The 72089-nt window shown below is 34.5% G+C and overlaps 2 protein-coding genes and 1 long non-coding RNA gene across 6 annotated transcripts; 1 reads left to right on the top strand and 2 right to left on the bottom strand.

Moving 5' to 3' along the window:
• Nucleotides 1-10146: 10146 nt before the first annotated feature.
• LOC117317993 lies at nucleotides 10147-17790 on the top strand. The gene is made up of 2 exons (XM_033872962.1): nucleotides 10147-10317; nucleotides 15943-17790. The coding sequence occupies exon 2, from the start codon at nucleotides 15953-15955 to the stop codon at nucleotides 16841-16843; it is 891 nt and encodes a 296-aa protein (XP_033728853.1). The 5' UTR covers nucleotides 10147-10317; nucleotides 15943-15952; the 3' UTR covers nucleotides 16844-17790.
• Nucleotides 12827-14751, bottom strand: LOC117317994. The gene is made up of 2 exons (XR_004530284.1): nucleotides 14527-14751; nucleotides 12827-13343 (listed from the first exon to the last, which is right to left on the bottom strand). It is a non-coding gene; the product is annotated as an uncharacterized LOC117317994 (long non-coding RNA).
• A 3219-nt stretch (nucleotides 17791-21009) lies between the features above and the next one.
• On the bottom strand, nucleotides 21010-64125 carry LOC117317553 (glycerol-3-phosphate dehydrogenase, mitochondrial-like). Of its 4 annotated transcripts, none has more exons than XM_033872373.1 (18): nucleotides 64018-64125; nucleotides 63126-63252; nucleotides 61910-62090; nucleotides 60793-60917; nucleotides 59404-59501; nucleotides 58468-58631; nucleotides 57578-57739; nucleotides 56875-57019; nucleotides 53821-53906; nucleotides 52847-52954; nucleotides 49966-50100; nucleotides 48087-48265; nucleotides 46240-46371; nucleotides 45092-45250; nucleotides 44609-44794; nucleotides 40904-41002; nucleotides 31401-31427; nucleotides 21010-25852 (listed from the first exon to the last, which is right to left on the bottom strand). In XM_033872373.1, the coding sequence occupies exons 2-18, from the start codon at nucleotides 63219-63221 to the stop codon at nucleotides 25739-25741; spliced, it is 2196 nt and encodes a 731-aa protein (XP_033728264.1). In that variant the 5' UTR covers nucleotides 63222-63252; nucleotides 64018-64125; the 3' UTR covers nucleotides 21010-25738. The 4 variants fall into 4 exon arrangements, with proteins under 4 accessions (XP_033728264.1, XP_033728262.1, XP_033728263.1 ...); XM_033872371.1 differs by lacking the exon at nucleotides 31401-31427 and adding an exon at nucleotides 30516-30605; XM_033872372.1 differs by lacking the exon at nucleotides 31401-31427 and adding an exon at nucleotides 30516-30605 and having other exon boundaries at nucleotides 64007-64122.
• Between the last annotated feature and the right edge of the window lie 7964 nt (nucleotides 64126-72089).

Genomic DNA, 72089 nt, shown 5'->3' with positions numbered 1-72089 from the left:
CGCGGTGGCCGAGTGGTTAAGGTGTCCCAACACTTTATCACTAGCCCTCCACCTCTGGGCCGCGGTGGTCGAGTGGTTAAGGTGTCCCAACACTTTATCACTAGCCCTCCACCACTGGGTTGCGAGTTCGAAACCTACGTGGGGCAGTTGCCAGGTACTGACCGTAGGCCGGTGGTTTTTCTCCGGGTACTCCGGCTTTCCTCCACCTCCAAAACCTGGCACGTCCTTAAATGACCCTGGCTGTTAATAGGACGTTAAACAAAAACAAACCAAAACCTTCCACAATTATCCTACCATGCTTCATCAGATTTACAGCATCCACATACAGACAGAAAGCACCATGACCTCAGTTACATATACACACAACTTCCCGGAAAGAGCCATGTTATCTACAACTATTTCTTCACTCTACAACAGGAGCACATGACAAACTTCCAGATTCATTACGACTCACTACAGCCTTCGCCGATTTTGAAGTAGCCGCAACCAACGCCACCCGCAGTGTCTTTCGTGTTATTAACATCAAATGCTGTTTTCCCACTATAACCAATGTATTTGGCGCAGGGACTTATCAAGCTACTTGTTCGTCGAGCTGCCGCTCTGTCACTCACCTCCTTATCATATCAGTTTGGTTTTCAACCATTGAAGATGTTGATGATGTTGACATACCATACCATGTGTTGCCCGTCACAGACCACGTCACAGGGCAATGGGTTGAAGGAGACTGATCAACATTGAACTATTTTTCAACAGATGGACTACCAACCATCTGGAAGCTGGGCACGGAAAGCTGAAAAGAAGAGTACAGCATACACACCCCAACATCTATACCATCTTCCGGATTTTTAAAGACATGTAGAACAGGAACGACATCAACCAGATCTCGAGAGATGATGGAGGCAGTATTCAACTGAGAAAGAAGAGATACACCAACATCGACAGACGCCTGGCCAGCCTGAAAGACCGCTCTCAGGCGTAGGACTATCGACCTGTTGCCTACGCCGTCTCAGCATCATGAATCATTGATAGAATATTTTTATGGTAGAAACATTTTTGATAGACTTTAGTGAAGGTTTTATTTGTGCTAAAGACTTCAGCTTCATCTAGTTTTTTCCGGTTAAGATGTTGATGCCTAATAATTATCATCCAGTGCTGTATTGAATATGTATTACTGTTATATTAATGAATAGAAACTTTATTTTATTATCAGTATGCAATGATAATTGAATTTAGGAGATTTCTTTTTCAAATAACGTAATTATTATTTTTCATTTATTTTTCGATAGTAAATTTACATCTTTATTTTTCTATATATTGAATTTAAAAATTAATATTTGATGACCATTTTCTATTTTCTTTGCGCCGTATTAAATGAATGATGTCAAATCTATAAAATGAGTTGAGATTTTTTGTTGAAACAGACTATAACTTATACCTCGAAGAAATTATATAAACACCTTTCTTTCCAATTACAAGAGCTGGTGTTCGGGGAATGAGTGATGAATATTCAATGAACAATATCTGTATCTCATTTATAACATCCGGGTATATATGTAATTTCTTACATGTCAGGCATGATGGAGATACCACACGATTTGAATTTTATATATTTTTTTCATGTTTGGCTTGTTTACCGACTGGTAGACTTGATAGTACTTGATGGGTATATAGAGTCACCATGGATATCTCGAAGTCTGTGGGGTCAAGAAAAAACTTCAAAAGCAAGTATTCGAGGTAATAGGGTGCATTGCATAACATTCTTTTTAACTCTCGGACTCATACTTCGAGATAACGTCGTTTCTCTGTAACTTTACGTTTGTATACTAACTATACAGTTTAACATGGATTATACATTTTTAATTGTGTCATCTACATGTGGCGACTGACCAGTGTGAAAATCGGTAGCTAGTAGAGGCATACAAAAATTATACATATATAACAGTAAACCTTTTTTCGAATAATGTCTTCCATTTTTGTTCTGTATTTCAGCGACATTATGGTGAAGCCACAAAGGATGATTCAGGTATTTTTGTGTTTAGTGTTCGGAGTACTTCTCTACACACTGATGAGAATACCAGCTAAATTGGAACACAAATATGTCTTTATTGAAGAGGCCTATGCACCATTAGCACTGAGCGAGAGGATTTCTGACAGTTATCCCGTTCGGTATTGTACCAGTAATCAATCATACGTGGATTTTGGAAGTTCAAATATTCTGACATCCCAACAAAAGGCGAGTGTTGAGCAATGTATAGCGTCCTACCAGCAGGATCACACACGGGCATTAGAGGATGAACGATCACATAAGGCAATACGTTATACCAGCCATTCTTATCTCAACCGAAACAGTGTTATGATAGAGGTTGGTGGACATTTGGGTATTGATGTAAGTGAATTCAATTCTCGGTACCATCCAGGCTCGTATTTTGTGTTAGAACCAGTTCCTAAATTTTATAATATATCGGTGACAAAGTTTAAGGAGTTTAAAAACGTAGTTTTCTTTAACTTTGGAATTGATGTCGGTGATGGTCAATTTTATATAAAGGAGTCCAGTGATGATGCAGTTTCTATATTTGAGTCCGATAAGCAGATTGGAGAGATGATACAAATAGTTAACACAACACAATTCTTCGAGACTTTGTCAGTCCGGAGTCGTGATGTGGACTTAATAACAATGAACTGTGAAGGATGCGAGTACGCTGTACTGGACCTTCTCCTCACGACAGACTACATACGTCACTTCCGGAATATTCAATTCCAGTCTCATAGAATGGAAAGAATATGTTACCCGATTCGACGATTCTGTTGGTACCAGGAGTTGTTAAGGAAAACTCATAAACTCAGTTATCAATTTAAGTATGTGTGGGAGAGTTGGACAAAAGTATAAAACAGTGTGTATTTTTTCTTTTAATCAGTAGAATATCAAAACGATATATAGATACAGTCAAACTCTGATATCTAAAAATCCGATACCTCGAAGACATTGCTTAACTGGTAGCAAAAAATAATTCCAATAGTAAAAATTATACATAAAATATCCTCCGCTCCCTTGAATACTCTAAATATTTGTTAATACCCACTGACTACGAGATAACGAAATTCGACAGTATGTCCATATTTATCAATCATCGTTTAAATCAGTGTGGCGTTATGCTGACATAATAGAATCAAACACCCCAAGTATAAGCGTCTGATGTTGAGGTATGCAGAAGGGTAGAAGGGGTACCCCTCTTTCTGCTAAAAAAAGATGGAGGTAAGCGGCTGACGTTGAGGTATGTAGTAGGGTAGAAGGATACATATATGCATGCTAGGTAAAGAAGGAGGTAAGCGGCTGATGTTGAGGTATGTAGTATGGTAGAAGGGATACATATATGTATGCTAGGTAAAGATTGAGATAAGCGACTGATATTGAGGTTCATCCCACAACTTATTTCTGAGAAGACTACTTCATACTACACAATTCAATAAATGGATATTGATTAAGTAATAAATATAAATAGTAGAAACTGTATGTAAGTAAATATTTTCAAGCAGAATGTTGGATTCATAGAAATACCAAATATTCACTACATGCCGTGATCCAATGGTGACATAATTTAATTGACGTGATACAGAATAAAAGCACACACATACACATAGAGTATATATATATATAGTAATCTCTGTATACTGTTATACTTTCGTTCTATTACACAAAATTAATGAGTTGGATTGAGACCGTCTCTAATTAATGACTTTCCCCTATAATATATTTATTACGATTTATAAGCATATGGACAATGTGGTATAACCTCTATATCCATATCAATATATTACAACAGGAACAGTTTTTAAAATGTTCATTATTTGTAATGTTGTGGCAGTTTGTGCCAAAGATCGACTACATTGTACTAAGAAGCTGATGTATTGTTGCTGTTGTTGTTTTTATACAGATTGGCATATGGTTTTATTAAATTTGTATGTATGGAAAAAAAGTTTTGCAGCAAGCCTTTAGATTTCTATTTAGTGTGAATGTTGGTCGAGTTGAGAGCATTATACTACTTATGTATTCTTTCCGTAGTCAAATGATAAGTACATTTCCTACGCAATTTGATTGTTCAGAAAACAAAATAATTAGTCCCATAATGAAAACGGAAATGAAGCGGATCACAGCTTACTTCCGAACTATCCTAAGAGCGGAAATACATAGAATATATTATACCTTGTTCTCCGTGAAAATGACCCGTCATCCGGTGTATATGAATTATGTTGTGTCATGTAACATCCGTTGTTCAAATCGTCTGCTGTGACGAGAATTTTTGTTTCACTTACATTTAATTTCAAGTGTACTCAAGAGCAGACGTAGACTTACGTGTAGAGTTAAGCGTAACTTTACGCTTTGCGGAGTTTCAACTTTTAATATTTCAATTTCTATTCAAGTTGGACTCGATGAAACTACCAAACTTAATCTGTTTCATTTGCTCATGAATTTGACCAGATTAACACTGATCAGTGCGTATGAATACATGGTTAAAATCCTTCCGCGGAACTATTTCACTTTTTCTACATTGTTGTTATAAACATGGATTAATTATTAAAATTATCAAATTGATAATGTATTCTTGTATTTTATGAAAGACCAGATATGCTAGATACTTTTTTTTTGACAAAATAATGCTGTTTTTAATCCTAAAATTGCAGACTATTTTACTCGACCGACAAGACATGCACAATCCGGAACTCCTCGGACTTTTCCGCATTTAGACTTGCACAAGCTACAAGATATTAATATCTAGACCGACTTTTTTATTCGAAAAAAAAAACAATTGAAATATAAGGATTGAATCTAGATTTGGTCGATTTCATGGGGTCATGAATTGAGTTGCTCTTGAGACAAATTCAACATGAACTGCTTCGCAGTTCATGTTGAATTTGTCTCAAGAGCAACTCAATTCATGACCCCATGAAATCGACCAAATCAAGATTTAATCCTTAAGTGAAACACATTTTAGACGTAAGTTACGTCTACGTCTACGTTTACGTCTACGTGTAGACTTACGACCTTTAGTGAAACTGGGTCTGAAGTTCCAGTAACCATAAATATATGAATCTAAACTTATGTAGGTCAAAGGTCAAAATACCCGATTAATATTCAAATAATGAAATAATGTAGAACCAAAATCCCATTCAGGGGAAAATACAACTATAAAGCCTACTAAATTTCGAAAAGATCAGCTAACAAAGAAATCAAATACTGAAACACACAAATGACAATAACGTTTGCAAAAGAAGTCAAATAAAATGACATGCAGCAAAAGAGTTTTAGTTCCAAAGAGATAGGACAGACTACATCATACCACAATCAGGTTGGGGAAACCAATGATTCGCAACCTTGCGTATTATATGCCATTGAGGTTTATTGTTACTAAATAGCCAAAATCACAAAATGAAAATGAATTTAACTTTTAAAAATTGTCTTCCAAGTTGCATTTATTTAGTCATGAAATATCATACAAACATGCAAAAGTAAGTACCTAAAATTGACAATACTTCCGGTAGAGTAACACGTTTCTAGCTATATATACATGTAGGTAGATAATGTTTTCAGTAAACATATCAGTAAACTATTATTTACTTGTCGTAAATTAAATCGCCATTAAATAATATATTTCAAAATTTACTGTTCAATCAATTTTGGCTATTTTTAGTAACAAATTCATACTCTAACTTAAGTACATTTTGTATAATACGCGAATTTGCGTATTAACGCAAGTTTGAGGTTTTCCACAACCTGATAATGATAACTTTAAATTGGATGGCCATTATAAAAACTAGTTCTGTAATACTGTATTAAAGCTATGTTGATAACTTTCAAAGACTATTTACCTGATGGTCTGGGGTATGTTGGCTTTAACACTGGCCTCAGGTCGGCAGGGCCAATGTCCATCCTGGAAATAAAATACAATCCAGTTTTCATGTTCCAATTTTGAATTGATTACTTTTTGAGCATATTGGGTTAAAATAGTATACATGTACAGTTGCCTTGTAATTATTTTATAACAAAAAGCACTAAAATCCATTCTCTTAAACATTACCCGATACTGAATATCAATTTATGAAATAGACCTATTTAAGAAATAGTACCAAACAATTTTTACAAAAGATTCCTATATTTATACACAAATGTTTCTATAAACAGTTCTAATTTTTAAAATTATAGACTTAAAATAGACATACATTTGAACATAGACTTACAAGATACTGCACATTTTCCCAAAAAAATATATTTTAAAGTACCATTAATGAAAATGTGTGTAAAGATGAAAAAATACCTACCAGTACCACTTACAGACTTCCGCCCGTCATGGACCTGCAAATATTAAAGGCTAATTAATAATTATGTCAAGAATTTATCACAATTACAATTACAATTGAAGCAGCTTTTACCACCAGTTTGTCCAATTCTCATATCTGTGAAATGAAATTTGCTATGTATAATCATTATGTATTAATTGTCGAAATACAAAATGGTTAACTTGTTAACCATCGCAAGAAAATGACTACTGTACGAGTTATTTCCCTTCATTGATGGAGTTATCCCCCTTGCTCACCCTAAACCCGCTTATAACACAATTTGATCAACTGATCCAGACAACTATCATGCAACCATTGAATGTCTTGCTCAATCTGTTAAGTGGTTTTCATCATTTTTTTTCTTTGTATGATTGCATATTAAAGTCGCTATCAAAAATCAATATTGTAGAAATAAAGCATGGTGTTTTCGGTTAATACTTGATTTTATCAAGGTTAATATAACTACTTCTTCGACAGCCAGCCGCAAACCTTGATTTGTCATAATATATTGACGGTTTACGGCCGATTCCAATGTGGCGGGAAAACAAGAATGCCACTACTTTTAACAATCACAGGTACAAAAAAAAAAAAAAAATAAATAAACCAGCCACGCTAACGGTATAACTTTAGGCTTACAAGGTTTTCTAGTGTTATACGCTCTCGGCCATTCGAAGGGGAATGATATTTGAACATAATTATAGGCCCATAAAGAGAATTAAAATAAAATTCTTATTAAACATTTTTACTGATACGATTAGATTGATGAAGCGAGAAAGATTCGTTTATGACTAATAGACACATAAAATCTAGGAGTCAAATAAAATGCGTATCAAAATAACTTACCGAAACGAGAGGTCCTTCTGGCTTGACGGCGGCGGGAAAATTAAGTGCCCGTCAAAGTCCGTGCAATAAATATCACAAGGGCCTCACTGGCTAGTAGTATTTTCATTGGTGAAAATTATTTTTGCCGGGTGGGCACCTCGAGGGGAAATTCATATTATCAGCAGCGATATACCATTACAAGGAATGCACATCTTTGTCATCGTCGATTGGAAAACGCAATTACATAAAAAAAACCCGCATACACTTTTTAACACGCCAAAGCCCCTATATGACCGAATAACACAAATCGTCATAGGTTCGCCCGGGCCGGGCGGGCACCTAAACCTACACTGAATAAGCGGTACGGTGCGGTGCGGTGCACATTTTTACTGGTAGAGGATACGTTTCCACCATGGAATGCCTGACTTGTGCCATTACATAATTGGTTTTGGTATAATTAGTTTGTTTAATTTAATAGTGTCTGATGTTTTATAAGATAATTACCATCTCCTATAATTCAACGATATATGTACATATATATTGTACAGTGAAAATAAATCAAAATGCACAATTAATGTATACTTAATTGTCTATCGGCTGTAGCTGGCGTTGTCAGGTCTGAAAACTATTGTCTTCTGGTTTTGATGATTTTTTTATTAAGTCAATGATAACGATAAAATACATTTTTTGTATCTTACCTTTTTAAACAAACGTTTAAATGATAACTTTATCCAAAGATGGATGAGTTTGCTGAAGGCTCATCAAAATGTTATTTGTGTAAATTCTTAACAATAGATGATATAGGCGCTTATTTTACTGTTTTAATTGAGAAAGTATCAGATTATTTTTTCTACAAGTTTCATGCAATTTGTGCCGAAATACACACACACATATTTGAAAAAAAAAAAAAGTTTTTCTCGTTGTGTATAATTGTTATAATGGAATGAGTTGAATTATAATTCTATGTTGTATTGTGTTTCGGCATATTATCGTGATAACATATCTTATATAAGATAATACATTTTAAGGGATAGGAGATCTAACAATGCTATATACAAATGTAGTTTACATTCAGCACGTATCTGAATATAGCTGTTAGATTGTCTGACATGTGTAAAAGAGCTTTCAGATACCCCTTTTCCTCGTGGAATCAATTGAAAACTTTTACCTGAAATGGTTTTATATGTACGTTTAACTGCAAAAAAGCAAATACGTGTACTTGAGACATATTTAAAAATATAATCTGTTTAGTATTAAAAAGATAATCTAAATTGTATAAAATAGATATGTATTGTAAAAGGGTATGGTAGGAGAGATAAACAGAAGAAAATTAGGAGAATTTAGAAAATAATTTGCTCTATTTTGAAGGTACAATACCAAATAGACTGATTGATCAAGACAAGAGAGGTGGAGGACGCCAAACCGGAATCAAGCTAATAATCATTTAGTAGAGTAAAGTTACAAAAAAATATTATTGAATTATTCTATTTCTTTTTTCTTTTAATTTAAGTTTCCTATGTTTAGGACTTTTTTGCATCAAAGCTCATTTTAAACTTATCGAAATACTTTAAAGTCTATATTAAGTTTTTAAGTCTATATTAGTATGTATATCTGGCATCTTCTTTATTTGACAACTAATTTTGAAATTATTTGGATTTATTTTCATTTTCCCCATATTTTGTGTAAACCGTTGGATATCAAAACTACGTTTTGTGTGTGTGCTATTTAGAATTTGCTTCAACCTCTCATATATACATATATCTTGCAAATTTTGTATATAAAATGCATAAATTTGGCATTGATCTTTTATGTTCTTGTTTTTGTGTGTGTGTGTGTATGTGTGTGTGTGTGTGTGTGTTTTTGTTGTTGAAAACTGATGTGTACGCAACTGCGTATTTGCGTATAGGCAGCTACGCGCCTGAATACGACTGCATTTCAATCAGGAATATAATTTTATTAATGTGTCATTTGAAAAGATGCATCCACTTATTCAGCTTGCATTCAATCTTAACTTTGTTCCGTTTTTAACTGCATATCTGCATTTTGCATTTACCGCTACATTGACCAATCAGGCAATCACATACTTCATATTGACCAGTAACGCCACCTGTCGCGTCCTTTCCGGGGACAAAAGAATATTATATGGCTTTGCCGAAATATTTCAAACAGTGAAATATTAATGCCAGAAGGAGTAACTGTAAAGATATCTCCTAGTGGACAGGCGTTACGTTCAAATAACAGCTGTAAATCTTCACTATTTTCTTCCACAGGAGATAAAAATGTGGTATAAAAAACGGTTATACGCAATTTCCCAATGTTGTTCTTATTGTTTATGTTAAAAGCAAGCAAGAACGAGTGATGTTTATGGACAAATACTGTTCATATCGACTGAGAGTGAAATGTCCATTTTCAGTGACTACAAAATGGCGAGTTCCTGGTTAATAATTTGATTAATAATTATTGAACTGAAACGGTTTATTTTATTTTTTTTCATCAACATTTCTGTCGACTAGCAAATCTTTTATGTGTGTAGCCCTTAATTTGGAAAAAAATATTCAAAGATCATTTTTTGTAATTAAGATAGGTTCAAGATCAAATAAGGAGCCTCATATCAAATGCATAGAATGCAGGTACATCTATACCCGTTATCAGAATTTTTACTATTTTATAATAATGTACAAGTGAATGGTGAAATGGTGATTTTATAAAATATGATTATATGTTTTAAACCTGTTAATAATCACCATTACCTATTATCTTAAATCTTGGTTATTCAAGGAAAAGGTCTGCTGACCTATGCACTGTCGCTTGTAGGGAGGGAGAGTTATCTCCCTTGCAGTGTTCTCCCCTGACCTTGTTTTAACAGTTTTTGAGCAAAATAGAAGCAGTTTTCACGAATAATCTGCCAAGTAGGCCTAACTCATCATTTTAACAATCCCATGGTCTCTCAAAATTACCAATATGTATTGCGCGTTTCTACTTTCAGTTTTCACAGATACAGACAAAAATACGTAACCGCGGCTATTTTTTTTTTAAATAGGCCTACTACATGTACAGAAACCTATTCATTTCATTTGTGGTTTAGGCCTATTGGTAAACTTTGGTCTGGCCTGCCAACTGTCTAGGAAATACTCGGAAACAGCGGAGTGCATTAACGACCAAGTAAGTGTATGTTTTAAGGTATTCGCTTGTATGCATTTTGTAACTTTGCTGGAAATCTTTGTCCGATGTTTGTTTTCAGCGGCCATTTTTTGGTTCTGATGCCAACCGACCTTTGAAAACGAAACCTTCTAGGCGTATTTGACACTGCACAAATTCCGTCCTGATTTCAGGGTGGAAAGACGGCCGTCATAAATTCCTCGAGTGTTACATTATTATTTTTTTTTTCTATTTTTAAGCCCTTTGCTAGAACTACTTATAGTCAATTGGATATCATTTCATCATTTGGGACTGAAAACTCACAAGACTTCTGGCCTATGTTATGTAATAAGAATTTTCCCATAAACTACCTTTTGAGTAGGGATATGGATGCATGTGATAAAAGTATATTGCTGTTTTTTTTCTTTATCATTCACCAGCATTACTTTTCTTTTTATTAAGCCTATTATAGCCAAGAATTAGATCTAACGTCACACGACCCCATTTGGTACAAGACCCCATTTGGTACAAAATTTGATAAAATGGCTCCCAAATCCACGCATGTCCATTCCATGACCTAAGATTTTATGGCGTCATAATGTAAATATAAACGGTCATTTCAACGTCAATTTTGAGGTATGCAGCGATCCAGCTTGCTTAATACAAGATATTGAAATGGGTAAGTTATAGGAAAACATCCGTTTTGTGCATAGTTTTGCCTTTCGACGACAGTGTTATATCAACTTTTGAAATGTTTTCCGGCACATTTATCACTCCAAATGATTTCTTATAGTCCTAAAAGTCTTCGTTGGTCGTATTACACAGGTACTTGCCTTATAAAGTGAACATACACTCATTTTCAGTGTGCTGTACCTGCAATTCGAACTTCCCCCGCTTCGCCATTGCAGTAAAACTATTTGTGCGCATGTCGGAAGTTGATCTCTAATACACTCTCACAGGTGCTTGATCAACGATAAGTCCGGATTTTTTAAGGCCTTTATTAAGAGTTATTTCCCTTTTACTATGAATACTTAACATAAAGGGGCATTCACTGAACACTGAAGGAAATAATTCAATAAATAATTTAATTTATAATAATCCTTCTAATACTTTTAACATGCATAAATGGGAAATATCCTCTGTACATTGATGAACAAGTAATTCACCATTTCCTTTCAATGATACAAATTATCATTATCAATATTATCATGAAGAAAAAATAAATACAATTAATATAATATTTATGACATGAATATATTTTTTTTTTTACATTCACCCCTTCCCACCAAGCTGATTATTAACACCTAAAACACTCTTGGACTCACAAATTTGTTTCTCCATTCAAATTATTCTCATGGACCCATTCTTTTTTTTTTCTGAAAAAGACCCCATTTATAAAATGCCAAGCCCACCCTTTTGTTCCAGTCTGTATGTCCTTACTTATGGCATGACTGTAACACATGCATGAACATGCCGGCTAAGTGATAAAATTGATCAACATATTATATTGAACAAGATCTTGCCGGAGTATGCAACATATTCTAACATGTTATTTATTATTAGTTTTAATGAATGAAAACCCAATGTACAAGCGAACCTGTGTATAAAGGACACCTAAGGGACAAGTGTCCTTTATAGAGAGGTGTCCTTCATATAGATGTTCAACAAGTTATGTCCCTTATAAACAAAGAAACAAACCAAATCTGATTACTGTACACTACCATATATATCTCCTGATTTATTATATTTAAACAATAAAACAAATGAATAAAAGACAAATGCCTAATTAATTTTCAATTATTTATCTGACACAAACACTGAACTTCAGAATTTGATAGTTTTAATAATTTATAGTAAGCCAATAGTATAAAAAAATCTTCACAATATCATCCTATAATGAATGTCTATTCAGACAAATACTCAACATAGAAAGTAAAGGTAATTCTTATTAAAACAATTTTCATTAATCATCAATATTTTGGAAAAAAAAAAGGTTTGAAATATCTTTTCTATTACAACATTAACCCTTTAAAATTAAATTTCTCTGATAATTTTAATCCTAAGCGTTTATTTTGAGATATGTTTTCTGAAATCCATGTTGGGATTTAGTTTAATAAATACTCATTTCTGGTTCAGTCAATAACTATAGTGTATACAAAGACACTCGGAACTCTCCTGCTGTTCTGTCAGATTTTTTTTCGGTTGTTTTTGGAAGTAAACCAATTATGACTGACACAACTATTGCTTTATCCTCTTTTGTTGGTCTTAATAATGATTTAATTACTACCTGACCATTCTTGTTGTCTAGGCCATGGTTGAATGGCTAGCTGTCACCAGTGGGGTTGAGGAAACAAACACCTCTGCAGATGGCGATCGGTCACTCTCTTGTAATTACTTTTGATTGTTACAGGTAACAGGACAATTAGGGACTGATATAGTGGCTTCCTAAGTTAGCATTGCTGCCAGGGGAGTTGAGCAGTTAAGGCTCTGTTTTGTTAGTTAGAACCTTTTTACACACAAATAACAACACGGCTATGGTTTAACTCATAATTTAATCTTTCATCTACAGAACAAACGCAATGAACTTGCAGAAGAAATATTTATACATGCAAAATTTGCAACATCAGGGATCGATGTAATGATGAGGAGGAAGATATCCTTTGGGTTAGATACGCTGGTACATAATGTGGCTGCTGGTTTCACCAGGACTGCCTCAATCATGAAGAGCATGAATGTTGATGTTGAGCCATTCTCATTGAGCTCTTAGTCAGGACACCAGTTACAGTACTCGTGTTCAGTCAGATATTGAGCTACATTGTATTTCCAACACTTGACAAGGCTCTTGACCAGGATGGTACAACCCCAGAGGGGCACGGCATGCTTATATGTCAAGTATCATCAATTTGTTTCTCCGATAGAAGAAGAAAAAAATTGGGTGACATGCTACTTCTGTAAAAAGTCCTTTCATGCATATTGTTTGCCACCCAGAGTGTACCGCACATTTGAAATGAGGAAGGCATCAGATTCATCCTGGTGTTGCCAAATGTGCCCTGCAAGTTGAGAAACAATATGGTTAACTTTTAATTTCACTTCTGTTGATTGAATGTTCTAAACTCACACTATATTAGTGTTTTAGCATATAATCTATATATACATTTACATTACAATAGTATTATAACTATTTCTTTAGTCACACCTGTGAGAATTACTAGTACATTTATTCAACAATTCAATATCTTTCATTTTATCCTAACTTCCTCTATGATGTAAGTGATCAATCTAATTATATTCAAATTAATTTGTTGACATTTTTACATGAACTGTGATATCTTGTTAAATCTTACTCGTGTTATGTTGCGAGAATAGCACTTGTGCTAATGTGATCATATTTTAAATATTCAATTTTAAATAATGTTTCTTGACTTTCCATCAAGAGTGTTTTAATTGATTGATTGATTAAAATAAATTTATTGTCATTTTAAAGGTTTTTCTTGTAATATTATTTCATTTCAATAATTACCCTGGGGAAAAAAATAAACAAAAGAAAGCAAAATTAATAAATGATACTGCCAGTAATAGTCACCAACATGAAACAAACTGTGTGTTTTTGTTATTTTATATTATAACTGTTCAATCACAGGTACAATGATCCTCAATGTAACATGTTTATAACTTTAAACTGATCAGATATGACCCCTATACATTTTATGCATACTTTTAATATTATATTGTAACGTCCCCGTGGTTCAATATGTATCCTGTAGACATACATCTGAGCTGCCCGACGGCTAGTAGGAATGTCCTCACTGGATATATATAGCAGCAGGACCATTCTACATACCTCCTGACAGCGACAAGTACCCCTTGCTTCAATATTCTAATTTAGTAATCTATTATTTATATATATTTTTTTATGAAATTTTCATCATCCTAAAAGAAGTATAATGTATTGCCACTTATAAAAAGTTGTGAAACCACTGTACATACATGTGCATTTATGATATTTGTCACAAAACATCGTTCAATGAAACCACGTGGACTCGAGCTCAATGGAAAAAAAATACGGGAAATACGGGCCGGGATATTTGTATTTCCAGCTATGGTATTTATACACAAATGACTGATATTTTGGAAAAATACTGATGTAATAAGTAATACTATATGTATTACCATCGCAATCGCTCACATTATTGATGATATTTTTGGAAATAATTGAAAAAATCGATGTCTCACCACTTTGTACCAAATGGGGTCCTCTCTGCAGGCTCCGGACCGGAAGTTACGTAACACAAAAAACGCGGATCTATAAATAGCTATCACGTACTATTTATTTTTTTATCATACAGTTGGAAGTACTAAAGGTTGTCTTAGTAAAATATCAACATTAATTTGAAATTCTCACGTGAGTATTTTCTTTATTAGAATAAATGTGTAAAAATTGTACCAAATGGGGTCCTGTGACGTTACATCATTTAGTACAGAAAAACTAAGGTGATACATAATCATTAAATTCACCAAGGTTGCAGATTGATATAAAAGAAGATGTAATAATACTACCAAAATTTAAGTTGTTTACATGGATGAATTATCTCCCCTGTCTGAATTCTTTGGTGGAATGTACAAAAAGTTGATGGTTTACATGGAAATAAGGAAGGCTCAGGTAATTAACAAGGCATGAACAACTGCTTAGACATGGGAATTAACTAATTATAAAACAGTGCTTGTGTAAATAAAATTTCACTTCGATTGTGAACAAGAAATACGGTGAAACTCTTAAGATAGCTTTTCTAAGGTAGCAGTTTCAGTGCCTAATTCTGGAAAATAGTTTGTAAACATAACCCGTAACCCTGCATATTATATATATTCAAATGTTTATATATATATTTGTAATCTGCACAATATTTGCAATTGTTAAACAGTAGTGAAGGATAAGTAAACATATTTTTTCTTTGTTTTTCAGACCTGTGACAATCGTGTCAAAAAAAACCCTAAAAGATTGCAAAATATCATGAATTTGGTCCAAAATGACACCATTCCTGGCAAAATTTTTTCCCCCGAAGCCTATTTCAAATTAATTTCTACCCAAATAACTTAATTAATCCCGTTATTTCTTGGACTTTCTGCTATGTTTGTCTTCATGGTACCATTTTTTGCTAAATAAAGTTAACTTTTCTTCTGTAAAGAGGGGCTTTAAGGGGCGGGCAAAAGGAACCAATTAGGCTATATTACTATTTAAACAACTTTTTCTCTGGAACTAAGCGATGCATCGATATTGCTCATATTTGACTTGTAGCATCCTTAGGTGGTACGGTGGGGATTCAAAAAGCCTGACATCAACAAATATAAAGCTATTAAGGAATTGAACATGAACATTATTTTTGTGTTTGGTCAAATCCAACCAGAGGAGCGATGGGCCTCTTGTTAATGCTGTCTGACTCCATTTATATATGGCAGCTTATTATGGATTTTTCAATATGTCATGGTTCAGTGACTTCAATAGTTAGCTAGGTCATTAATGAATAATGACCAGTGAAGCATAAGATACTGAAGTGTGAAAATCTGTAACTAGAAGAGTTACACAAAAGTTATTCCTATGTAACAGTAAGATATTTTTGGAATAATGTCTTCCACTTTTGTTTTGTATTTCAGCGACATCAGTATGGTGAAGCCACACAGGACGATTCAGGTATTTTTGTGTTTAGTGTTCGGAGTACTTCTCTACACACTGATGAGAATACCAGCTAAATTGGAACCAAAATATGTCTTTATTGAAGAGGCCTATGCACCATTAGCACTGAGCGAGAGGATTTCTGACAGTTATCCCGTTCGGTATTGTACCAGTAATCAATCATACGTGGATTTTGGGAGTTCAAATATTCTGACATCCCAACAAAAGGCGAGTGTTGAGCAATGTATAGCGTCCTACCAGCAGGATGTCACACAGGCATATGAGGATGAAATGTTACATACTGCAATACGGTATACCAGCCATTCTTATCTCAACCGAAACAGTGTTATGATAGAGGTTGGTGGACATTTGGGTATTGATGTAAGTGAATTCAATTCTCGGTACCATCCAGGCTCGTATTTTGTGTTAGAACCAGTTCCTAAATTTTATAATATATTGGTGACAAAGTTCAAGGAGTTTAAAAACGTAGTTTTCTTTAACTTTGGAATTGATGTCGGTGATGGTCAATTTTATATAAAGGAGTCCAGTGATGATGCAGTTTCTATATTTGAGTCCGATAACCAGATTGGAGAGATGATACAAATAGTTAACACAACACAATTCTTCGAGACTTTGTCAGTCCGGAGTCGTGATGTGGACTTAATAACAATGAACTGTGAAGGATGCGAGTACGCTGTACTGGACCTTCTCCTCACGACAGACTACATACGTCACTTCCGGAATATTCAATTCCAGTGTCATAGAATGGAAAGAATATGTTACCCGATTCGACGATTCTGTTGGTACCAGGAGTTGTTAAGGAAAACTCATAAACTCAGTTATCAATTTAAGTATGTGTGGGAGAGTTGGACAAAAGTATAAAACAGTGTGTGTATATATCTTTTTTCTTAATCAACAGAATATTTAAAATCTATAGATACAGTCAAACTTCTTTATCTCAAACTATGACCACTTGAAGACATTTTATAAACTCGCAGTAAAAATTCACTTCCGATAGTAAAATTTACTCCACTTTACCTCAAATAAGAGATATTGATGTTCGACTGTACATCGATATTTATCGGTCATGGACATTTGATGATTCAATCATGGACATTTGCTGATTCAATCATGGACATTTGGTGATTCAATCATGGACATTTGGTGATTGACAATCATGGACATTTGGTGATTCAATCATGGACATTTGGTGATTGACAATCATTGACATTTGGTGATTCAATCATGGACATTTGGTGATTGACAATCATGGACATTTGGTGATTCAATCATGGACATTTGATGATTCAATCATGGACATTTGGTGATTCAATCATGGACATTTGGGGATTCAAGACAATCATGGACATTTGGTGATTCAATCATGGACATTTGATGATTCAATCATGGACATTTGGTGATTCAATCATGGACATTTGCTGATTGACAATCATGGACATTTGGTGATTCAATCATGGACATTTGCTGATTCAATCATGAACATTTGTAAATTCAATCATGAACATGTACATTTGGTGATATCAGTATCGTTTTACCAATCTGGTAGAAGCAATTGTCTTGGGTAGCATCTGATGATTTTACCAGTTAATATTATTCCATAACAATTATGTAAGACTCTCAGGAATTCTGCTACAGTAGTTTATTTTTGAAAAAAAGGGCTAATAAGGGGTGAGGTAGTGGATGGTTCGTTGCTACTGTACCTAATACAATTACTTCCATCAAAGACAAATAATGTTTCAACAATGTATTTGCAGAAAATTTGTCGTTCTGTCCAACTTTTCTTGAATAAATGTGTTTTGTGTTTTTAATTACTTTTACCTTTGTATTAGGTCACCTGAGTCTCAGTTGACCTATTGTGATCGCCTTTTGTCAATGCAGCATCTTGCTTCACAAACAATTTACATTTACAACTTCTTAATAACAACAGGCCCAGAGACCTGATATTGTGTCTGTAGCATGCTGGGATGAAGGGCTACCAAGTTTGTTCAATTGGATGACCTTGAACTTCATTCAAAGTCACAGGGGTCAAATATGATAAAATCTTTTAACAACTTCTTCTTGATAACCAAAAGACCCAGAGACACAATATTGGTTACGTATCATGCTTGGATGAAGGGCTACCAAGTTTGTTCAAACAGTTGACCTTAACCTTCATTCAAGATCACTGGGGCCAATTGTGCTAAAATATATCAAAACTCAGGTGACCGTTCAGGCCCATGGGCCTCTGTAAATTTGTTTACATTTTAATGGTTTCAAATAGACCTTTAACCAGTGCCAAGGCAAGATGCGACACAATTAGACTCGTAATTAGTGGGGGATGATCATGACCATATAGTAGACCTATTTAGTTGGCCTTTCATCCGTACATTGCAGCCATAGACCCTCTTTTATGCATAGATGTAAGGATTTTGTTAATCAACCAATGAATATTTATATGTCATGTTTCCATGACTAATATGTTCATGCAGTCATGGAGCCGAGTGGTTAAGGTGTCCTGACACTTTATCACTAGCCCTCCACCTCTGGGTTGCGAGTTCGAAACCTATGTGGGGCAGTTGCCAGGTACTGACTCTAGGCCGGTGGTTTTTCTCCGGGTACTCCAGCTTTCCTCCACCAACAAAACCTGGCACATTCTTAAATGACCCTGGCTGTTAATAGGACGTTAAAAAAAACCAAACAAACAATTCATGCCGTCACTTCATCAGACAAATGACCATGCAGGACAGCATGTGTACACAAAGGTTTAAAGCGTGTCCAAGTTGTCAGTTGTCTTCGAAATTCAAACATCAATGTCGATTTTCGCTATGCTGTTGTAGGAAACTGACATAGAAGGATATTTTATTATGGTATTTCTCCAGAAATAGCCATAACAATTTTTCAAGTGTCAAAAAATCAAAGGTATCTGTCTGTCAGTCATTTTGTTATTCCTATCACTTTATTGAAATTGAATGGGCACATATCGTAAAAATTTCATGGGTCAGGCAGACATATATGTAACCTCCAGAAAGTAAATCTTCACGCCTAAACTGTCTTGGCCACAATCACTCGGGTACCAATGTCATATATAAGCATGGTATTGGAGCGCTTTTGACCTGATTTTATATGCTTATTCAGATTTGTGAAGAATTTCCATCACATTTAAATCTACAGTATTATACATGTTGTACAAATAAAACAAATTCTTAAAAGTTTTAATATTTTAATTCTGTTTTGAAATTAGAAATTTCAGCTGCATTGCTGAATTCGTTGATGAATGTGACATTAGAAATGACAAACAAAGAAAAGTTCACTTGATAAACTTTATTTGAATTGAAATAAAAATCAGCCATACAAGACAATTATAACAATATTTGATAACGGGAGTTTGAAATCATACAATTATAACAATATTTGATAGCGGGAGTTGGAAATCATACAATTATGACAATATTTAGGATAATGGAAATCATACAATTATAACAATATTTAGGATAACCGGAGTTGGAAATCATACAATTATAGCAATATTTAGGATAACCGGAGTTGGAAATCATACAATTATAGCAATATTTAGGATAACCGGAGTTGGAAATCATACAATTATAGCAATATTTAGGATAACCAGAGTAGGAAATCGTACAATTATAACAATATTTAGGATAACCGGAGTTGGAAATCATTAAAGTATGTATACAAAAAAAAATGAAAAAAAAATGAAAAATGTAAAAAGTATTCCTTAAAAAGTATTGATAATACCGTAAATGTGGGTGAAATTAAAAAAAAAATGTCAAAAACAAACATATAATTTGAGTACTACCAGTAATTTTCAGCACCTGCAGATTTTATATGGTCCAATGTTGACTTATGTTAGCTAGAATCAAAGCTGTAATGCAGATGGTACCTATTGTGGTCCGATAGCAATATGTTGAGAGCTAAGAAATACAAAAAATAGAGAAAAAAAAAGCTCAAAACTAGGTCAACATGAATATTCATGTATGAAAAAAAAAATTGATCTGAATGTTGATATATTTGAATGTATAATTCTGATACCTTTTAATAAACTGAACTCTGAACTAAACACAAAACTTTAAAACCAAATCTCCTAATTTCCAGAGTTACAGGACCGAACTTGGGGATGATATTCCCTAAATGAAGGTTGTGTTGAGATGTCCACTATTTGATTGAGATCTAACGACATACAAAGTTTTGTCAAAGTTGGATTAAAATACTTTTTGAGCAATGGCTCTAAACCCTAACCTGAAATATTGATGCCACTGCAGTCGGAAAATATCACACAATATCGAATACGTAACTCATTTTGAAATTTAAAAAGTTAGATATATTTTCATAAAAACCAGAAGCTCGGTTATTTGTTGTGTTTAGTGCTGAATTACTGAAATAATGGGTAGATCAGCTTTTCATTATATCAATATCCCTGAAAAACACATTTCCATAAAAAAAGATAAGATGTGATGTAAGTGATACCTAAAATAAATTATAAGTATTTGTTCTTGTGTTGTAAAACCATAAAGAATGTTTGGTCTTTTCATGAACAAAATAATACAAAATATCATCTGATTAAATGCAACACTACACCAAAAAAAAAAAAAAAATTGCAATTAAGTATGCATCTTCATGTGCTTATGGTTTCATATATGACATCTGTATTTGAGAGAGAGAGAGAGAGAGAGAGAGAGAGAAAAAAAACCCAAAAAACCCAAATTGATATTTGTTGTAATACATGAATTAGGATCAAGGGGACATTAATACTTATCTTTACCTTTATCACTAAAATACAGCTAAACTCTCCATATTAACACTACAAACACTATTATCCTAATAATTTAATGGGAAATGGAGAAACTCGTGAAAGATGAAATAAAGCAGTTTGTAGTACAGATTGTGGTATGTTAAATTTTATATTATCCATATCAGATATAAAACATTCGTAGTTTGTTAAATTATATATTGTCCATATCGGATATAAAACATTCGTAGTTTGTTAAATTATATATTGTCCATATCAGATAAAAACATTTGTAGTATGTTGAATTATGTTATCCATATCAGATATAAAACATTCGTAGTTTGTTAAATTATATATTGTCCATATCAGATATAACACATTCGTAGTTTGTTAAATTATATATTGTCCATATCAGATAAAAACATTTGTAGTTTGTTAAATTATATATTATCCATATTAGATATAAAACATTCGTAGTTTGTTAAATTATATATTATCCATATCAGATATAAAACATTCGTAGTTTGTTAAATTATATATTGTCCATATCGGATATAAAACATTCGTAGTTTGTTAAATTACATATTATCCATATCAGATATAAAACATTTGTAGTATGTTGAATTATGTTATCCATATCAGATATAAAACTTTTGTAGTATGTTGAATGTTAAATTATGTTTTCCATATCATATGTTAAAAAGCTTCCACAGACATTAAATTATATGATGTTATGCTAATATTTCTTTCATAGTGTATCAATTTCAAATAATATATTCAAAATGAACAACATTTAAACAAAACACATGACAACAATTATAAAACATATATATATATTTATATATGTTAATAATTAAAGATTTTTCACTGAACAATCGGTGATGGCAGTTTCTCCATATTTTACTAGTAAGTCACCAGTTTACGTACATATAACTCAATTCACACATTAATAATGGACATCTTGGTGTTCAATTGTTGTGGAAAATAATGTTAGCAAAAAAACAGTTTTAAACATATACACTACATATTCCAATACATTCTAAACAATATGTAAAACATTTATTATTAAGGTTGGAAATGCATTTCTGGTGTATGTACATTGTACAATGGGTTTTTAAAGAAAAATAACTACCAGTGTAAATACATTTAATAGTTGTACTTTGGGCTATTCAAGTCAACATTAAAAACAATAAACTTAATTAATCAATAACTAAAAACAAAACTCCATTAAAAATGAACTCCAGATCTAAATTATGCTCCTCTTTTATTAACAAGAGGCCATATGGGCCTGCATCGTCCACCTGGTATTCACTTGTTTCACGTACGATTCTCTGCCTTTTACTTACTTATCAAAATAACTTCATTGTAAACCTTTCAGGTAATCAGAAGAAGACTTGTCATATGTTTCAATAAATTTGACCTGTGACCTTGACCGACCTCGTCCAAGGAACCTATCAGCAAAATATCGTGATTCAAGGAGTCTTGGTTAGTGAGAAAATGTTGTTTAAATGGAAAAGTTGACGCCAGACGGATGGCCAATGTCGCACCACAGCATAAGCTAACTTGGCTCTTTGGGCCAGGTACAGGCCATATATGTCAAGTGAGCTAATCATTGATACAATAATAAATGTGTAGGATAACTAGGCTCTTTATGAAATAACTGCTGACTTTAATGTTTTCAATAGAATATTTTTGCTAGATTTGCTCTATATATCGCCCTTTAATTTCAGTATAATAACCTGAAATTTTCAAATCTATTGAAATTACCATACCTCATTGAATATCAGGGAAAAACCAAAGGATATCTTTAAATTACAATCAATTTCAACGTGTTCTCTGGTTATCCCATGTAAATACATGTACACTAACTGTCTGGTATATAAATTGTATCTAGCCGATATGTTATTATCATCAAAGCTCATTTATAACTTAAATTTGAAAAATATATTTCAGAATACTTCTGATCAATAGTTCCATTTTGCACAATTTAAGTACATTGTAGATGAAATGGCATAAATCAGGTTGGTCTAGCGAAAACTGGTGGATTGAATGCATTGTTATCTTACATTGTAATCTTCACTTAACTGTAAATAATCAAATTCAACATAAAAACCTAATAATTCTCCCAACATATTATTTTTTATAAATACATTTATTTGTAGAGGAACTCATTACACATTAACAACATCAGGCAATTAGGCATTAGAACAACACCAGAGAGACGACATCCAGTCAGAGAAGTGAATAACAATATGTATCTATATTTACATATTAAAAACAGCATACTTAAGTAAATATTTACTGGATGGAATAGACAAATATTAATTAGGTACATGTACAAGCTTTACAAAAATACAAAATGGAAATCGCAATGAAAACAAAACTTTAAATAGGAGACAAATCAGATGAAGAAAAAGTAAAAAAAAATAAAAACTGAAAACATAATTTTAGAAGGATTTTCCTTAATTTATTATTTAATATGAAACAATAAAAATACTAACAGCACATTTGCATCTCTAGGAGATAATTTACACAAACAGCAGGAGCACATTTACCAAACTGAGCAGCAGTAGCATTTAATACTAACAGATATACATTTGTATATCACACACTTGACTGTTTTCTTAAGATATGATTTAATTCAATTGGTTTAGATTTTTTTTTTTGTCACAAATTTAAATGTTTGAAATTCCTGACACAAAGATATCACATTGATTTTGCAAAGTCTACGTCCATAAATAGATGGCGATACCGAGCTTATAGACCAAGTCAATATAATATCTTGATCTAGCCTGAGTTTCCTCTGGCCCTGTCACCATAACTGTTGCAGTTTTCTAAGACAATGATAAATTCTTGATTTGAAAGAGTACAGACACCCTGAAGGAATACATAAACCACACTGCAGCTGTAACCTGAATAGTTAAATAAGAAAGGAGGTGCCATAGCTGGCATTCAACAAAGCACAGAAACTTTTTATGATTATCTTAATTCAGAAATATATATATATTAGAAGTTACGTTGTATATGTATTTCTGTTGCAGTAATGAAAGGTATATACCACATAAATACAACTAACAATTTACATTGCATGTTATGGAGACAATAGCAGAATTGCATACCATAATCTACTTTAGTCAGAAATATAATACACGAAATATTAATCCACATATTTCATATAATATTACTGATTCATACTGTTAAGATGTTGGTACAGTATACACACTTTCAATACACTAGGCATATATGCTTTGTTAAATGTAAAATGACCACTTCAAATAGGTTCAGCTGATCATGACGTTAACAAAATCATCTTTTGACATTTTGTGATTTATCTTATTCAATATGTCATCCTCAACTTAGTATTTACCAGTATTACCAGGATTTACGATAAAACTATTGGACAGAATAAAATCTCTCGCTCTGGAGTGATTGTTAAATTTGCACATATAACAAATTAAGTATATATACTTTTACCATCATCTTAACATACTTCAATCTTCTGACCATTAGCACCAGAGAAAATTCTAACACAGAATGAGCTGACTTATACAAAAGCATATCATTGATGTTGATGGCACAAACACGAACAGATCAGTAATATATATACAGTACATAGGATCTTCAGAGAGTTTTCATTACATCTGATATGTTATGAAAGTCTTTGTATCACATAACTGGGAAAACTTGCAATGTGGAGAACATTACAAGCAGATTATGACAGCCATTTTGCGTTATTTCATCGTTTATTTTTAATTATGACGTAATAATCGCTTCCTGACTGGCTCAGCCAATGAGAAACGCCCACAGGTATACTATAGTGACAACACGATTCACTGGACAACATGTAGACTGATATGTGGCAAAAGTATATAATACCAAGAAGAATAGGAGTTAGGAATATCATATTATTCTAATAAATGTTACTGAGGGATTAAATTTCTTTTTCAAAAGATACATTTGATCAATACTACTATAAAAGAGGAAGTGCAAAAAATGTAAAAAATTTTTGAAATTGACGTCGTGCGACTTGATTATTCAGTATATGGTGATAAATTCCACCCATCATCTCATTTCTCCAATTTGTGAAGGAGTGCACATAAATATATAATTATATACACTTAGTTTGGGAAGTACATGTTGATTTTCTTCAATTTTGTTCTATGGAAAGTATCACATTATTTATAATTTCAAAATGCTCATTCAGGTATCGGCCATCATTCTGAAACGTGATGAAATCTCAACTTCAATATAAAATGTATATGATGTGATTAAAAAGTTAATTTTGGTCTGCGAAAGAAAATCTAATACCAAAATCTAAAGTAAGAAGGCAATACATCACAGAAATAAACAAACTCCTGTTAATTTTGCATGCTGAGCATTAATTTTCAAATATAGTTGTGGTATATGTTCCCTTGTTCTGTTCTTTCCAAACCTATTTTTTGTAATTAATGTTCTATTCTAAAGCCATTCCAAGTTTGTACCAAAGTCTGGATAAGAGATCAGAGAAAATAAGTTATGATCACCACATATATATACATCAAACTATAGAGGGAAGTTACCATTCTCTACTCATCAATACTTGCAAAAATCAGTATACTGAACAAGTGAAAAATAATTTAACAAAATAATAAAAAGACATACTTTTGAGAAATTCCAAAAAAGTCAACATTTCTTGGAGATGTGCGTTAATTTTCTGATATTGGTCTGTATGCTTGCTTTACCAAGTAGATAAAATTCAAAATTTAATTTCTAGACAGAGTAATACCCAGTTCTGTTGGAGAATATTATATTTCACCTTTTAATGACGATTATGTGTTCATCTTGATAATAAATAAACCCTGATTTGCACTTCCAAATATTTATGCTACAGATCTGTTTTAACTTAAAACTCTTCATATTCAGGGTCTTAGCTTCAATTCAATCGTACCTTTCTACGTTTTATGTTGAATGAGACAAATCAACAACTTTGAAGAAAAAGTCCTCTATATAATACATAGTAAATGTCACTTTTCAATTGATTATTCTTCTCTTTAAACGCCTCCTCCCGATCGTTCGACAGAAATTTTATCACGTTCTTGCATCATCTGGGTAACCTGAGCAAATCTTGAGTTGGCCACATGACCGCTTTTCAATGCACTCATCAGCTAAAAAAAAAAAAAAAATGGAAAATAAAATCATTTAAAAAAATTAAATACCTACTTAGATTTGTTGAATAATCAAAGGTCTATTACAAAAATTAACTTTTAATAAATTATGAATTTTATTTATTTTCTTATTTATTTTTTTTTGCTTTCAAATCATTTCTACAGTATTTACATGTACATTAAACAATTAAATCTATTTCAGAGATGAGCTTTCTCTTATTGGTCAAATAAGAAAATATCAAGAAAAATTAAAATTATAAAACAATTGTTTCCTGCAATTTTTGCTCTTTTGGACCTCCTTATCTTTTAATTGTGCAGCTGTCAAAGTTTTGTATTATAAGTAAAACTTAATTAAAATGTAAGCAAGTGCGTATCAAGTCCCTGGTGTTGAGAAAAAAGGACATACCCTCTGATACTAGAAATATTGATGACTACCGGTAAATGAATATTGATGAATAAAAACTCTTTTATTTTTTTTTGAAAAAAAACAGCAAAGAATATTTAATATATCATTTGGAATTCATTTGAATATATTCAATCACCAAATTAATTACCATAGTTACTTAGATAAATTTTTTCATAGATTTTGGATTATTTACATATTTTCATCAATATTTTGTTTGTATACTACTCTTGATTTTTTGAGCCATTTTCGGAGACAAACTGAATATTTCTTGTGTCATTAAAAATATTAATAATTTTGTAATTCACTAACAGTTTTAGTATGTGTGTAATCTATCATGTCAGCTTCCTGAACATATTAAGAACTGGACTAATTTGCAAAAAAAATCTTGTAGGACACTATAGAATGTTGCTTTGAAAAGTTTTGATACATTTCATTATTTTTTCAAGACTATAAATTTGGCGATGTGAAAAATTCTAATTCTATTTTTATACAATCTCTATACAAATGTATATCAGATATCACTTCCTGTCTATTTGACGTCCGCTAGTCTGAAAGCAAATTTATAACCTTTTTCTTTTAAATTTTGTCATTCAAGATTTCCCCCCCCAAAATAATGTAAAATGTAATATATGCTTCTCCAGGACAAAGTCTTAATTGGTCTGCATAAATTTAAAGATGAGAAACTATATACAATTAATCAAGGCAATATATCTTGGTGCAGATTTTAGTATAATTAATATGGCTTTAGGTGTTTTATTCACAAATCAATACATAATTCTTGAATTTTTGACATGGGGAAGATGTTTTTACAACACCCATAGTAAATAAATTATATTTTACAATCTAAGTCAAGATATTTTATAATCTAAGTAGATATTTACAGTCTATAAAATTAATATTTCAGAAAGATTTTTGTAGGATATAAGGAGTCTCCAACAAAGAAATGTATCCCAGACAAAAGAATTGAAGAATTTTGCAAACGACACACAAATAATACATATAGTGCACAAAATTCAATTTTAACTTAGTAATAGGTAGACTAATTTATTCTAGATAAAGTATTATCAGCAGAAATACAGCTGACGTTTCATCTTTCCAGGACTAGTCAGAGATGCTAGGGACCAAATATGCAGATATATCGGGAAGGAAGTTATAGGGATATCAAATTGCACCTGGGCCTAATCAATTATCAAACATTCCAATCAAATCAGGTAAATTCTCAAGGTCCATATAGCTTGTAAAATATCTTGAAAATGAACTAATACTTAGATTTAACAAATACTTGGATACTTATCTGAAGGAAGAAATTAAAAAAAAACCACACAAAATAAACACACAAAAACAAAAACAATAAAACCCCTCCCAAAAAAGGGGAACTGATAAATAATCCTGCAATATGTTCAGAACTAGCCCAAACTAATTGTATGCAACAAATATTTTGTGGCACACACACACACACACACACACACTGGTATAAGTTACCAAATTTAGGCACAATTTCTCATCAATCTGCATTAATCATAATTCAGGGGAATAGCGGGGACATTTTTAATATCAGATATAAACAAACCTTTCTTTCATACAAAATCTATTTTTAAAGTCTTTATCGTATGATACATCTTTGTCAAAGTTTGCTTAAGAGCATCCCAAAAATAATAGTAAAGAATTGACTTTAACTCATCATTATATAGAATAGTTCAATACTGTAAAAATGTTTCATAAGTATTTCATTTCAGCTACATATGTATATATTTCAACTGAAAATTTTTCTGGGAGAACACATAAAAATAGAGTGATTTCGATTCAAATACTCTTCAAATGGAGGGATTTTAATATTCAATTCTCAAATAACTTTGAAATCTTCATCTCAATATTGTTTTTCCACTTTAAACTGCATTTATATAAGCAGTCCCAAAAGTTTGGATTGGTACTAATGTACTGAATACAGTTCCACAATATACTTATTTGTGAGAATATTTTGGGAATGAAAACTTCTTGAATATTCACTAGTTTTAAAGCTGAATTTTTTTCTGCAGGGATTATTTTGGGTTACCAAATGGATGGGTCATTTTCAAGAAACAGAACTATTTGAAATATAATTTATGGGCCATTTATAGAAATTTATAGGAATTTTTCTGAATTATGTGGGTCATTCAGGAAAATTGTGGGCCAATGGCCCCATGGCACCCTCCAAAATGATCCCTGTTTCTGGAATATCTGACAATACACATCCTTGATTTGGAAATTTCAGTGCTTCCGTTCATAATGTATACACCAGGCACAGCAAACTTATAGTTTCAAGCCTAAATTTGTCATTATATCGGGTATATATGGACAATCAAAGTGGAATCACACAAAACCCATTACAAAGTAAGCCAGTTGTTAGGAAGCACCACAACAGTTCTTTAAAGGTCAAGGTCATCACCAACCATACCAGTACAATTGTATTGTCCACAGATGACAAATGATAAAATAATTATTTCATTAATAAATGGTTTTGATAAAAATTAAAATCAACAATAACTTGATAGATTTAACAAAGTAGAAAAAAGTTGATTAAAAATGTTAATTTCTACTTTAAAATCATCTAATTGTTCAATTTAAAATGTCATCTATTTTATCTGAGGGAGTTGGGGGAGGGGTGGTTATAAGTGATTTAAACCTGAAGCCAAGAGATATCGTTACTCTTCAGATTCATGAAGGCTTGGACTTTATTAAGAAGATTTCCTGTGATTAATTTCTGTTGTCATATTTTGGTACAGTACGTATTAATTGACTAGGAATTTGTTTAAGGATTGATAGAATCCGGGAAAACCTTTTGTAGAAATCAGATAAAAATTTCTAAATAGAGACTTTTTCTTGGGTTTGTCTTAAAGAATTTGTTATACCAGTAATACAAGCTGCCTGGAACGTTCAACACTCATATAAAGGCTTAATTGACTGAACCAATTTACTGCAGAAGTGCTTCGGACTACTTTTTATATTTGAGGATTTCCGAGATGAAGTTATTGATGTAAAGTACAGTCAACTAGGTACACAATCTAGAATAACCAGTAATTATTGTGTGTCACCAAACATGATCAATGCCACTGATGCATATAGATGATATACAGTAAGGTGAAGTAATTGTCTGTATTAATATTACATGTAGTATATAATTGTACAAACAATTTTAACACACTGTCAAAAAAAAAAACAAACAATTGTATATGTTTAATTACATGACACAGTGGAGAGAGATTACATTTCTCACTGATTCTGCTTGAGGGATATACACTGGCAAGTTATAGATTCTATTCATCAATGATTCTACCATCCTGATACAGGGATATACCCGAACAAGTTATAGATTCTATTTATCATAGATTATGTTATCTTGCTTTCGAGATATATCTACACAAGTTACAGATACTATTTATCATTGATTCTGACATCCTATTACATGGATATAGCCACAATTATATAGTTATACATTCTATTTATCATAGATTCTGACATCCTGTTACAACAATATATCCACAAGTTATAGATTCTAGTTATCATAGATAGATTACATGTATATTATCTGGCTTTCGAGGTATACCTATGTATACACAAGTTACTAATTCTATTCATAACCGATTCTGTTATCCTGTAACAGGGCTAAACCTACACAACTTATAGATTCTATTTATCACCAGTTCTGCAATCCTATAGAGATATCCATAAGCAAGTTATAAATCAACTTTGATATTTTCAAGTCTGCCATCCAATATTTCAGGGATACACCCATACAAGCTATAGATTCTATTTATCTTTGACTGTGTTATCATGTTTCAGGGATGTATATATCCTCAAGTTATAGATTCTATTTATCATTGATTGTATCCTCAAGTTATAGATTCTATTTATCATTGATTGTATCCTCAAGTTATAGATTCTATTTATCATTGATTATGTTATCATATTTCAAGGATGTATATATCCTCAAGTTACAGATTCAATTTATCATTAATTGTGTTATCATGTTTCAGGGATGTATATACTCAAGTTATAGATTCTATTTATCACTGCTCCTGTTGAAATCCTGTTTTGGAGATATATCAAGTTGAAACAGGTTATAGATACTGTTTATCATTATAGTGTTCAATGTTTTTTCTCCAACTAACTGTTTTTATATCCTCCTCGTAGGTACAATAATTAATTGACTTTAATCGTGGTTGATGTTGACCTTTGACCTTGTGAGTTTAGGAGAGGCACTAAACGTGAAGTGTGTACCATGTGACGTTTCTTATAATCCCCTATATCATCAGACTGAGATCTCCAGTGATCGTTAAGTGATACCGCTATATTTACATAGTACATCAACTACAACAGTAAAAAATAAAACAAGTAAATAATTTGCAATGTGTGAAAACTTGTAAAGGCCATCAATTAAAAGGCCAGAATTGTCATTCAGTACTAATGCCAGCTACAGAGAAGTATATAAAAGTCATATCTTCTTGCTGATCAAAGTACCCTGTATTAATTGTTTAATTTAAACCATATTAACCATTTTGCCCCACATATATCATAATCTCCATTTGCAAATACCCAAATCAGGAAATACTTATTTCTAAATTTATTCTTTTGACAATGTATAAGTTCAACTTTTCTCAACTTCAGTTATCCTTGGGTCGCAAACTGATACAAAAACTAAGTCTGACCCCAGTTTCATCAACAAACCAGTACCTTAAATTTAAGTTATTTCCTTAAGGAATTTGTTTAACTTGTTTAAAGTTAAACAAATTTCTGAACTGAAAGTTTTTCTTATGAAAGCATTATCATTGTACCTAATTTTTTCCTATGGTAAATTTTAAGTAAAGGAAATGTTAATGAAACTGAGGTCTGCATGGACTTTCGCTCATTATTAAAACTGAATTTGTGATCTGGACTTTCACTCATTATTAAAACTGAAACTGGAGTCTGGACTTTCACTCATTATTATATCTGAAACTTAGCACGGAACTTTCATTCATTAAAACTGCAAAGGGAGATTTGATAAGGTGTTCTTAAAAAGCATAGTACACTAGGGACTGATTTTAAGCAAATATACAGCGAGTGAGAGATTACACATCTACATTGTACTCTGATACAGATTTATAATATTTGGTGCACGTGTACCCTTGTTGATGACTTGAATTTCACCAGCTGTAATCAAACTTGTCCCCTCAGTTCTCGTAATAGACTCTACCATCAATTGTTAGGGTTATACCAAATATGTGTACGAGAGATTTACATTAAAAGGATGTGTCATATACTTGATAAAACACAATTAAACAATTATAATAAATATATTTCTTCAATGGTTATAATTTTTTAAGGTTTAAAAAAAAAAAATAGAAATCAGGATTTCTTTTTGACAGAAGTAATGTGAAACTGACCATAATTTTCTTTGTGTCAGACTGTTTATTTTCAAATTTTTTTTTTTTTGGCGATCTTCTCATAATACATATCCTTCGAAATAACCTTTCCCTTAATATATATATTCTCCAATCTGATGTGTAGAGATATAGGTCTACATTATTATGACTTCACTTATAGTGTATATTTAATGAAATTTTAATGAAATCTAATAACACTTTTAGATCACAGAGTTTGACTGATAATGTAATGTCAGTTGGTGTATATATGGGATAATTCAAAGGCCCGGGCCTTCACCTAGGACGTTTTCCTTTTGTTTTTCCCTAATCTAATCAAAATCACATCTCTCTACGTGATCTCACTATAGTCCCAATGAAAACAGCATTCCAGTGACAAGGGGTAAAATAGTCATCAAGCAATCAAATCAACACTGCCAGGTTTCTGAGAGAAAATTAAGATGCTTCCACAAAAAGTAAGTAAAAAAAAAATAATCTGACGGCTATCGAACCATACTTGTTGCAAAAGTCAACACCACAGAAAGTTTTTTTCCCAGTAATTCATGCATAATTTGTGGTTTGATATAAAAAAAAGACAGAAACTTAATTGATTAAGAAGACAAGACTACCCCATATATCAGTCCATTATAGAAGACAAGACTACCCCATATATCAGTCCATTATAGAAGACAAGACTACCCCATATATCAGTCCATTATAGAAGACAAGACTACCCCATATATCAGTCCATTATAGAAGACAAGACTACCCCATATATCAGTCCATTATAGAAGACAAGACTACCCCATATATCAGTCCATTATAGAGAGCTTGATCTGAATTCAACAAGATTGAGTTTCAAATCCCTACATGAGAAACCTTCTCCCATGCTTTATCCAGTATAAAGTATACTGGCCCAGGGTGTATATATCGTATTTTGAGCACTTTTGGTTTTGCAAGCATAAATATAAACATTTGGATATTTTCTCATAATATTACATAATTTCTGTGAAATTTTACGGAAATTTTATTGATTCAATACTAGCATGATTCCTAAGTGGCAGAGTCTACTACGAGAGCTCAGGAGAGTCATGATCACAAACAAAAACAAAAACACATGTTAACAAATCTTTAAAGCAATTGCAACAATAAAGAACTTAAAAATAGTTGGATGCATGGGGTTTTGAAATTAAAACATATCTAACATAAAATTTGAAATCTGAACTATGTAAACAATGTTTTGGAATACATAATTAAAATATGAATACTAATTAGGAGAGAGTGTAATTGCTGTCACAACAGGCCAAAATATAACACAGGTAAATCATATATTGCTTTTAATGATAATATGAAGAAAGATTTGCAAATAAAGAAAGGACTCAAAATGAAAATTGTTTTATCTGCAGAATTTTTTTTTATCAGAATCTTTTTTGAAATCCAAGAAGTTGGAAAAGTAACTACATTTTAAACATAAAAAAACATTTGTAACCTTAACAGTTCCTAATTCGGAGGAAGTACTTAGCTATAAGCACAATATTGAAAACAAAAGAATTCAAGCTAAAAATCAGTACTGTAAATTCTAACCCAGACTATGTACTGACAGATGAGACACAAAACCTTAATTTCCTTCCATGCCTGATTCATATTTTGGATGCTTTCCAGGTGAACCAAAGAAATTTGTTAATAATGATATTATTACAAAGGGCAATAACTCTGTTAATAACTGTCGAATAATTCTTATTTTCGAACATTGTCTGATATCTTGTCAATATATGGCAGCATACAAGTTTCATCAAACTTGGTTGATATTTACTCCAGTTATCTTGTGAACAAGGTCCAATAATGATATTATACAAAGGGCAATAACTCTGTAAGTTACTGTCAAATAATTCCCATTTTCGAACTTGTCCGAGGTCTTGACGATATCTGACCTATTTAGACGAGGTTCAGGACTTTTTAAGAAGTCGAAAATGTGAAAATGTTAACTAACGACGGTGAAGACTGAGGTCACTGAGCTTTGCTCAGGGGAAAAGCTCAGGGGACCTTAAAAATAAACCAATAAAAATAAACTTGCAGATAACTTATCTGAGATCATTGTGAATGTTTACATCACTGACAGCAACAATTTGTAAACAATAAATCAGAAAGTAGCCATCATTGTTTTCTGTTGTAGAAGCTTAAAGAGGCTTGCCCGCAGAGAGATCAGAAAAATTGGCTAATAGAAAAAGATTTTTTACACATGACGGATTATTGGAATTGTTGAGTTTTTCATTTTATTTTCCTTATAAAACGCTGAAAAGTGATATTAAAACCTCATTTTTTAAATATTATTTATTTAATCGCAACCCGCAATAAGTCCCCGCTATAAAGTGGAGTCTAATTTGATTGACACATCAAAGAAACAAGCATGTGCACAGTGCTGCACAGTGATAACTTCAAAGGCAGCGGCGATTTACAAAGAAGATTTGCGGTTATATTCCATACATTTCCCTCTCAGGTTGAGTTTTAAAACGTCTTTTAAATACATATTCTGTAATTGTTTTCAAGAAATAAAGTCGGAAAGCCTCTAATTTTGTCACATAGAAACGTGTACTGAAGTTTATTTAGTGATCGGAGATGTGCCGTTTACCGGTCCGTCTGCGGGTAAGCCTCTTTAATATATCATGTACTGTAGATATATTTTGGCCATTGTTTGTGACAGCTATATATCACTACAAGTATCAGTCTCACTCATGAGAGTCCAGGATTGACACAATTTGGGGCAGCCTGGAGGTTTGAATCCCGCGACCGTCCTTTTTATGGGCCTGCACAGCACTTAACAGCTATGTGTGGACCACAATGTATATATTAAATTGTTCTGTATACAAACTAAATTACGCAAATTCAGGACTGGCACAATTACATCTATATCTGTTAAAAATTTAGATTTTATTGATTGACAGTGCTAAATCTCTGGCTAAGTCTAATTGTAATCAATAAACAAGAGGCCCATGGGGCCTGTATCGCTCACCTGGTTGGATTAGACCAAATGTCAAAATAATGTTCATATTCAATTTGTTTTATTTGTAAATCTCTAACAATGCTATATATGGTTATAGTGTGGGAATCCGAACTGCTTTAAAGATTAATGAAGTCCAGACTCTCTTAGGTCTCAAAGACCTCAAGAATTGTTTTTAGAACATGCATGCATTCATCACTTTATGACTAGTAGCAATTTAAAGGAATTACCTCTATTTCCCATATTAGGCCCCGCTCCTTTGGCCCCTCGAGGGTCAGAGTCACCAATTATGCAAAATCTGTTCGCCTTACCCCAAGGATGTTTCTGACCAAATTGGGTTCAAATCCATTCATAACTTTATGACTAGTAGTGATTTAAAGGAATTACCTCTATTTCCCCTATTAGGCCCCGCTCCTTTGGCCCCTCGAGGGTCAGAGTCACCATTTATGCAAAATCTGTTCCCCTTCCCCCAAGGACATTTCTGACTAAATTTGGTTCAAATCCATTCATAACTTTATGACTAGTAGCGACTCAAAGGAATTACCTCTATTTCCCCTATTGGGCCCCGCCCCTTTGCTCCCTCGGGGGTCAGAGTCACCATTTATGCAAAATCTGTTCCCCTTCCCCAAAGGAAGTTTCTGACCAAATTGGGTTCAAATCCATTCATAACTTAATAACTAGTAGCGATTTAAATGAATTACCTCCATTTTCCATATTGGGCCCCGCCCCTTTGGCCCCTCGGGGGTCAGAGCCACCATTTATGCAAAATCTTTTCCCCATCCCCCAAGGATGTTTCTGACCAAATTGGGTTCAAATCCATTCATAACTTTATGACTAGTAGCGATTTAAAGGAATTACCTCTATTTCCCCTATTGGGCCCCGCCCCTTTGGCCCCTCGAGGGTCAGAGTCACCATTTATGCAAAATCTGTTCCCCTTCCCCCCCAAGGACATTTCTGACTAAATTTGGTTCAAATCCATTCATAACTTTATGACTAGTAGCGATTTAAAGGAATTACCTCTATTTCCCCTATTGGGCCCAGCCCCTTTGGCCCCTCGGGGGTCAGAGTCACCATTTATGCAAAATCTGTTCCACTTCCCCCAAGGATGTTTCTGACCAAATTGGGTTCAAATCCATTCATAACTTTATGACTAGTAGCGATTTAAAGGAATTACCTCTATTTCCCCTATTGGGCCCCGCTCCTTTGGCCCCTAGAGGGTCAGAGTCACCATTTATGCAAAATCTGTTCCCCTTCTCCCCAAGGATGTTTCAGACCAAATTAGGTTCAAATCCATTCATAACTTTATGACTAGTAGCGATTTAAAGGAATTACCTCTATTTCCCATATTGGGCCCCGCTCCTTTGGCCCCTCGGGGGTCAGAGTCACCATTTATGCAAAATCTGTTCCCCTTCCCCCAAGGACATTTCTGACTAAATTTGGTTCAAATCCATTCATAACTTTATGACTAGTAGCGATTCAAAGGAATTACCTCTATTTCCCCTATTGGGCCCCGCCCCTTTGGCCCCTCGGGGGGTCAGAGTCACCATTTATGCAAAATCTGTTCCACTTCCCCCAAGGATGTTTCTGACCAAATTGGGTTCAAATCCATTCATATCTTTATGACTAGTAGCGATTTAAAGGAATTACCTCTATTTCCCCTATTGGGCCCCGCTCCTTTGGCCCCTCGAGGGTCAGAGTCACCATTTATGCAAAATCTGTTCCCCTTCCCCCCCAAGGACATTTCTGACTAAATTTGGTTCAAATCCATTCATAACTTTATGACTAGTAGCGATTTAAAGGAATTACCTCTATTTCCCCTATTGGGCCCAGCCCCTTTGGCCCCTCGGGGGTCAGAGTCACCATTTATGCAAAATCTGTTCCACTTCCCCCAAGGATGTTTCTGACCAAATTGGGTTCAAATCCATTCATAACTTTATGACTAGTAGCGATTTAAAGGAATTACCTCTATTTCCCCTATTGGGCCCCGCTCCTTTGGCCCCTAGAGGGTCAGAGTCACCATTTATGCAAAATCTGTTCCCCTTCTCCCCAAGGATGTTTCAGACCAAATTAGGTTCAAATCCATTCATAACTTTATGACTAGTAGCGATTTAAAGGAATTACCTCTATTTCCCATATTGGGCCCCGCTCCTTTGGCCCCTCGGGGGTCAGAGTCACCATTTATGCAAAATCTGTTCCCCTTCCCCCAAGGACATTTCTGACTAAATTTGGTTCAAATCCATTCATAACTTTATGACTAGTAGCGATTCAAAGGAATTACCTCTATTTCCCCTATTGGGCCCCGCCCCTTTGGCCCCTCGGGGGGTCAGAGTCACCATTTATGCAAAATCTGTTCCACTTCCCCCAAGGATGTTTCTGACCAAATTGGGTTCAAATCCATTCATATCTTTATGACTAGTAGCGATTTAAAGGAATTACCTCTATTTCCCCTATTGGGCCCCGCTCCTTTGGCCCCTCGAGGGTCAGAGTCACCATTTATGCAAAATCTGTTCCCCTTCTCCCAAGGATGTTTCAGACCAAATTAGGTTCAAATCCATTCATAACTTTATGACTAGTAGCGATTTAAAGATATTACCTCTATTTCCCCTATTGGGCCCAGCCCCTTTGGCCCCTCGGGGGTCAGAGCCACCATTTATGCAAAATCTGTTCCACTTCCCCCAAGGATGTTTCTGACCAAATTGGGTTCAAATCCATTCATAACTTTATGACTAGTAGCGATTTAAAGGAATTACCTCTATTTCCCCTATTGGGCCCCACTCCTTTGGCCCCTCGGGGGTCAGAGTCACCATTTATGCAAAATCTGTTCCCCTTCCCCCAAGGACATTTCTGACTAAATTTGGTTCAAATCCATTCATAACTTTATGACTAGTAGCGATTCAAAGGAATTACCTCTATTTCCCCTATTGGGCCCCGCCCCTTTGGCCCCTCGGGGGTCAGAGTCACCATTTATGCAAAATCTGTTCCCCTTCCCCCAAGGATGTTTCAGACCAAATTGGGTTCAAATCCATTCATAACTTTATGACTAGTAGTGATTTAAAGGAATTACCTCTATTTCCCCTATTGGGCCCAGCCCCTTTGGCCCCTCGGGGGTCAGAGTCACCATTTATGCAAAATCTGTTCCCCTTCTCCCAAGGATGTTTCTGACTAAATTGGGTTCAAATCCATTCATAACTTTATGACTAGTAGCGATTTAAAGGAATTACCTCTATTTCCTGTATTGGGCCCCGCCCCTTTGGCCCCTTGGGGGTCAGAGTCACCATTTATGCAAAATCTGTTCCCCTTCCCCCAAGGATGTTTCTGACTAAATTGGGTTCAAATCCATTCATAACTTTATGACTAGTAGCGATTTAAAGGAATTACCTCTATTTCCTGTATTGGGCCCCGCCCCTTTGGCCCCTTGGGGGTCAGAGTCACCATTTATGCAAAATCTGTTCCCCTTCTGCCAAGGATGTTTCTGGCCAAATTTGGTCAAAATCCAATAAGAACTTTTTGACTAGTAGCGATTTGAAGCAAATGTTGACGGACGACGGACGGACGGACGGACGACGGACGCTGCGCCATGACATAAGCTCACCGGACCTTCGGTCCAGGTGAGCTAAAAACAATAGGCTTTTGTGTAATTGTATGCAACGTCAAAACTTACAAAATACATATTACCACCCTCCAAAAGTTTGAACTTTTCTCTAAATCTTTCAAATTTTAAGTGAATGAATAATTCATTGCATCCCCAAACAAGAGGCCCATGGGCCTTAACGGTCACCTGAGATTTGAAATATTTCAGTTTATTTAATTGACCCCTTTTGCGCCCCCCCCCCCCCCCCCCCCCCCCCCCCCCCCCCCCCCCCATCAGCCCCTAGGCGTCAGTCAGGGCCAACATATGCATATTATCAAACTTTCATTCCATGCTAAAAATGTTAACCAGAATGAATTCCAATAGAAATCAAAAACAAATCCGTCAAAAATGTGAGTTTAGCCTCACCCCAGGGCAAACTTAAGACCCTAGGGACTTGAAATTCACAATTTTGGTAAAGAACCTTCAAACCCGGCTATCTATGAAGTGTATTTGATTCCAGTATATCTGAGAGTAGAGAAGAAGATTTTTGAAGTTTAAGTCAATTAGCCCCGCCCATCAGCCCCTGGGGGTCAGTCAGGGCCAACATGTGCATGCTATCAAACTGTCATCTCAAGCTGACAATGTTTACAAAATAAGAATGAATCCCAATAGAAATAAAATTAATTAAAGTCAAAATGTGATTTCCCTATATAAACTATAGTAAAGTTTAGCCCCTCCCCAGGGGCAAACGTGAAACCCCTGGGTCATGAAATTTACAATTTTGGTAAAACACCTTAAGACCCTTCCATCTATGAAGAGTGTTTGATTGCAGCATATCTGAGAGAAGAGAAGAAGATTTTTGAAGTTTTAGTCAATTTGGCCCTTTTTAGCCCCGCCCATCAGCCCCTGGGGGTCAGTCAGGGCCAACATGTGCATGCTATCAAACTGTCATCCCATGCTGACAATGTTTACAAAATTAGAATGAATTCCAATAGAAATAAAATAAATTAAAGTCAAAAATGTGATTTCCCTATATAAACTATAGTAAAGTTTAGCCCCTCCCCAGGGGCAAACGTGAAACCCCTGGGTCATGAAATTTACAATTTTGGTAAAGCACCTTAAGACCCTTCCATCTATGAAGAGTGTTTGATTCCAGTATATCTGAGAGTAGAGAAGAAGATTTTTGAAGTTTTAGTCAATTTGGCCCTTTTTTGCCCTGCCCCTCAGGCCCCTGGGGGGTGGGGACCATATAATTTACAATTTTGATTGACCTTTAGCCATACAAGCTTCCTGCCAAATTTCATAGAATTTGGTTGGTGGGTTTTGGAGAAGAAGTTGAAAATGTTAATTGTTTACGGACGCACGACGGACGACGCACGGACGACGGACGACGCACGACGACGGACAAAAGGGGATTAGAATAGGTCACTTGAGACTTTGTCTCAGGTGACCTAAAAATTTGATAGTTGTCCGCCGATTTATGAGATCATTTTTAGAATTGTGTTACCATTTTTGTTGGTGTTTATTAGATATATATTTATATTATTGGTGTCATTTCATGTAGTTTTGTAACAGTATATTGACTCTCGGCGATCTTTATATTAAAGTATATAGCACTAAGTTTCTGTTGCAATTTATCAAAACAATTCAAAAGATCAATTACAGAGTGTTTACACAGACAGAAAAGACTCAGATACAACTATAGGATGTCTAGAGTATCAATGATCGAGACATATTGGACACAGATATTTAATATCCCTACATGTATAAACTTGAACATATTAAACCAATGTCCAGGCTCCTAGCTGCCTCGATGGAAATCGAGCAAAGATTAAAAGTTTGATATCAATGTATCATTAAATAAATCTGACAGCCTTTAAAAATAACAAATATAATTCATTTAAGCATAAAATAAATACTGTAGTGACCTGTACTTTATATCACAGTGTTGTATTCTGTAAGACGAATTGGTATGTATCTTTGATGACAATAGGACTTTTAATTTTTTATTTGATGTCCTGTTAATACAATACGGTCATCTGGGGACAGAAGGGTTGATATGGAACTAAACACATATTTTAACACTATATATATAGTCTGGATATTAATTTAATAGCCGGAATTTCAGTATTAAGAGATACGCTGCTAAAATGCAAAGACTGCTCAAGATGTTTTATACTGTAAAAAACTTTCTCTGAAATTTACTTTAATTATACTTTAAATACAATCATTATACTTTTTTAAATGTATTTATTCATTCTATATACAAAATGTATAGCCAAAAACAAACACAAAGATTATTTTAGTTATTTCAATATTAATCATTATATTTTTGTTTCAATATATTTATCCATAAAATAGCCAAAAATGAACCTGAAGATTATGGCAGCTGTCTAATGTAACCAGTTACTTTAGGGTTTAGTTATTAAATTTTACTTGATGGTGTTCTGTATTACACTTTTGTCTCATTTTCGTATGAATATTTGTGAAGGAAATACTCTAAAATATTTGGGAATTTATAGCTTAAACATGAAATAATTCATGGGTGCCACTAAAGGCTAAAAAAAACCTCAGAAAAAGTCCCAAATAGTAAGGAATCTCTTGAAGCTTGCCACAAGTACTCTGTTCTGGAGACATATATATACATTCCCTAAAATCAGAGTTAATGGATTAGGTATAGATAAAGAGCTAATATTACCTGTAAGAATTCTCCGAGATCTACTTGAGCATTTTTGTTTAAGTCCACTTCATTGAGGATGTCGTGAAGTTGGTCCTCCGTCACACGTTCTCCAATTCTCTGTCATCAAAATTAAGTCACCAATCATCATCAAGTATTTTTTCAGGACATGTTAACTAACAAGACAATTCTGCAAATTTCAGTCCAGATATGAAACTATATGTCAAGAATGAACACATTTATTTTGTAGGTCAAAAGTCGAAATGTAGGTAAGAGTGACCTACTTTTTATACATGACACACCACTTCACCTAGGTCAACATATATGCACCAAATGTAAGTTTCTAATACCAAGTAGAGTAGTTGATAAAGCCTTGACAAAGTTGTTCTTTGATTTAGGTCAATGGTCAAAATATAGGTCAAAGTGACCTACTTTTGGTAACTAATACCCCAAGTAAGAAATTCCAGTGACAAAGTACTAGTACATTGCATACAGTACATGTAGGAGATAGAAGTTGGGCACGGTAAAGTGGCTAAGTGCTGAAGGGAAGAAAAAGTGCTGAAGGGAAGAAAAGTGATGAAGGGAAGAAAAGAAGCTGTATCAGACCTAAGTTAAGGATATGATATCATACAATTCCGTCAGGTAATTGTATACATAGAGGTTACACAACGAGTGGTTGTTGGATATGGAATTTATTTCACACGAGTAAGTTATTTCTTTAAAAGTTACAAAAGACACAAGCTTTAGCAAGTGTTTTTTGCAACTTTTAAAAAATAACTTACTCGTGTGAAATAAATTCCATATCCAACAATTTCGAGTCGTAAGACCTGTTTCTACCACAATAATATCGGCTTGAATCAAAGGGAAACGTGGCCAAGTATAATTTCACGTATGCAAATAAAGTGTACCGGTGACGTCCGGGACCGGGTGATGTGACGTCATTAAATTATTGATGACGTCAATAACAATTGCAGCTTGGGTCAAAGTTCACCGTGTTAGCCAATCAAAATGCGTACAGAGTTTATACCACGTGTGGTATAAACAGATTGTTAATCAACAGCTGTAATGATTAATTGATGGTCTGAGAGTTGAATAACACAGGGTATTGTGGTAGAAATAAAAATATATGATAAATGAAGATGATAAAGCGTACATGGAAGATAAAATCTTTAGTGGCAGTCAAAGGGCCATATAACTGTGTATACAAACTCTAGTGGGGATCCAAGCACTTGTACATATATATGCGACACTCAGAAATTCTAAGAGGTACTCACATACATACAACAGATAGTTATAGCTGAAGGAATAGCACACATATGTGCCAGACTGGTCCAGTTTCAGAAAAAATTCTTAAATTAATGAAATTAAGATTTTCAATAAGAAAGCATTATTGCATTTTAGGAAAAAATCTTTAGTTAAGGAACACTTCCTTGTATACTGTTATGCTTTCCAATGAAAAATTTGCAGGGTGAAGGATTTTCCTAAGATACTGATGGGGCCTGGATCAACACAACGAAAAGTTTTAACCCCAATGCATTGAAATCATGTGATTCAAAGTCAGAATGCATATCTCCACCATCTCAAATATTAATGCATGAAAAATATATTTAATTTGTGATACAGTAAATATCAGATGAATTGGATCATAGCTTTGGAGTAGGTTAGTTGTACTTATCATTTTCTCAATCACCCTGTGTACTCCTGGATATCCAACGGAGGAGTAAAGGAACCTAACACCCGACCAATCTAGTACGAACAACGTAGGCTCTATTATATATTAGAGCTGTGTTTCGCAAAGGTGGGTAGCAATTTGATTTGTATCATGATACAGGGGTCACGATACGATACGTATCACGATATACTGTAAACATACTTATTTTAGCGCAATCAAATTTAGCGCATTTGCAGATTTTAGCCAGTTAGCGCAATGATGAATTAGCGCATTCACATAACTTTCTATAGAAATAGAACGTACAAAAAGTAATTAGTGCAATCATTATTTAGCGCACGGCTTCTAGCGCGAAAAGTGCTAAAATAAAATTACCGCTAAAATATGTACGTTTACAGTATGAGAAACTGATGAACTATCAGATATTTGGTATTCCATCGTACAGTAGTCATGATTTGCTTGTGATATTTACGGAATATAAAAGTGTTTGTCTACATTTGTTACAAAAAACATACGTTTTGTCTGTTTCCCACAAAGCGTTCCAGAATTTAGATAATTTGGATTTAAAAGAACTCCAACAAGCAGCTTTATAAGCTGCTGGAACGGCCTTGTCAGCCATGTTGTTTACGACAAAATGTAGGCTAACGTTGGTCAAGGGAGATAACTACAAATTTTCAAGTATCGTGATACAAATCAAGGATAGGTGATGCATCGATACACCACTCTGAGATCCAATACATCGATGCATCGGTGAATCGTTATACTACTATTATATATATACAGTCAAACCTGTCTATAGCGACCGCCCAAGGGGAGGCAGAAAAACGGTCACTATAGACAGGTTGCCTTTATAGACAGGTTAAAATTATTGCACCAACCAATTTACTTAAACCTGCCATAAATAAATTGCCATTGAACAGGGCATTCAGAAAACCAGTCAGAAGTTAAATAAATGCATAAACTTTATAAATCTGAAGGGTTTAATATTTAATGATTTGTGGACCCAAACACAAAATATAACTCAAAATGGTCTTATGGATAATTTTTTAAAAATATTTTGTTCTGAAATAATGCTATATGTATCTATCAAATTATCTCCCTTTCTTTAATAAATAAAGAAAAAGAATACACAATAATTAATAAATTAATTATATTTGTGTTACTACTAATTATTTTGTGTTTTAGTCTTACTTCTTAAAACCAAAATTTTTTTTTTCTGACCCAAATTGAAATCCGGATATTTGTGTCAGTTTACGACTTTTTATTAGTATTGACTAATTAAAGATGGCGGCAGTACAAACGCTAGTACCGACAGCTACGATTAAGAAAGGCATTATTGGCTTTCATGTGAGTAAATCTTGTTGACAGATATGACCAGTGTTTGTTATTGAAGTGATGTATCCTAGTTGTAATCACAAAATTAACTGACCGTGTCAAATGAAGCCACCTGTACGTGCACAGTTGTAATGTATACCGACACGCATGGTGACCCGACTCCTCTCTTACCGAGCCCCAGGCCAGGGCAGCTACAGTAATTATAGGCTAACAGGTGGTAGGGGTCTTTTGTTTATATACTCAGGCAAGGGTTGTGGTGGTCCTTTGTTTGTATAATCAAGTCAGGGTCGATGTGTCTGAATTTTCCTGGGATTTTATGAGGGATGACTGCAGAGAGCAGAAGATGGCTGACAGAAATCGGTCGCTATAGAAAACAAATTAGCGACCGCCGTTCCGAAATCACCGGTCGTTAGCCACATTAGACAGGTAGTCGCTATACAGAGGGTCGTTATATAGTAAAATCTCACGGGGAATCTTAAAACCGGTCGTTATAGACAGGCAGTCGTTATATACAGGGGGTCGTAAGAGCAGGTTTGACTGTATAACATGGTCAAATTCATACTCAGTCTTCCATCCCTAATCAGTCACTACCAGATATCTGTTCCCTACCTGCTCAAATAAATTAACTTTGCTGAATCCTCTTCCATTGTGTTATATGGTAGAAACCAAACAAAAATAAAAAATTTTGAAAATAACTGTTTCCTATCAGCTTTAATACTGACCTTGAAATATTTGCGAAGGTCATTGACAGTGATGTAACCCTTATGGTCACTATCTAAAGTCTTGAAGCGCTTCACATATAAGTTGATTTCATCCTTGGTGAAATTAATAGGCACATTTTTGGCTCCAGTTCCCAGGTCAAGACCCATCTCTCTTCTCAGGAAGGTTCGTGCATGTTCTATTTCATCCTAAACAGTATGGAACATTTTAAAATCATTAATTTGTAGAATGAAATGTCAGTTGCAACAAAATATAAATCTGTATCATAGCAACACAGTAAAGATTGGATTACAAACTCACCATTTTTTAAGGTATTTTTCTATCAAACATATTAATGCAAATTTAATGGGTTCTAAATATTAATGACCAATTAAAATGACTTCTTTTCATACAATATGGCAGGATTTTGTAGCAAGATTTGTGGATTGTTTCCCTTTTTTTCACAGTAAATCTTAATGAACAATATAGGTTTGATGACACTTTACCTTCTGTTTTTTCTTGTCCCATTTTAATTCCTCTGCCATGATTTCAACAATTCTTGGCAACGCTTCCTCCGCAGCATGGACATTACAAAATGTCAGGCGAGTACGGCGTGCAAGGACATCTATGGCTCGACAAGCATATTCCTTCACAGCATAACGGACCTAGGATGTAGATAATAAAATAACTTAGCACTTTAGCAAACACTTACAATATATTTTTGATTGGATGCTATAGCTAGTGCACATTACAAGTTGTTTTTTATTCATGGTTGAAGTTTTCAGCTGCACCTAAAGTTCTACTGTATAACAAAATGTTGTGTACATAACTTTCATTGTTTTTAATTTGTTGTTGCTATGGAACTAAGAAAAAGAACACAACAAACACTAATTGTATGTATTTTGCTATAGGTATTAACTGTTGCATGGGCTAACCACAAATGTTCATAACCATGAAATAATTTCAAAGCTCTAAACCACGAAAAAAAATACACAAACAGTAAATGTTATACTGTATGTGATTTTTGCACAAATATCAAAATGGACAATACCTTCTCTCAGACAATTAATTTCATTTTCGTGGTGGAACTAACAGCTGCCGAAGCAGCCCCTGAAGATACATTTTTAGTAATATAACTCTAGCCAGTACAGCAGCTTTCACAATCAGTTCACAGAAGAGCTAGCTAGCCTGGACAATGCCTTTAAAACGAAATAATTTGTAAATCACCACTCGAAAGATACTGATTCAAGGGCCTCATCTGAGGAGGCTTGAAGAGAATTTCAAACTTAATGCTTAAAGTGTATAACAATCCTTAGAGAACGAAGATAATCTCTATCCATCCTCTACATAATCTGGCTTAACAATATGTAAAACTAAGACTAAATTGTCAATTGCAACAGGCTAATACATACATTTGTATATGAAAATAATGTGAAATCAGTGCGAGTGTCTACTGCTTCTCTAGAGTTGGACAGAGAAAGGTGTGTTGCATCAACTGGGACCAGTGCGCAGATGTGGTTGAATGGAGTTTGAATTTTTTTTTATTATAGATTTTTAATTTAAATTCTTGCTTGGCTTGATCATTTCCTCTGCCCCAAAAATCATTATTTCTATTTTCTAAACCTAGCCTAGGTCATCAAACCCTTTGACATACCTCTGCCTCAATGTACGGAAATTCCTCGTGTAAACGTTTGCCCACAACTGGCCATCGTTTGCCAGTCAAGGAAGCAAGCTTGGCCACCTTGAACGCTTTATCTCCATATGTGCTGGCTAGATGCTGTGCAACCTACAACAGGATTCAGAGATAATTAATCTGCAAATCATTTAACATTTTAACCTACAACAGGATTAGAGATATTCTGTGAATCATTAAATATTCTAACCTACAACAGAATTCAGAGATCTAGAAAATCTGTGAAGTAATAACCATTGTAACCTACAACAGGATTCAGAGATAATCTGTGAATCAATAAATATTGTAACCTACAACAGAATTCAGAGATAATCTGTGAATAATTAAACTTGTAACCTACAACAGGATTCAGAGATAATCTGTGAATAACTAAACATTGTAACCTACAACAGGATTCAGAGATAATCTGTGAATCAATAAATATTGTAACCTACAACAGGATTCAGAGATAATCTGTGAATCAATAAATATTGTAACCTACAACAGAATTCAGAGATAATCTGTGAATCAATAAACATTGTAACCTACAACAAGATTCAGAGATAATCTGTGAATCATTAAATATATTCTAACCTACAACAGAATTCAGAGATAATCTGTGAATCAATAAATATTGTAACCTACAACAGAATTCAGAGATAATCTGTGAATCAATAAACATTGTAACCTACAACAGGATTCAGAGATAATCTGTGAATCACTAAACATTACATGTTTTCACTTCAGTACATGTTTTTTATACAGTTATTGCCCCCATTTTACTGGTATTTAAACTTATTTACTTGTTTTATAGGGCTTGGAAGCATAATCACAAGAAAGAAGGATACATGATAATGTCTACTAGAATTGTCAAAGACATTTTATAACAAGAGATCCCAGAGGGATCTTGGCGCCCACCATGAATGATCTTTATAGGTTCCATGTCAGATTGATCTTTTCTCTACTTTTCCCTTCCTCTAAGTCTTACTAATCTGTGTAAATTCAGAAACAGCCCTCTAGTACTTTTCAAACAAGGGGAACCTATATATAAAGATTTAGCGATAATGGCTGTCTGTCGACCATGTTGTTTTCGGATTGGTCCCAATATGCAAAACTAGGCACAGAGGGGATCCTACATATGAAATTTCAGAAAGATCCCTTCAGCACTTTCTGAGAAATAGCAATAACAAACTTCAATTGTCAAAATCCAAGATGGCTGCCTGTCGGCCATGTTGTTTTCCTATTGGTCTTAAATTCAAAATATGCATAAATAAGCATCGAGGGGAACCTACATATGAAATTTGAGAAATATCCCTTCAGTACTTTCTGAGAAATAGCGATAACAAACTTCAATTGTCAAAATCCAAGATGGCTGCCTCTCGGCCATGTTGTTTTCTGATTAGTCTCAAAATGCAATATGCATAACTAGATACCAAGGGGAACCTACATATGCAATTTGAGAAAGATCCCTTCAGCACTTTCTGAGAAATAGCGATAACAAACTTCAATTGTCAAAATCCAAGATGGCTGCCTTTCGGCCATGTTGTTTTTCGATTGGTCTCAAAATACAATATGCATAACTAGGAACCAAGGGAAACCTATATATGAAACTTGAGAAAGATCCCTTCAGTGCTTTCTGAGAAATAGCGATAACAAGAATTGTTTACGGAAGGAGGGACGGACGGACGGACGACGGACCAAGGACACAGGGCGATTTGAATAGCCCCACCATCTGATGATGGTGGGCTAAAAATATTTCAAATGATGAGTGAAAATAAATTTCAAAAACATAAATTTGAGTTTCTCGAACATGTTATAGAATTTCATACATCATTCTCAAGGCCAAAGTCCTGGACCAGTCTGATAAAGAAAGTGGGCGTGTATCCATGTGCCCCATCCAGCAGCAAGCCCTTTGTACGACATTTTGCCTTTGGCTCTAGATTGCACACTGCTATTGCCCGGTCTACGGTTTCCTCAGCCATGTGACGATATGTTGTCCATTTCCCTCCTGTAAACATATGAAATTGATTACAGTTTAATTTGTTTTGCATGATACCTTGGGAGATCATTGATTTATAATTCATTTTTCTTTGTTTTCATGGTAAATACTCAAATGTGATTGGTCGAAAAATTCTTTTCATTCTTCTATAAAAGAAATTCCGAGAATCACACGAAAAAATGTGACGTCACAATACGACAATTGATGTTGCATTTTGATTTGAGAAAAAGAATCCCATTTAAAACCAGTAAAATTGTACATAAAACATGTTTTAAATTAGAAAATCATTTTCAAAAATTGATAAGCGTTGATGTCATTTTTTTTTAGTTTCATCGGGGTATGAAACAAATTTTGTTTGCAAACTTCTGTAAGAATCCGCTACGCGTTTAATTATCACAGCTGATTCATTCTTCTAGGACTCGTCAGTGATACCAATGGCTTAAAGTGATCATATGAGGCGACCGAAAATCACGAAAAAATCTAACAAGGCCAACAATGTTTTTTCGGCTAGTTACAAATAATCTTGTACAACTGTCATTGTATTATTTGAACTGTCGAGTTAATTACACTGCGAAAGTGTATACACTGCTAATCACAAATTACTTTAACATTCCACATCTATCAATCTCTTACTTCAGATCACATTTGAGTATAAAAAGCATTCTCAGCCTTGCATATCCCTGTATTAATATGAGTATTGAGTTTGCTCCCATCATAGATTTATATTATATTCTGCGACATTTTGGCACATTGAGCATTTACTTTGACTGAGGACTAATAATTCTAGTAAAATATCTATTCAACAGGAGGATTCTGGGTTTGTCAGACCACCAACAGAGATGGTTTAATTAACAGTATATCTTTTAAGTAATAACTAGAACTGTCGCCAGGATGGCTGACAAATACGTATACCCCTGCAATCTGCACAAGTCAATGGTGAATAGGAACTCTTAATTAGAGGCTAACTAAGATAACCCAGAAATATAGTGACCAGTTGCTAGTGACCATAATTTTGAGGAAAACAAAGTGCGTATGGTCCTCTATATTTGTGTGAAGTTTCATTGAAATCGGCCCTTTGGTTTGGGAGGAGTTTTCCGGACAAACTTAAGTTATGGTTCTTATCGGAAAACCTGTTTATAGTGACCAGTTGCCATAGCAACCATAATTTTGAGAAAAATAAAGTGGCATGCACATCTACACATGATCATTAACATGTGTGTGAAGTTTCATTGGAATTGGCCCATCGGTTTAGGAGTTGTCCGGACAAAATGTGTCTACAGACAGACGGAGGGACGGGCGGATGGACGGACAACTGATTACATTATACCCCCAAACTTCGTTGCGGGGGTATAACAAGCATACTTAGTATCGAACATTTCCCCTAACGGCCCCTGCTAAAAAACTCTTTAACTCAAACTTGACACAGATACAATGCAATAAATCCCCTAGAGCACTGACAAACTTTGGCATTACATACAAACATGTATATGTACATACAGTCCTCCCAGTTTCACCGGAAGGGAATCAATAAGATGTACCTTTTCCTAGCACCAACCAAGCATATAATTTACTTTTTCTGGAGTCCCACCTGTTGGATAATATACATAAATAGCCCTGATCTATATATAGGCAATGACGGTAATTTCTTAAATGATTACGAGATCCATATTTCTCTGGAATCAGTTACTTGTGTTGTTGCATGGACTTACCTGCTATGGTAATGAGATTGTCCGGAGTTACTTCTATGATGTGGTTCCTGGCTATAGACTGTGTGTCGGCCTTGTTTGGGTCAGATACAAGGGGGCGGATGCCACACCAGGCCGACAACACATCGCCGCGACGAACTGAAAGGTGATATAGATATAAACATACAAGTGATGTCATTAAAGATAGGGAAAATTACATTATTAATTTTGTGACCCCTGTTGTCAAATGATATTCTTATCATATCACATGATATCACTTCATATGTCATGAATCCAGGACAATTATATGTAAAATATTGGCAGGTTGACAACGGTCCTTTCAAGTATCTGACTTAGCAAACAGTAATGCACATATAACATAACTTAGTTCGCAGAACTTAATTATACTACAGTGGAACCTCTATAACCGAACATGCATGGGATATGGATATTTGTTCGATTTACAGAGGGTTCGGTTTGGAGAAGTTGATCGAAATGACTGGTCGAATTCCGGAAATAATTAGTCGGACGATGTTTAGTTAGAATGTACCCGATTAAAAACTGGTACAATTTTGTTTGTCTGAATAATATAAATATTGTGAAAGTTAATCAATGTATATATTGCAGATTATATAAGTTTAAACAGTATTTGTACATGTACAACTGCACTTTACGATCGACCTACATTTTGTTACAACAGGTGAAGCTTCGTCATGTGGATGCGGCTGATACGGAATATTTTACACATAATATGAAAGGGTGTGCATGAAGATGTTTTGTTTCAAATTGAATATTAATTATAATTGATTTGTTGATACTTGTCGTATTTCCGACATCGGTATTGTCTTAAAAAATATCACGGACTTCATTTACGACCATGCAAAAACAACCCCCTTTGGGCCTCATTTAAATTAGATGCGAAAAACTCAGGCTTCTAGCTCTACTTGCATGGAGAAGATAAACAAACCACCGCGCTTTAATGAAGTGTGGCATTGTTTCATAATTGTCGTGTTGATTATACCGTCATAATGCCCCCTTGGGGTATATATTGAATACCAGTACAAATCACATACATGTATACGTAGGTCCCAAGACAATTAGGCTAATTCACACAATACCCGTCACAGATGTTGTTTCACGGTTGACTGGCCTGACCTCGTGTCATGATCGATATCGCTCAGGTAAGGCCGGTTTCAGAAGTAATGAAGCCTGTGATGTTTTTTAAGATAATACCGATGTCGGAAATACGACCAGTATAAAATTCAAATCAACTATGTCACACTACAACAATTGTACAAATACCATTAACTATTATTATATCCCCTTATGACAGGCAAACAGAATGAAAATGTCTCTGCTGAAGTATGATTTTTTACTAGACAATAAAAAAATCTATTGAAAACTGTCTAGGATACGACTGAATCTGAAATTTTATCAGTATCATAAAGATTTATTATACATAAATACATAAAATTAACAAGAGGCCCAGAGAGCCTGTATTGCTCACCTGTTTTTTTTGAGCAAACATAAAAATAATGTTCATGTTATATTTGTTAATGCCTAACAATGCTATATATATGGTATTATGGGGTGGGGATCTCAACTGCTTCAAAGATATAACCTAGAAACGAAGTCAAGACTCAACATGATTGTGTTTATAAGAAACCTAAAGCCACATGGGGGTGGGGAAGGACCCTGGGCTTATTTTTACATCAGGATTGTGTTCATCTCTTGATCTTGATAGTTTCAAAAATGCAAGATGGTTTGCTTTGGTTTAGTTTGGTTCATTTTGTTTAACGTCCTATTAACAGTCAGGGTCATTTAAGAATGGAGAAAAACCACCGGCCTACGGTCAGTACCTGGCAACTGCCCCACATAGGTTTCGAACTCACAACCCAGAGGTGGAGGGCTAGTGTTAAGTGTCGGGACACCTTAACCACTTGGCCACCGCGGCCCCTCAAAAATGCAAGGAGTCATATATTGCTTAGGTCCAGAGAAGAAGTCATTAATATCAATATTGCCAAATGGACCCCTTTTGGCCCTGTGCCTCGGGCCCCTGGGGGGTCAGCCCCATCATATGTATAAATTTGAATCCCAGCCACCTAGGGATGTTACCACTGAAATATCAATGTTAAACATTGCTTAGGTCAAGAGAAGAAGTTGTTAATATCAATATTGCCAAATGGACCCCTTTTGTCCTCGCCCCTAGGGCCCCTGGGGGGTCAGCCCCATCAGATGTATAAATTTGAATACCACCCACCAAGGGATTCTTCCTACCAAATTAAATTAAATTCTGATCAGCGGATCAGAAGAAGTCGATTATGTTGACGGACGGACAGACGACGGATGCCTGACGCCACGGTATGGCATAAGCTCACCTTGGTCCTTCGGACCAGGTGAGCTAAAAACGATAAAATTTTAGCAAAGTGGGTTTATAGTATAGCTGGACTAGTCGGGGGTATTCTAATATTCTATTACTGGATGTACGGGGGTAAGCCCATGAAATTGCAAATACATCAAAATTATCCATCTATTGCCGTTAGAAATCCATGGAATAGACCATTAAATCCCATTTAAGGATCATTTCATTGGCCATTATTATGTACAAAATCCTATGAATTATTAACAGTTTATTTCTATTATGGCCATGAATGTAGCCTCAATTTACAGAATTTTCATAGCCATGGTTTTACCACTAAATTCATGAGTTTTTCATTCAATAGGAGTACTTATCACCAGTCCTGATTAACTTCACTGAACAATACATGTAATCAGTTATATATGACATTGTTTATAAAATTGTTGATTTATACTAGTATTCTAAAAAAAATATTGCAAAAACTATAAAAATTTAACAGATATATATAATCAGTATTTAAAATTTTTACAGGTCTTTTACACATACTTTCCACGTCGGGGTCCAGGTAGTGACGGATTTCACTGAGAATAAACTGTATCTCCTTCTCAGTGGGAGATGGAAAGTCTGTCACCTCGCAAGCCTCATCTGTTGTTCCTGGATAATCAGAAAGCATTTAGACCATATTGTTAATTAACGCAGGAGATTCAGAATGTATAATATGCACAGCATTACCTATCTATGATAAGAACAGTAGTAATATGTAACACATGCATTTCAAATGGATGCATCATAAGCCTCTCTGAACCTATATATATTCAAAACTCTAGCTAATAAATATAATATTGCCCCTAAAAAGTAAAGTCACAAACATTTCAAATATCTTAAAAAAAAAAAAGAAGGGAAATGATTTCCATAAATTGAATCTACACAATCATTGTTAGACCTCACAAGAATATTCACGCCAAAATTGGGACAATAACACATTATCTGACTTTACTGAAGAAGTTTTCTTCCAAACTTATAAACAATTGTTGACAGATTGTCTAACGATAGTTTTTTTTGGTCCGCCAGTTGTGTTTTTCTTCCTGATGTCCAGACATTTCTAATGCATAAAAGACTTGTTGAGATTAAAACTGGGGTGTCAGTCTACTGACAGATGAGCCAATCAGATGACAGGATATTGTACTGAGTACAGACGTTACAATACTTTATTATCTATTTATACAGATATGCAACCACAAGATTTCACACAGGCTAGCCTCTGACACTAGAATATCAAAATCACAAATGAAAATGATAGATGAGGTGTATAATTTTGATCTCTGAGAGATCTGTTCGACTCCCCAAGTTTCAATCTCAGGGGAGATAATCAAGTACTTAGTACTAGAACTCCTTTAATACAAAAGCTTAGAGCTATTGGACAGTCTAAACATTAATTCTACATACAGAGAAAACTGTGCAATGAAGACACAAGAAACATTAACATTTATCGATTACTTGTGCAGTTCAGGAAACGTTACCTGCAATGGTGACTTTTTGCCAGGGAAGGAAAAAAATGATTCTGCCATCACTAGTGGCTGGATCAAGCAAACCCATGGAGGTTGGACTGAAAATAGAAAAGTAATATTCTCTCTGTAATAAACTGGTAATCTAAATTTGTTTTACTCTGAAATACACCGTCTTAAAAACTCAAACATTCAGCTATTTACAAAGTAACTTAATATTCAACCTGAAATAGTAGGAATACAATGGCCGTTAAAAACAAACTTTTAAGTATTCAGCAATCCCTACTGAAATTACCATCTGTTTCTTCCATTATCTGAAAAGAGGTGAGGGCTATTCCAGTAAAATATATATCTAATGGGAGGACTCCAGAAACAGAAAAATTCTATGCATGGCAGGTGGTCATTGAAGAAAATGGCTCTTATTAAAAGATACCAATTTAATTAAATCACTTCTATAGATAACCATATTTGACAAACATGGAGTCCTCCAGCTGGGTAGATATGAATCTAATTAAAATTATTCATTCCGTAATATTTTACTGGAATAGTCCTGCCCAAAATGCCTCTTTTCTCTAATAGTTTCCAAACATAATCTTTTATACGATGTCTAAAAGACAGCTGTTTCATTCATAGATATATACATTAAAAAAAACAAGAGGCCCATGGGCCTTAACGGTCACCTGAGATTTGAAATATTTCAGTTTATTTAATTGACCCTTTTTTCTTTTGCCCCCCCCCCCCCCCCCCCCCCTCCCCTTATCAGCCCCTAGGGGTCAGTCAGGGCCAACATATATTATTAACTTTCATTCCATGCTGAAAATGTTAACCAGAATAAATTCCAATAGAAATCAAAACAAATCAGTCAAAAATGTGATTTCCCTATATAAACTATAGTAAAAATTTAACCCCTCCCCAGGGGCGAACTTGTGACCACAGGGTCATGAAATTTAAAATTTCAATAAAGCACCATAAGACCCTTCAAACTATAAAAGAGTATTTGATTCCACCTTTTTTCAGTCTTGAGAAGAAGATTTTTGAAATTTCAGTCAATTTGACCCGTTTTAGCCCCCGTCCATCAGCCCCTGGGGTCAGTCAGGGCCAACATGTGCATACCATCAAACTGTCATCCCTTGCTGACAATGTTTACAAAATTAGAATGAATTCCAATAGAAATAAAATAAATTAAAGTCAAAAATGTTATTTCCTTATATAAACTATAGTAAAGTTTACCCCCGCCCCAGGGGCAAACTTGAGACCCCAGGGTCATGAAATTCACAATTTTGGTAAAGCACCTTCAGACCCTGCCATCTATGAAGTGTATTTGATTCTATTATATCTGAGAGTAGAGAAGAAGATTTTTGAAATTTCAGTCAATTTGGCCCTTTTTAGCCCCGACCATCAGCCCCTGGGGGTCAGTCAGGGCCAACATGTGCATACCATCAAACTGTCATCCCTTGCTGACAATGTTTACAAAATTAGAATGAATTCCAATAGAAATAAAATAAATTAAAGTCAAAAATGTTATTTCCTTATATAAACTATAGTAAAGTTTACCCCCGCCCCAGGGGCAAACTTGAGACCCCAGGGTCATGAAATTCACAATTTTGGTAAAGCACCTTCAGACCCTGCCATCTATGAAGTGTATTTGATTCTATTATATCTGAGAGTAGAGAAGAAGATTTTTGAAATTTCAGTCAATTTGGCCCTTTTAAGCCCTGCCCATCAGCCCCTGGGGGTCAGTCAGGGCCAAAATGTGCATGCCATCAAACTGTCATCCCATGCTGACAATGTTTACAAAATTAGAATGAATTCCAATAGAAATAAAACAAATAAAAGTCAAAAATGTGATTTCCCTATATAAACTATAGTAAAGTTTAGCCCCGCCCCAGGGGAAAACTTGAGACCCCTGGGTCATGAAATTTACAATTTTGGTAAAGCACCTTAAGACCCTTCCATCTATGAAGAGTGTTTGATTCCAGCATATCTGAGAGTAGAGAAGAAGATTTTTGAAATTTCAGTCAATTTGGCCCTTTTTAGCCCCGACCATCAGCCCCTGGGGGTCAGTTCGGGCCAACATGTGCATGCCATCAAACTGTCATCCCATGCTGACAATGTTTACAAAATTAGAACGAATTCCAATCGAAATAAAATAAATTAAAGTCAAAAATGTGATTTCCCAATATAAACTATAGTAAAGTTTAGCCCCTCTCCAGGGGCAAACGTGAAACCCCTGGGTCATGAAATTTACAATTTTGGTAAAGCACCTTAAGGCCCTTCCATCTATGAAGAGTGTTTGATTCCAGCATATCTGAGAGTAGAGAAGAAGATTTTTGAAGTTTTAGTCAATTTGACCCTTTTTGGCCCCGCCCCGCAGGCCCCTGGGGGGTCGGGACCATATAATTTACAATTTTGGTTGACCTTTAGCCATAGAAGCTTCCTGCCAAATTTCATAGAATTTGGTTTGTGGGTTTTGGAGAAGAAGTTGAAAATGTAAATTGTTTACGGACGCACGACGGACGACGGACGACGGACGACGCACGACGACGGACAAAAGGGGATTAGAATAGGTCACTTGAGACTTTGTCTCAGGTGACCTAAAAAGTTTTGTTTTGTTTTTATGCTGATTTTTTCAACAATACTGAATTCAAGAGCATTAATTGCAAACAAATGCACATTACACTGTCTAAAAAACCCATTAGAATTACTTTGATCGAAAAAATTGGCCAAAACAGCAAAGTCCCAAAGATGTCAAAAACTAATGGGGGAAAAAATACAAATGAGTTATTTTCACAAATTTAATCTATACCATCATGAGACACCACAAGAATATTTATGATGAAAATTGGGTCAATAACACATTATCTCAGTCTATTTTAGAACTCTTAAGAAACTTGCCATAAAATAATTGTTGACGGACAATCAGACAGATGGAGACGGTATACCATAATATGTCTGTTGAAATCTGACGGGAGCGTAATTTAATTGAAAATCATTCTTAATTTGTTTTAGTACAAAAGAATTTAAAACTTTCCATACATATAATTAGCTCCAGATAAAATCAACCCTCACCTGTAGTAGTCGGGCAGTACCACGTGTACACCCTGGCTTGGCTGGCAGATCTTTTTCTCCTCTGGGTTGGCCATCGTGCGGATACGATCCGTGTATGGTCCAGTAGCATTGATTACACACTTAGCCTTAACATTCCATTCCTCACCTGGCACCAGGGATCAAAACCAGGTAAGTACATGTGTATTATAACACAGACACATAAGAATGTTAAGCCTTTTTTATAATCAATTTTCAAATTGCAAGTAGCACACATATTTAAATTTGGTTTGGACTTTACAGCTAAAAATTGTTTTGTTTCTGTGAAAGAAACATTATATAAAGATCATAAATGCAATATAATAATACAGATTTCAAAATACTACATTATATCTTAATCTTATAAGTAAGCATGCCTCTAAAGTCTTTTTTAAATACAAGATCACTTGCCGTTTTCTAAGTATAAAATATTTGCAAAGTTGAGCAAAAAAATGTTATTGAAATACTGTACAGTAATTGATACTGTTCATTTTTTCTGAGGGCTTTTATGGGCCAATAATGGTTGTATCTACAAATATCTAAATGACATTATTTCATAATGAAGCCAAATTCCAAAAATTTGCAATTTACTTCCGAAGAATTTCTCTGTTCCCAGTTCTTTAATTTTCTTTCTAAAATGAGTTAAAAAAAAAGCCCAGACACACAAAAAAATATTTTCCCCACTCACCGGTCATTCTGTCCCGGACTCTTGCACCACTGACCACCGGCTTGCCCTCACTGTCAGGAGTTTTCAAAACTTCTAGGACCTCAACATAATTCATTACACTGCCACCAAGTCTCACAGCCGTGATAGCTAAACTGACATTCATCCTGGCATCATCGTGCTGGCCTGGGCATCGGTAACGAAATACAATTAGTGGCATGAATGTACTGTACATGTATATCTAATTCAGAAACAAACAAGAGCATTGCAAACAAATGCATAATACATTCATCTGTTCTAGGTGTTCAATGAAAAAATTTGCAAAACAAAAAAAAAACATTTTCACAAACTGAATGCAAACCATCAATATTAAACTCAACAAGAACATTCAGAACAAAAGCATGGATAAAAACACATTATCAAACTTAACTGTAGACCACCGAAGAAACTTGCCTCAAAGCTTTAACTAATTAAATTGTTGACAGACAGACGTCGTAATTGATGCCATTTTAATGATTGATGTAATTGATGTAATATTAAAATTACTTGTAGGAAAAAAAAACAAATTATGCAAGGATTCATTGAACTGAAACTGTACTGATGTCTTTTGAATTTTATATAGAGCAACTGTATACATTTCATAAAAGTGACATTCAAATAACGCTTCTTTATTTTTCTGACTATTTGCCTTCTCTGAATATTTTTTTATAAATTAAACATTTTTGCTCGTGTTGATGAATTCTGTTTCTTTTGTTACATGTCTGTAAGTATGTATGCCTGACTGAATGTGAATGCAAGTTTGTATGTATATTAGGATAGTTTGATGCAGCAGTACGTTAAATGATTTTCCAGTATTAAAAGGTTCAACTGATTAATCTTATGCAGCTGACTCAACATGGCATTGTAAAACCTACCATCATAGTACACCAATGCTCCACGTAGTTTATCCTTTTTTAACATCGGGAATATCTCAAGTGCCTTCTTCCGTCCGAGGTAGTAACTGGATTTCAAATTCTGTTTCCCAGCCACAAAATCATAAGCTTTTATACCAAGCCAGAAATAAGGAATTTGCCAGTATCTTGAAGAGAAAATTCCAAAGCAAATGAATAACAATTACAGAAAACATATCCACAGGTCACATCATGTCACAAAATCATATTATCTACCATACTTATTTATTCAGGGAAATGAAGATAAAAATTATGTACATGTATTTGGTAATAAAGTTACATTTATCAAAAGTATAAGAGGGGTGCTATGACAAATAAATTTTATGAGCCCTTAGCCTTACATTTATTTTTTATTATTTGCAAATTTTACATCGACTGGTGCCACTAATGAATTTTGTTTGTTTTTAAAACAGCTTAATTGAAAACCTTGTAAGTTGCAATATTTAGATGGTTTGACCAAAATTTCATCATTATAAAAATTTTCATATTTCATTGTAATTTAGTAATATAAATAACAGAAAGCTTAAGGTCTTAATAGTAACCATGGCCATCCTAATAAATCAACAAGTGTCACAGGGCCTTATTATTATGATTCACCTGAGTTTTGATGTGTACATTGATAGATGATGTCTTGCATTATAAAACCAATGTTAAACACATCTCAACAACAAATTTAGTAGCCCTCTATCCCAGCATGCTACTGGCCCAATACCATGATCCTGGGCCTCTTGCATGGTTAGTGAGAAGTCAAAAATGTGGATTGTTTACAACGCACCACGAACAATGCACGACGCCGGACAAAGGGTGATTGTAAAAGGTCACTTGAGACTTCATCCCAGTTTACCTAATGATCATTGACCATGATTTACTTTACATTTGAAAATATTAATTGGTGCTTACTTATATATTGGCAGCATGATCGGGAATGGGTATGCCAGATGTGGGGCAATATCTATTAAGTTAGCTCTCTCTGTCAGCGCCTCCTTCACCATCCGATACTGAAATATGTATGTAAAATGAAATATATATTCTTAATATTAAATATTAATTGAAACTACATATGTGGAATCTAATTACATGGACTACATTATTATAGCAAACACTTATTTTCATAAATTGGCAAGAAAGAGTTGAAGATCATTTCTGCTGTGTTTTTTACTTTTTCATTCATTTTAGAATTAAAATTATAAATTTACCAAAATCAGCTATTAAATAAAACTGAATAAGTAAAAGTATTTGTTACCCAAAAAGAATATTCTTCTGTCATTTATTATAAATGCAAAAATATTGACATGTATAATTACATGATGTTTTAATGTTCGCATAATATTAATATGTAGTGTTTTCCTCATAAATATGTTTAGATCTATCCAGAAATAGCTCAATTTATAATTTCTATTTTAATTATTCTATATCAATTTCAAAAACTGATTAAAATAATAATGTATCACTGTATATAAAAATAGTTTTACACTGCCAAATATTTGCAAAACCTACAGCTATCAAAAGTCATGTGTGCTGTCTTTTTAGTACATAAATATATAAATTCATCACTGTTACCTTATTTAGTCTTTTTAAAAAGTATATGCTAAATAGACAATATTATTGTATAATGAGGTTATGAAAACTAATGTATAATACATTAAATATTTGAGTTCCTCTCTCAGTCATTCTGTTTCACATCAATATGGGGACAGTATCATATACACTGCCCTTCAAAATTTCTGTTACACTTGGAACATTTAAAATCGAATGGCTAGCCAACAGAATTTGAGAAAAAGTGTTGTAATATCCGTAAGATAGTCCATTTGTAAGTGACAATTGAAAATTATTTGAAAAATACCTCACTTCTTTGAAGTTGCAGGGAGAGGGAATTAAGGGAGGGTCCTATTTTCCATAATGTTCAAAAATGAATAAAAATAAGAGTTTTTTTTACTGACACAAATAAAAGAAATTGTTTAACTGATATTGATAAAAAAAAATGTAAGAAATGCATTTTTGAAATTTATATTAAACAAAGAGGGAAATTTCCAGAATGTTGCATTTTGAGGATTTCCATTGTAACAAAACATATGCACAGTTGAAAAATGAACATGAACATTTGAAATCATGAACAAAATTATCCTAAGAAGTTATGATTCTAACAAATTGTAATAAAGACTCTGAGATTAACTTCGCTGTATTTTACGTAATAATTGTAACAGGACTTTTGGAGGGCAGTGTATAACCCAGAATATATTGTAAAGTATACAAAACACTGAGTATTTTCTTATATATTGCAGTTTATACCTGTTCTAAATCTAGATTGAATACGGCCTTCTCAAGGTAGCGGACTCCTCCATGGATAAGCTTTGTAGATCTACTGCTCGTTCCAGAGCCAAAGTCATACTTCTCAACCAAAGCCGTTTTCAGACCTGTTAAAAAACAGACAAATTTACTTGTTACAATTTTTGAGATACTAAAATAAAGTTATTTTCACTGGGTTGACTCATTGACCAGTATGAGATCTAACATGATTCCAATATCAGTTCATCTGAATAATTAAAAGAAAAAAAAAGAAGAAAAATTTGGATAGATATACAAAAAGTTAAATCTCCAACAATTCAGTACTGACAGGTAAGATTGCCTATATCAGTTTATCTGAATAATTAAAAGAAGAAGAAAAAAAATTCGGACAGATATATAAAAATAAATTGAATCTCCAACAATTCAGTACTGACAGGTATACAGAGTGTAAAACAATGCAGCAGCTCTTAGGGTTAACCTTTCCAGGGATATTTTCCAAAATGGCCCACCAAAATTTTCAAATTCCTTGAATTTTCTATGTTTTGGCCCATCACATTTCTGAAATCTGTCAAAATGGCCCATTATCTTTTGGTCCAGATGAACCCTGCATTCAATTATATTGTGTGAAATATTTTGGTATACATTACAGTTTCTGATCATTGTTTCTTATTAGAGCACAGAGATATGCCATTTCGATGAATTCCTTTAGGATATGTTATAGGTACTAATTACTTGGACTTATTACTTCTGGTGTTAATTAGTTTTACTTCATCATTCCCTGGCTAAAATGCCAACTGTATATATCAAAACTGATTTTCCTACACATTTCACCCCTTTATCCCAAAGGTTATCACTTTTCACCTGATCTGGGTACAGATTATCATCTTTATGTAAAACACAGACTATATCAAATCCAAAACAGTATAGATTATTGTTCTTTCCATAAACAGGAAGTATAAAATTAAATTTCTGATGCATGTCATTAGGTTCGAATATTGATAAAACTAATTTTAAAATATAATAAAAACTGATATTAATTACCAATAACTAAGTGATGAAAATTATACATAGATTATATTTTAAATGATCCACCTTCCTTTGCTTCTAATAAATAACTCACCTCTGCTGACGGCGTCGACAGCTACACCCGACCCTGTAGCTCCGCCCCCTATAACTAACACATCAAACTCATCCCTCTTGAGGGACTCAATCAGCTGAGCCCGGGCCGGTAATGGTGCCCAGGCATATTTCTGTTGGACACCATCTGCAGCTAAATTACCTTCGTCTGTACGTACTGAATTCTGTAAACAGAAAGATCTTACATAATATCTAACAATTACCAATCTGTTGTGAAAGGTTTTTACATCAGGATTCATAATAGCATTGTAAATGAATGGCTGGGTTTTCATGGCGACAACTTACAGCATACAGGATTAAAGCATGACTACTGAAAGATTATTGCTATGCTGCTTGTAAACTGGCTTATATACTGATAGATTGCAGTGTATGAAATTATATATGAAAATTCCTTAGACAATATGTCTACAGAAAATTCAAATCCCATAGCCCAAGTCATTTTTCGATAGACCAATTTTTTAAAACATTGTTGAAAGTAGCATACAGTGTAACTGTCACGCAAATGCTTGCATCATCCAGTAATAACACACTGTTATATATGGGTAAAATAAACTCTATTGTAAGCTCTGATTTCATATGATCATTTGTCAGAAAATAATGGAATGTTGTTTTCATGAATTGTAATGTATGTCAGGGCTCAAACTTTTCATAGCCAATGGGGCCAACACTTTGAAATTTTACATAGACTGACCAGGTTTTCTATAGCCTCGGACCATCGGACCACCTTTACTTTCGAACACTGAGATTGCAGTATATAAAATGGCAGCATGTCAATGAGGGACCGACGTTAGCCATGCTGCTGACATATACTGAGTCAGGTTTCAGCATATTGCATCGGGCAGCCTGTCACTAAGGTCTCAAAGGTACATGTACCATGATTGGCTATATCTGCTGCTGGTATGCTGGCTAAGGTTGCAGCATGGTAACTACAAGAAATATTGGTTATGCTGCTGACATACTCAAAGCCTAATGTACATATTTACATTAAGATTACGTATTTTGCAGCATAATAGTAGCAGCCATCGATGTCTTGCCGGAAAGCTGTGTTTTCATGCTGCCAGAGTACTGCTCTAATTATGCTAACAAGTTGCTGCAAATATCTGAGGGATATTATAAATATATTTTATCAGTTAATACAATTTTTAAAAATCAGAGGCTACTGGTTAACATTATCAAAAGACCATGAATATTTAACAAACCTTTCTCATATACGAGTATAAAAAGTAGGTAACTCCTCCTGCAACGACCACCCCTGTTTTTGGAACTTTTCTAACCAACAGGCGTAGTTTCTCCATTTTTTCAGCAGTATACAGCTAGTACCATCACCTGAACCATTAAAATGAAACCCAATTATAATTAAAATAGAATAAAATAGGCCTATCGAATATATGCATAAAACAGCTGTAACCAACAAATGGGTTCACCTCTGTAGTTGATATTTAATGTATTTAAACTATCTTTATAATTTCAATGTAATTAAACAGCAGAACCAATTTCATGTTGAGTGAATGAAGTATTTTTATGACAGGGTATTTTTGTTATCAAAATGTATAACAGACAAACAAGTTTATGAAAAAAATCGCATAAAATACACAGGCCTAGCTGGAATTGAATAATTTACGACACATCTACATAATCAATTTGTTAGTGTTTACACTTCACTGTGGCATATTTAGACTCGTGACTGCCCAATTATTTCTATTATTTCTACTACTGTATGTGTATTGTTGCCAACATCAACACAAGATACAAACGATGGCAGACCTGTACCAACCCGCAGCATCACCTGATCTCGCTACACATCTCTGCCTTTTTTAACCAATTTAATAAACAAATTCATGTTACACACATGTATGACTATTGTTTTTCAATGAAAACCATTCCCTCCATCGTCTAGGTTATTAGGGGTCGGTTACATAAAGCCTAGTCATTTCGTAAGCGTGCTCGGCGAGTGATCATGACTAAACTGAGCCTGAACAGGTGAACTGTCAGTCTCCAGCCATCTGTAACAAGTGTCATCACAGCGAATCTGTGAATTGGAATGGCAGCAAATGACCAGTACGATTTAATCAAGCTGTACCTTAGAATTACCTATTCACTTGAAATTGGAAACATGCATGGAATCACCTATCCATCGTTCGAAACTTCTCCATTTCAAGTGCACATATATATCCCTCGAGCAGGCATCGAATCTCTCGGTGACCTTGATCTTGAGAAATAATACTGGGCTGGGAATGCGCACTGAAATTCCGGAATTGTGTGTTATTTACGTTTTTTCATTAATGCTTTTCGTTTATTCTTGTATTGTATTTTTTTATCACAATATAAATATATAAAATGGAATAATCAAATGAGGTCATATGATCATGACTAAAATATTAAGGTTATTTTGAAATTAAATGAACACCGGTAGTAGCCTTGCTTAAGCCCGGGTTATAGTGAACGAGGAAGGGATTCGGCGGTTATTTGAGAAAAAACAACAACAAAAAACAAAACAAATGACACGTATATATTACTACCAGGTGCACCGATTTGGTCTTCAGACTATAATAAACACATATAAATCTTACACGTCCTCCTTCATACAGAAACTATGGAAAACGTAAATTTTACACACCAGACTTCACTTATTGTACATTGCAGTACATTAAAAAGATCATTGGTTCAAAAGAAATGTATCTGACCGCCCGTTTTATACGTGTGGATATATTGAAGACAACCTTTATTTCGTCCCCGTGTGTGAAAAATATCAAAATCAAAGAGAATAGTTCATTTTACCATATATGGACTTCAACACCGATACATATGTACTGTTATTAGGACACCAAGACTTATCTGACGAAGAAAATGAAACAATTATTGCTGCGGTGCAGAATTTTATTCTTTATTCTAAAAGGTTTGACTAAAAGGACCCCCCCCCCCCCCCCCCCCCCCCCCCATTTTCGGAGGAGGAAATTTTTTTTATAGCCTTAAAAATGCATTGGCGGCCCCCAGACCCCTCGCAGACCCCCCCAAAAAAGTCGGCTCGCATTATCACTAAATTACTGGACCCCCCCCACCCCCCCCCCCCCCCCCCCCCTTTCGAAATTTCTGGATCCACGCCATGTTCACTTTATAATGATGGTGTATTAACGAAAAGTCAATAACTTTCAAACTTTCGATATTATTCTCGCACATAAAAGTCACGTCAGATATAACTTGCATCGATGAATTCGTGCAACTTACTCTCTAGAAAACGATCCCGAATGATTACAAATGCTATATTCATTTTCCGCCGGGGGGCTTTCGAAAATCCTGGGTCCGCACCTGAAATGTACAATTCAATATACATGTATATGGTTAATATTCATGTCATCTGCCTGCCCGGTATTTTTACAATGTATTCTCATTTCCTACGAGTCTCTCTCTCTCTCTCTCTCTCTCTCTTTTTATATAATATTTGAAGCACTTTGGTTTCCCTTGAGAGGAAAACTGCTGTATCAATTTAAAGATTATAACTTTTACTACTTGGGGAAAATATACATTTCCCATTAAGTTTCATTTTTACGACACACATTTTATTCAAACGAAGAAATATCCCTTATGTAAGGACTGGTCAATACATGTATATAATATGTAATGTTTCGTTCTGTCATTCGTAGTTTGATGTTGTTTTGCCGATATAATCAGTCACGATAGTTTCGTTCAGTTATGGTCACTTCAATAACGCTATAATGTACATGTCATGGCTCCAAAACAAAGTTTAACTGTAAATTCATTATTTGACATTTGTTGACCTATCCCTCAATTCATATCTAAACATGGGCTACATTGACTTGTACAGTAAGCCTTTTGCTATGGTGGCTGATTTGTGCCATTTTCGCTTTTTCGCTTTTTCGCTTTTTCGCCATGGAAAAACCGCGAAAAAGCGAAAATCTAATGTTAAAATTTCGCTTTTTCGCGTTAAACTAACACGAAAAAGCGAAATAGCGAAAAAGCGACAAAATGCACGCGAAAAAGCGAAAACATTTTCGTCCTACAATCCGGCGCTTTTTCGCGGTATTTTCTCGCTTTTTCGCTTTTTCGCCTTCCGGTTGACATGCGCAGTATTTCATTCCCCATTTGTAAGAAGATGCCTCCCGTTTATTCTTCCCTATCAGGAGATGATTATGACTTTGTGGAACGTGTCCTTAAGCAAACTCTTGTAGTTTTGTATGATTTTAAAACATTTTTATTTATATGTACACTTTAATATGTATATTTCGATTAAATACCTTAACGCAAGCAGGAAATGATTTGATAAGAGAATACTTTTTCGCTGGTTATACGTACTCTGAAATTATAATCATCTTATTCTGTCGACACTCGATATCAATAAGGTGAGTATATACATGTTTGTCTCTATATACATATATATGAAGTATATGTGTCAATTACTCTCTGGTGCATATTAACAGCACGAACGATTTCAAATATTCAGAAGTAGAGTAAATAAGTTGGATATCTAGCATTTATTAATGAAGCGAATTTGCAATTGGAGTTGTAAGATGCATTCATATTTTTTTACAAATTTAATAACCATATTTTTCAGGTTCCTTTGGAATTATCCAGTTTTACAATACTTTGATTGCTATTCATTACAGTTGCAGTATTGTACATTATGTATGTTATATAATTCACTGTTGTAGCTTAAGACAGCTGAATCGAGTTTTAAGAAGGTATGGGCTATATAGAAGAAACGATATTCCTCTTTCTGCAGTTGAAATAGCCATACAAGTAAGAAACATTGGTTTTATTATTCTAAATAATCTTTAATCACTAAAAAAACAAAAACATTGATATAATACTTAAATATATGTCCTATTAGATGCTCCATAGAAAAAAAACTTAATCACTATTTGTATGTTACCCATTTTTTGCAAATTGAAAACTTCATGTCAAGATCCCAATACAGTGGGAAGTACTAATTCCAAGCTATATACGGTTATAATAAATTGAGGTTTGTTGATGATTTTTTTTAATAATTACAAATTTGCTCAAATGCTTAACTAAGTAACAGTAACCTACTCTTTGGTTAGGGTTTTCTTAAACGTTTTTCATTTCATTTTAAATGAAAATAAAGTGGTACGGCGGTCTAGCGGTAGGACGCCGGGCTCGAGACCGATGGTTGCGAGTTTGAGTCCCGGTCACGACACTTATGTTGTATCCTTGAGCAAGATACTTTACTCTACTTGTTCCAGGCTACTCAGCTGTAAATGAGTACGTGGTGGGGCAGTGCTAGAAATTGTAGAATGTTAGCGGTGAGCGCCGAAATGACAGCATCGGCTGTATGCATCGGAATTGAGAACGATATTGGCTGGTTGCCAAGGCCCTATAGCCACGGATAATAATTTGTAAAACGCTTTTAGACGGCCTCTAAGATCGTGATAAAGCGGTATATAAGAACCTCGAATTATGATTGTTATTATTATTATCATGTTATAAGACTACGTCTTATGAATATATATTTTCCTCGTCGAAAAATAATTCGGGTATGTGCAGTAACATTCGTACTTTCGCCATTGACAGAAATGCATTCTCACCTTCGATTCGTTTCCTATCGGTGGGTACCGAAGAGGGCATTTCCATGTATGTTTCGTCTTAATTGATTAAATGAAGAGTCAACGGTTTCGGGATTAAGTTATTTTACAGATATATAATTTCGGGACGGAATGGCCCTTTCAGCACTGAAATTACAAGGAACTCAGAAAAAATGATGTTGTGAAATGCATTAATCTTATCACTGGGGAGTTGCAGCAACCCCCACATTGATACGCCCTCATTGATACGCCCTCATTGATACGCCCTCATTTCACTTGTTTAAGAGAAGACATATATGTAATCTAGATAAATTGTAGAGTATGTTGTCAATATGAATATGCTTACATTCATGAAGAGACTACAAACAGACAAGGTTTTTTAGGCAGAGCCTATAAATTTTTTTTAATTTTTTTTTTATTAGTTCCAGACAAACATATACATCAATACTCTCTTAATTACGTACATGTAATCAATTTTTATGAATACTCATACATTTTTGGTGTATTTTAAATCTACTATAATCTACTATTACATTCTTAATCATTGGGCAGTATAGTGTACAGTAGTAGAATTGAAAACAATCAACCAATGAATATATTGACTGGAGCCAATTGAAAAATGGGATTGGGGGATAGTTTGGATAAAAAGTAGAAGCTGATTTAGAAAAGGAAATACAAAGATAAGAGAGAAAGGAAACATAAAAGGAAGAAGAGAAGAAGGAATGAGATTTCCGACGAAAGCAAAGGCAATTTCTGAAAGGGTGACAAAAAAATAACTGACTATTGCTAATAAAACATTTATTGGAAAAGAAACGAGTCCAACAAAAACACAAGCAAATTGAAAAAATATAAAAATTAATTACGTTGGTAAATTGAAATCTATTTCATAATGAAAGACACTACCTTATTGTAATGGTTATATTTATTTTCTAAAAGCTGAATGGTAAGCACTGAAATCCTCAATAAAAGTAGCTTCCTTGTCACTTTTTTTTGCTAAGTATCTCTCGATGTTATATGAAGTTTTAAGGTTACTAATTAGAGTGGGTAAGTACAGAGCTTTACCTAAACACTTTTGACAATAAATATAGTACTTATTTAGTATTATAATATTTTCTGCTCTGTTATTTTGGTGTTGGTTTTGTGCTATTTTACCAAAAAGGAAATCTTTTTTACATACATTAAATGTCTCATTACAAGTAGCTTGCACCCAAATTTGGAAAGCCATAATTAAATTTTGGACTTTATTACATTCCCAAAGTACATGCTGTATTGTTTCTTTTTCTATGAAGCAGAAATTACACAAATCAGACTGAACAAAATGAATCTTTTTCAAATAAGTGTTTGTAGCTAAGACATGATGATTAATTCTAAATTGCATCCATTGTAGTTTTGAATTTTTATTTGTATCAAAAGGCAATCTGTATAATTTTTTTCCATTCTTCAATAGGTATATTTCCAAATATGGTGTCCCACTTTGCTTGGCCTGTAGGCAATACATTATTTTCATTCAATACATTATACATATCTCTTGTACCTTTTTTACTTTTAATAACAATATCAATGTACAGTGGTATCAATGGTAATGTAAGTTTTTTTTTCAAAATTCCATCCTAATCGTTTAACTGCCAAAATAATACCATTATAATCAAGGAAGTTAGTATTTAAACTAAAAGCTTCATTAAATTCATTCTGTTGAAGAAAGCTGCCATCTTCTTTAAGTAAATCATTTATAAAAATCACACCTTTATCAAACCATTGCTTATAATATACAGTATTATTACCTATTTTTATTAAATCATTATACCAAATTGGTAGAGATAATATTTGTTCTGGCATAAATATTTCAATTTTCCCTCTTAATATATTCCACGCATTAAAAACATCAATCCAAAATTTGTTATGAAGTACATTTTTGATATTATGTTCAATATATCTATTTCCTAACGTTAAAAGCTCATTTCTATTAATTTTTGTAAAAAGAAGTGTCTGCCAATTTGAATTTTTAAGACAAATATTTCTAATCCATGTTGATTTTAAGGCCATTTCAAAATGTTGGATATTAACCATTTTCAAGCCACCTTCTTCATAACATTTCACAATAATATCTCCTTTGACCTTTGCTATTGGACTTCCCCAAAGGTATTCATTGAACATATTTTGAATCTCTTTCATAGTATATTGGTTAGGTGATGGTAATCCTATAAATAAGTGTGTAAGTATTGGTAGTAGCAGTGTTTTTATTACGGTTACTCTACCTATCGGAGTTATATATCGTCTGTTCCACTGTTTAATTAGTGCCTTTAATTTTGTAATTTTTTCTTTGAAGTTAGACTGAACTATTTTACTGAGGTCAACATTGAAGTTAATTCCTAAAAGATTAAAATGTGTTAAACCCCATGATAGAGCAAGATTATTGACTAATTTCTCTGAACTGTATTTTTTACTCCCTATCCATATAACTTGGCGTTTTTGTGTAGTTTAATTTGAGTCCCGATATTTCCCAGAAGTAATTGAGTTCTTTTAAAGCATACCTAAGTGATGTTTCAGTACCATCTAGAATAAGAGAAGTGTCATCAGCGAATTGTGATATAAGATGTTCTGTTGTGTCAATTTTTATGCCTTTTATGTGTGTATTTGTTCTTAAAGTCTAATATTAAATATTAGGCAGGTTTACACAGCAGATATGGGGCCTGCCTATCATCCAAACACAGTCAATTTAACATACTGCATGGCTTCACTTGAAGCTTTTGGAGATTTATGCTCCTCCTTGCTGACCAGTACAGGTCATGCCAAGGCTAAATAAACTGTATCAAAGGACATCTCATGTCCGCTTGTCAACTGCACACATGTCCAAATATATACTCAAAGCACCTGCTAGTCTTTATGTTCTCTGTCTCTCAGATAAACAAACCTTATCAAAGCAACTTCCCAGTCTGAATGTAATGGGCACAGATAAGACTTTCATGCAGATATCATCTTGGGGGAATCTAATTACCCTTATCACCCAGTCTTGACCAGTCTGGCTCTATCTATGACCTCCCTGACCCTACGGTTATCTATGAAGGGAGGTTTCACTCCTGCACCTAATTTACATATTCTAATTAAACAGCCCCTTACTAACAAGGTAAGGATGTCAAGAGATCCAATCAGAAGACCACGCTCGGTCACATGGCTAATGTCAATTTCTCCTCAGAAATTCTATCCAAATTACCATTGTTGTTCTAACTGCTCGAACAAACAGTCATATTCCAAAACTCTGTGTTTTGTTGGCCTCTCATCAGAGACTGCTACAATTTCATCCATTCACCGAAATTGTCACAACTTAACAGTTACATCCTCAGCAAGACATTCTTCTAAAACACTCATCAGTTAAAGATATGTCAGGACGTGGAAAAGGTCAACCTCGTGGGCGCAAACGAAGGGCACCTGAAGACAGTAATGACACTCTTACTTCTGCTGTCAGTACAACAGGCGGTAATGACAGCAGCTGGGACCCTAATAAGCCAGAAAACTGGACTATAGGGGAACTAAGGACACGACTGCTGGAGCAGAAAATCAGACCACCATGTGGTTTTACCAAAACAATGCTGGTCAAACTGTACAAAGAAAATAATACCAGTGTTAGTGATGGTAACAGTGATGTTACGCCACCTACTGAGAATGACCTTACACAGCCTGGCTACCACAGCAGGAATCTCCCATCAAATGAGGCAATGAAGGCTCTACAAGCACATGCTACCAGGCTGGAGCAATTAATACTGTGCCAAAATACAGTAGCAGTCAGACAGGCCCCAGCTGTACCAGGTCATGTCCTGATTGCGACCTCAACAACCTCACCAACCTCACCGACCTTAGAGCCCCCAGCCATAGCAGGAGGCATACCAAACAATTATGTGCCTCAGCCTGCTATCCTTCTACAACAGACAGGAATTTCATCAGAATCTCTGCCATCAATAGAAGTCGTACCTCAAGCCATACGCCAGCAGATAATAGAAGGTAAGGACGTCAACTTAGCTCTACTATTACTGCCATCTTATGACTATGATTGCACTCGCTACAATCGATTCACTGAAGTTGGGGGGCGTACTGTCCCGCTCCAAACAGACCCACGTCTATGTAAATCTCTCACCCTCGGAGAGTTTGTCAAGGCCTTCTCGATATACAGGAGCATCATGTGCGAATATTACCCTAATCGCAGACAGGAGCTAGACATCTACGAGCGAGACATAGTAGAACTAGCCACAACATACCCTGGTTCTGTATTCTATGAATACCATAAAGCTTTCGCCACTAGGGCAGCAGCACTATTACACCAGCGTGGCATTAAGGTCAACTGGGCGATTCGGGACAATCAACTTTACACCACGATATGTTCCGGATTTCGGAGTAACAGCTGCAAACTGTGCAACAACATGAATCATACAGAAGACTTCTGTCCTCTCATTTTGAATGGACTAGGATCATCAGCAAAAAACCATAAAGGAAACAATAGGAATGGGGACAGCAACACGGACAGTAACGGAAGGACCAGGGTCATTCACCATGGTAAAGAGGTCTGCAACAATTACAACGACCAAGATGGCTGTAACCGTGACAATTGCCCCT

Source organism: Pecten maximus, chromosome 19, assembly GCF_902652985.1.
Source record: "Pecten maximus chromosome 19, xPecMax1.1, whole genome shotgun sequence".
NCBI lineage: Eukaryota > Metazoa > Mollusca > Bivalvia > Pectinida > Pectinidae > Pecten > Pecten maximus.
The sequence above is the reverse complement of the archived record's forward strand: the minus strand, read 5'-3'. Positions and strand labels throughout refer to the sequence as shown.

Coding starts and splice junctions, on each gene's coding strand:
- LOC117317993 (XM_033872962.1), top strand. CDS start 15,953: ATGGTGAAGCCACACAGGACGATTCAGGTATTTTTGTGTTTAGTGTTC.
- LOC117317553 (XM_033872371.1), bottom strand. CDS start 63,221: ATGGAGAAACTACGCCTGTTGGTTAGAAAAGTTCCAAAAACAGGGGTG. Junction 57,740..58,467: donor AGCATTGGTGTACTATGATG/GTAGGTTTTACA, acceptor ACCGATGCCCAG/GCCAGCACGATGATGCCAGG. Junction 25,853..30,515: donor ATTATAAGAAACGTCACATG/GTACACACTTCA, acceptor TTTTTTTTTTAG/CTGATGAGTGCATTGAAAAG.